The sequence below is a fragment of the Heptranchias perlo genome, unplaced genomic scaffold (assembly GCF_035084215.1).
Source record: "Heptranchias perlo isolate sHepPer1 unplaced genomic scaffold, sHepPer1.hap1 HAP1_SCAFFOLD_47, whole genome shotgun sequence".
NCBI classification, from domain to species: domain Eukaryota; kingdom Metazoa; phylum Chordata; class Chondrichthyes; order Hexanchiformes; family Hexanchidae; genus Heptranchias; species Heptranchias perlo.
Window position 1 is genome coordinate 85,019 of NW_027139484.1, and position 72,089 is coordinate 157,107.

General features: G+C 46.1%; 2 non-coding genes across 2 annotated transcripts; both read left to right on the forward strand.

The window, feature by feature from the left end:
* Positions 1–29,564: 29,564 nt before the first annotated feature.
* trnag-ucc (transfer RNA glycine (anticodon UCC)) lies at positions 29,565–29,636 on the forward strand. Its single transcript has one exon. It is a non-coding gene; the product is annotated as a tRNA-Gly (tRNA).
* Positions 29,637–62,387: 32,751 nt separating this feature from the next.
* On the forward strand, positions 62,388–62,459 carry trnag-ucc (transfer RNA glycine (anticodon UCC)). Its single transcript has one exon. It is a non-coding gene; the product is annotated as a tRNA-Gly (tRNA).
* Positions 62,460–72,089: the final 9,630 nt, after the last annotated feature.

Genomic DNA, 72,089 nt, shown 5'->3' on the forward strand with positions numbered 1-72,089 from the left:
CAAGGATGAGGATTTTAAATTTAAGGGCTATTGAACTGGGAGCCAATGAGGGTCAGTGAGGCCGAGCAGGGCCTGGTGCTGTTTGGACACGGACAACAGAGTATTGGACGAGCTCACGTTTATGGAAGGTGGAGGTTGTGTGGCCGGTCAGGAGTGCATTGGAGGCATGGAGTCTGGAGGGGACAGAGGCATTGATGAAGGTTTCAATGAAAATGGGCTGAGGAAGGAATGGAGGCGGGTAATGGAATTACGGGGCCTTCGTGATGGAGGTCAAACTGGGTCATGAGCTCAGCTCGGTGTTACACGGGACCAATGTTATTGGAGCCGTTAACCAATATAGAATAAACGGGTAAACATCTGCAGTAAAATAGCGGAGAGAGGAATGTCAATGGGACACGTTCAGGGTCCGTCCCCTAATATCACCCACAGTCATTTCTAGGCTGCAATCCTCAACCTGCCCTTCAACTGTCCCCGTGTCAGAGACTCACAATTCATATTTTAACTGGGAAACTGCAGGAACAGAGTGAAACGGGTCTGCTTGTGTCCCTGGATTCAGTCCACACTGAGGAGAATCCGTAACATTTATAAATGAATCACCAAGAGTGAACATGGTCAATACAATTTTTTAAAAACTGTAAATGGAGCCGCTCATTATTATTGGATCAGTCCTGTATGAGAACAGATTTAAACTTTATTCCTGAGAGAGATCTGATTATGATAATAACATGGACTTTGAGATGTTTGTGTTTTATTCACCACATTATTTACATCGGAGTCAAAGCTGCTGATCTAATGTGTTTGTTAAACTGACTGTAACTAATAGCAATGGTCAGGAGTATAACCGTGTCAGTGGAGACTTATCCCCTGTATAAATCAGGGCTTGTTGGAATGGATCAGCTCAGAGTGCCTGCCGGAGCTGTGGTTCCCACGATAACAGAAGTCAGTGCTTCTCACAGAAATGGGATATCCAGTAATCTATCAGATACAACGCATTTATTATCCTTTTCTTGCAGCTATTGGAGTTCCGGGTAAGCCATTATCTCAGCTGTTAATGATGTAAATCGATGTTATCTCAGCAGCTGTATTTGGCAAATTGTTCTACCCCCTGCATATTTTACACAGTGACCTGTTCTGTTCTGTCGGTTGAATGATGGAATGTGTTAAGTCTCTGCTCTGTTGGTTTTGTAGGAGCTGCATTATATCTGTAATGAACTTTGTATATCCAGCCCTGGCATTGTTACTGGATTATTCTCTGTACTGAATGTATTGGAATCAGGTGTCTGGGCTAAGAGCTGGTATCAGACCATCAGGAACTGTTAACAGTTTCTTGTGGATCAAACCTGTCCTTGAATATGTTTTCATCAATGTGTTTTCAGTGATTGATATTGAGACAGCTCAAGGTCTCAGTGTTACAAGGAGGCAGTGCAGTGTCTTCCATCCCCAATAACATGCTTCAGTTTAACTGGGATTTCAATGTATTTATTGATTATCACTGTTGTGAAATATTATTTCTTTCTGTGTGTATCTGACGCCGCTTCAGATGTCTGGTTACTGAACTGAGTTTGCTGCTGCCTCTTTCACATCTCCTTCTCTGCTTCACTGTGGATGAATGCGCTGACTTACTGGAGTTCACTGTGAAATTAAATGTTTTGATATTATGCTGTATTAATGACTTGGATGAAGGGACCGAATGTATGGTTGCTAAATTTGCTGATGACACAAATGAAGGTAGTAAAGTAAGTTGTGAAGAGGAGTAAGCAGTCTCCAAAGGGATAGAGATAGGTTAAGTGAGTGGGCAAAAATTTGACAGATGGAGTATAATGTGGGAAAATGTGAACTTGTCCACTTTGGCAGGAGGAACAGAAGAGCAGTATATTATTTAAATGGAGAGAGATTGCAGAACTCTTCAGTGCAGAGGGATCTGGGTGTCCTCGTACAAGAATCGCAAAAAAGTTAGTATGCAGGTACAACAAATGATTAGGAAGGCAAATGAAATGTTGTCATTTAATGCAAGGGGAATGGAAAATAAAAGTGGAGATGTTTTGCTACAGTTGTTCAGGTCATTGGTGAAACCACATCTAGAATACTGCGTGCAGTTTTGGTCTCCTTATTTATGAAAGGACATAACTGCCTTGGAGGCGGTTCAGAGAAGGTTCACTCGACTGATTCCTGGGATGAGGGAGCTATCTTATGATCAAATGTTGGACGAGTTGGGCCTGTATACACTGGAGTTTAGTGGAATGAGAGGTCGTCATATTGAAACATACAATATCCTGAGGGGACCAGAAGGCGTAGATGCTGAGAGGATGTTTCCCCTTATGGGAGAGACTAGAACTAGGGGCCACAGTTTAAAACTAAGGGGTCTCCAATTTAAGACGGAGATGATGAGATTTTTTTCTCTCCGAGTGTCTTGAGTCTGTGGAACTCCCTTCCCCAGAGAGCGCTCGAGGCAGGGTCATTGAGCATTTTTAATGCTGAGTTGGATAGATTCCCGATTAACAAGGGAGTCAAAGGTTATAGTAGGTAAACGGGAAAGTAGGATTGAGGTCACAATCAGATCAACCATGATCTTAACAAATGGCAGAGCAGGCTTGAGGGGCCGAATGGCTTAATCCTTCTCTTAATTCGGATGTCCGTATGTTCGTATTTTGCACTGTATCTGCTGGAATCAGGAGTCTTTCTGTTTAGCTGTAGATAATAAGTGTGATGTTAGCGGCTTGTTAATTGAACAATCCCGCCATCTATCCCTTTACTTTATAATTGCAGGAAAGAAATCCCAATTATTGAGAGATCTGCCTGGAAAAGGCATTCGATTCTGTTTATTCCATGATTTGTAGATGGAGTGAACAGTGTAGGTGAACAGGTGGAGAATTGAATGATCTGTAGAAACATTAAACCATTCCACAGAGGCTTCACTATTGAACAAACCGACAATATGAATAGGATCCAAATTTGTCTGGACTCGGCAAAGGTCCCGGCAGATTGGAAAACTGCTAATGGAACACCCTTATTTAAAAAGGGTAGTAGGCAGAAGGCTAGAAATTATAGGCCAGTTAGCCTAACATCTGTGGTGGGTAAAATTTTGGAGTCTATTATTAAGGAGACAGTAGCGGAACATTTGGATAAACATAATTTAATTGGACAAAGTCAGCATGGCTTTATGAAGGGGAAGTCATGTCTGACAAATTTGCTTGAGTTCTTTGCGGACATAACGTACAGGGTGGATAAAGGGGAACCAGAGGACGTAGTTTATTTATACTTTCAGAAGAATTCGACAAGGTGTCACATTAAAGATTATTGCTCAAGATAAAGAATTACTGGATTGGGGGTAATATTCTGGCATGGGTGGAGGATTGGTTATCTAACAGGAAGCAGAGAGTTGGGATAAATGGTTCATTCTCGGACTGGCAACCAGAAGACAGTGGTGTTCCACAGGGGTCGGTGCTGGGTCCCCAACTCTTTACAATCTATTTTAACGATTTGGAGGAGGGGACCGAGTGTAACATATCAAAGTTTGCAGATGATACAAAGATGGGAGGGAAAGTAGAGAGTGAGGAGGACATAAAAAACTACAAGGGGATATAGACAGGCTGGGTGAGTGTGCGGAGATTTGGCAGATGCAATACAATATTGGAAGATGTGAGGTTATGCACTTTGGCAGGAAAAATCAGAGAGCAAGTTATTATCTTAATGGCGAGAAACTGGAAAGTACTGCAGTACAAAGGGATCTGGGGGTCCAAGTGCAAGAAAATCAAAAAGTTAGTATGCAGATGCAGCAGGTGATCAAGAAGGCCAACAGAATGTTGGCTTTTATTGCTAGGGGGATAGAATATAGAAACAGGGAGGTATTGCTGCAGTTATATAAGGTATTGGTGAGACCGCACCTGGAATACTGCATACAGTTTTGGTCTACATACTTAAGAAAAGACAGACTTGCTCTCGAGGCAGTACAAAGAAAGTTCACTCGGTTAATCCCGGGGATGAGGGGGCGGACATATGAGGAGAGGTTGAGTCGATTGGGACTCTACCCATTGGAGTTCAGAAGAATGAGAGGCGATCTTATTGAAACATATAAGATTGTGAAGGGGCTTGATCGGGTGGATGCGGTAAGGATGTTCCCAAGGATGGGTGAAACTAGAACTAGGGGGCATAATCTTAGAATAAGGGGCTGCTCTTTTTAAACTGAGATGAGGAGAAACTTCTTCACTCAGAGGGTAGTAGGTGTGTGGAATTTGCTGCCTCAGGAAGCTGTGGAAGCTACATCACTAAATAAATTTAAAACAGAAATAGACAATTTCCTCGAAGTAAATGGAATTAGGGGTTACGTGGAGCGGGCAGGAAATTGGACATGAATTTAGATTTGAGGTTAGGATCAGATCAGCCATGATCTTATTGAATGGCGGAGCAGGCTCGAGGGGCCGATTGGCCTACTCCTGCTCCTATTTCTTATGTTCTTATGATCGGTGGAACACGGGGCTGGTGAACAGAATGCAGGCACAGGATGATACGATTTAATCGGATATGAAAATGGACTTGAGATGGAGAGTAGAGTGAATGATCGAGAGGGCGACTGAGAGGGAAAGCGAAGAGCTGTTCTGTGAATAGTTCATCAGAATGAACTGCTGAAACTTGCAGTACAGTTAAACAGAGAAAATGTGATTTGAAGATGTTATTATGATGTGGTCAGATTGGGTGAGTTTTTATTGTGGGACTCGCTCCTCATGTTTATATCCCTGTCAGGTCCTCAGTCTGTTTTTGTGAATGTTCCTTGTTTTCCACATTAACACAAAACATAATTAAAATTCAAGAATAGAATCAGTAACTTCTTGATCGTGATGATATATTGGGATACTGTATTTTTAAAGCTCGGCTGACTTCAATAAACAACGAGGTTGAGTTTGTTGATACTTTTAAGAACATAAGAACATAAGAACATAAGAAATTGGAGCAGGAGTAGGCCAATCGGCCCCTCGAGCCTGCTCCGCCATTCAATAAGATCATAGCTGATCTGATCCCAACCACAAATCTAAAGAACACAAGAAGTCGGAGCAGGACCCGGCCACATAGCCCCTGGGCCCTCTCCGCCACCCACAGGGCATTGACCGATCCGAACTCAGCTTCATGTCCAATTTCCTGCCCGCTCCCCATAACCCCTAATTCCCTTTACTTCTAGGAAACTGTCTATTTCTGTTTTAAATTTATTTAATGATGTAGCTTCCACAGCTTCCTGGGGCAGCAAATTCCACAGACCTACCACCCTCTGAGTGAAGAAGTTTCTCCTCATCTCAGTTTTGAAAGAGCAGCCCCTTATTCTAAGATTATGCCCCCTAGTTCTAGTTTCACCCATCTTTGGGAACATCCTTACTGCATCCACCCGATCAAGACCCTTCACAATCTTATATGTTTCAATAAGATCGCCTCTCATTCTTCTGAACTCCAATGAGTAGAGTCCCAATCTACTCAACCTCTCCTCATATGTCCGCCCCCTCATCCCCGGGATTAACCGAGTGAACCTTCTTTGTACTGCCTCGAGAGCAAGTATGTCTTTTCTTAAGTATGGAGACCAAAACTGTACGCAGTATTCCAGGTGCGGTCTCACCAATACCCTATATAACTGCAGCAATACCTCCTTGTTTTTATATTCTATCCCCCTAGCAATAAAAGCCAACATTCCGTTGGCTTTCTTGATCACCTGCTGCACCTGCATACCAACTTTTTGATTTTCTTGCACCAGGACCCCCAGATCCCTTTGTACTGCAGTACTTTCCAGTCTCTCGCCATTAAGAAAATAACTTGCTCTCTGATTTTTCCTGCCAAAGTGCATAACCTCACATTTTCCAATATTATATTGCATCTGCCAAATCTCCGCCCACTCACCCAGCCTGTCTATATCCCCTTGCAGGTTTTTTATGTCCTCCTCACTCTCTACTTTCCCTCCCATCTTTGTATCATCTGCAAATTTTGATATGTTGCACTCGGTCCCCTCCTCCAAATCGTTAATATAGATTGTAAAGAGTTGGGGACCCAGCACCGACCCCTGTGGAACACCACTGGTTACTGGTTGCCAGTCCGAAAATGAACCATTTATCCCAACTCTCTGCTTCCTGTTCGATAACCAATCCTCCACCCATGCCAGAATATTACCCCCAATCCCGTGATTTTTTATCTTAAGTAATAATCTTTTATGTGGCACCTTGTCGAATGCCTTCTGGAAGTCTAAATACACTATGTCCACTGGTTCCCCTTTATCCACCCTATACGTTATATCCTCGAAGAACTCAAGCAAATTTGTCAGACATGACTTCCCCTTCATAAAGCCATGCTGACTTTGTCCTATTAAATTATGCTTATCTAAATGTTCCGTTACTGTCTCCTTAATAATAGACTCCAAAATTTTACCCACCACAGATGTTAAGCTAACTGGCCTATAATTTCCAGCCTTCTGCCTACTACCCTTTTTAAATAACGGTGTTACATTAGCAGTTTTCCAATCTGCCGGGACCTCTCCTGAGTCCAGGGAATTTTGGAAAACTGTCACCAAAGCATCCACAATCCCTACTGCCACTTCCCTCAAGACCCTAGGATGGAAGCCATCAGGTCCAGGGGATTTATCCGCCTTGAGTCCCATTATTTTACTGAGTACCATCTCCTGAGTGAATTTAATCGTATTTAGCTCCTCCCCCCGAGAGTCCCCTGTTTGTCCAGTGTTGGGATATTCTTAGTGTCCTCTACTGTAAAGACTGAAACAAAATATTTGTTCAGCATTTTTCCCATCTCCATGTTTCCCACCATTAATTTCCCGGTCTCATCCTCTAAGGGACCTATGTTTGCCTTAGCCACCCTTTTTCTTTTTATATAACTATAGAAACTCTTGCTATCTGTTTTTATATTTTTTGCTAATTTCTTTTCATGGTCTAACTTCCCTTTCTTAATCAATCCTTTAGTTACTTTTTGCTGTCTTTTGAAGAATTCCCAATCTTCTATCCTCCCACTAAGTTTGGCTACCTTATATGTCCTTGTTTTTAGTCGGATACTATCCTTGATTTCTTTACTTAGCCACGGATGGCTGTCATTTCTTTTACACCCTTTTTTCCTCAGTGGAATATATTTATTTTGAAAGTTGTAAAATAACTCCCTAAATGAACACCACTGCTCATGTACCGTCTTACCCTTTAATCTATTTTCCCAGTCCACTTTAATCAATTCCGCTCTCATACCATCATAGTCTCCTTTATTCAAGCTCAGTACGCTTGTTTGAGAATCAACCTTCTCACCCTCTAATTGGATATGGAATTCAACCATGTTGTGGTCGCTCGTTCCAAGGGGATCCTTAACTAGGACATTATTAATTAATCCTGACTCATTTCACAGGACCAGGTCCAAGGTTGCCTGCCCCCTTGTAGGATCAGTTACATACTGCTCAAGAAATCCATCCCTGATGCACTCAATGAACTCGTCCTCAAGGATGCTCTGCCCAATTTGATTTGTCCAGTTAATATGATAATTAAAATCCCCCATAATTATGGCTGTTCCCTTATTACATGCCCCGACTATCTCCTGATTAATACTTCTTCCAGCAGAGTTGCAACTATTAGGAGGCCTATATACTACGCCCACTAATGTTTTTTTTCCCTTATTATTCCTTATCTCCACCCAAACTGTTTCATTATCTTGATGCTTTGTCCCAATATCATTTCTCTGTATTACAGTGATTCCTTCCTTTATTAACATAGCCACCCCACCTCCCCTTCCTTCCTGCCTGTCCTTCCTGATTGTTAAATACCCTGGCATAAATTTAAATTTGATTTTAATTGAATGTACAAAGTAAATCTATTGAACACATTTTATACCCACACAGGTTCCCTGACATCAATAACCACAGACATGAACTGTTGAATGTATTAGTTGGATTGTGTTGGTGGGACCTATAGATTAGATTTCCTCGAACACTCTCTTGCAGTCTCTCCCTGTGAATCCCAGCCTCTCCTCTCACTGCACTGAATCCTCTGTCTCCTCATCCGTTTCTTCAGTTTGTCCACTTTCCCAAACTATCTGCTCCTGACTTTCTTCCATATCCTACATGTCCTTTTCCTTGTCTCCCTCCCAATCTCACTCACTGGCTCGGTCTCCAGCTGACTTTCCCGATTAGTGCCAGCCCCGGTCTGCACTCTTAACCCAGAGCAACAAACCAGGTGCACCTCCCCCTGTCCCCTCACCTTCCCGACCGTTCGCTCTCGTTCCCCGTCCGTCTAGAGCCCAAACCCGTCTTTAATCCGCTGGATTCCCGGTGTGTAACACCCCTCCTCCCTTCCCCACCGGCACTGCGCCCTCACACAGCCCTTCCACTGGATCCAGTTCTCACTTTATTCACTTTCTGTATCCAAATCCCAATTTATTATTGATCATTGTGTTTAAAAACATCTCTCTGAAAATGCTGGAAATTTCATCCCAGATCCGCTCAAACCGCTGCTTTGGCTCCAGGTCTGATCAGTAATTTCTCTGCTTCATTTTCTCTCTCTTACAGTTAACTTGGTGGCGATTGTGATCCTGTCCCGAGGAAAGTGCGGTCTCTCCAAATGTATCAGTGTCTACCTCGTTGGAATGGCAGTGGGCGATCTCATGGTTGTTATCATTGGTGTGATATTGAATTGGATTGGTATGATGTATTTCGGAGTTTCATTCCTGCTCATTACTCCAGTGTGTAGTTTTATTGCCTCCTTGAGTAATGCAGCCACGGGTGTTTCTGTCTGGTTCACAGTCGCTTTCACCTTTGATCGATTTGTGGCCATTTGTTGTGAGAAGCTGAAAACTAAATATTGCACCGAGAGAACGGCGGCTGTGGTTCTGGGAACAGTGAGTGTGCTGGGCTGTTTGGTGAATGCCCCCTGGTACTTTACATATGAACCGTACTATATAATTGATAATATTCCCTGGTTTTGTGTTATTAAACCGAGCTTCCGTACTTCCCCCGCATGGGCCGCATTTGACATGTTTCACCTCATTTTAACCCCTTGTGTCCCGTTCTGTCTGATTTTGCTGCTCAATGTTCTGACTGTCAGGTGTATTTTAATGTCCAGTCGAGTCCGCAGGGGACTCCGGGGCCGCAGCAATGGAGAGAATCAGAGTGATCCAGAGATGGAGAACCGAAAGAAATCCATTATTTTACTCTTCAGTATATCGGGCAGTTTTATACTGTTGTGGCTGACACAGGTTGTATATTCCATTTATGTGCGAATTGCAGACATTCGGTATTATTACTCCCACACTGACCCTGTTTTTCTCACAGAACACACATCAAAGATGCTGCAGCTTCTCAGTTCCTGCACAAACACGTGTATTTATGTCCTGACCCAGACTAAATTCAGAGAGGAGCTGAAGAACGCGGTGAAATACCCACTCAATCTAATTGTTAAATTAGTGAAATCATCGAAAGAGCTGAAGGGTTTCAAGCACTAGAACTAAATCCCATTTCATACTCCATCCCCTGCACTTCCCGGGGGAGGGAAAATACATTTTATATTAGCAGCACAGAGCTATTAAATGATCTGAAATATGCTTCTAATATTATATTTTATTAAAATCTGACCTTTTGAGGCAGGATTTATTCTGCAGAGGACACATGCATTTTTGCTCGAACTGACGGCACGAATGAGATCAGCTGGACTTGAAATAAATTACAAAGCTTCGAATTAAAGTAGCTGCAGTGGGCCTGATCACAATGGGCGACACTCCACATAAATGTAGAGGGAGAGAGATAGGGAGCGGGAACGGGAGAGAGAGGGAGGAAGAGAGAGAGAGAGAGAGAGAAAGACATAGAGATCGATAAAGAGGGAGCGACAGGGAAAGGAAGTGAGGGGGAGGGATGGTGATTTAGAGAGGGAGAGAAACACACACATACACACACACACAGACATACACAGAGATAGAGAGTGAGAGAGAGCCAGATAGTGATACAGAGAGCGAGAATGAGACAGAGGGCGAGAAACAGAGACAAAGAAAAAGAGAGAGACAGAGAGAGGAAGAGAGAGACCGGGAGAGAAACAACGACAGAGAAACAGACAGAGAGAGAGAGAAAGAGAGAAAGAGAGAGGCAGGAAAAGAGAGAAACGGGGCGACAACGAGAGAGAGAGACAGAGGGACAAAAGCAATATAATGAATCAAAAGCGCAGAAAATTAAGAGAGATTCACATGAAAGGGAGAGGGTGTGTGAGCGAGAGAGATAGAAACAAAGAGAGGTAGAGACAGAGTTACTAGGAGAAGGAGAGAAATAAAGAGAGTTTGTAAGGCAGGAGATAAAAATAAAGAGCGATAAAAAGCGGGAAAGAAAGCATAATGAGAGAGAGCAAGCAGACGTGAATGGAACGAGAGAGAAAGACATTGACACAGAATCACAAATTAATAGAAGTAGAAGTGGAAATAACAAGATAGTAAAACGCACAGAATGTCAACAGAGATAAACGATAAAAACAGAGAACAGACACAATGAAAGACGGACAAACATATATAGTGACAGGAAGGCAGAGACAGGAATGAGAGTCGAACGCAGAAAGCATTAAACAAACTGTGTAATCAGCCTGGAGTGTGTGAGAGTGCTGACCAGCAGCACAGCAGCAGATGAAGCAGGCCAGACAGTTCATGTTTGTTCTGGGGTAACACTCTTGTGGATTTAATTTTGACATTTCGATGGGTGATGCCTGGAGGCTGCACATTAAAGTCACTCAGTCTTGTGTACCTGACCCTGACCATTACTGACTGCAGGAGTTTCCCAGCTGCTCTGTGTAGTAAAAATTGATCTGATAACCGAAGGCCTGAGAATAAATCGGCTTCAGCATGTCTGAAGGAAAAGGACGATTAAAGGTTTGTTAGTGAAACATTGCAAAAGATCAGACAGCGGAGGATATATCACCATGGCAACAAGAACGATTCCAGGAGGGCTCGAAGTGGTTTGAACTCCTGCCGACTTAACTCGGCTACGTTGTGGACACTGAGAGAAAACAAGTGAAGTGTCAATCAATCGTGGGCTGTATTTGTAGGAACCTATTGTTGATAAGCCACCGTCCCAGAGGTGTGATTCTGTTTCAAAATTTCTTTAAAAGCTGGGCAGAAGTTGAGTGGGGAGAGACACAGATCGACCACGACTGGTCCAATCTCACCTTTCACTTCCTGGAATCTTCATGACTGCTCGCGACCTCCCAGCTTGATGCCTCGATGCTGGTTTACAGATTGCCTGTGAAGTAGATGACCTGGATACAAGAGAAAGTCGCGCTACACGACAACGGTCTCCATCAAAATACCCGGAATCTTCCCGGCAAGATTGAGCCAACATTCAATATAAAACGTTCGTTATGGGCTTAGTCTAAGATAGACACTGGATTTCCAAACGGTTATGCATGTTGGGAATTCTAATTCGGGCATAAACCCAATGTGTTGTTTAAATTATAATCTCAAATGTTCTAGTGTATTAATAATGATAAATGATTGTTTTCTTCATAACACCATGGTTTGTGCCTGAAGTTTCTTCAGGAAAAAGAGCGCATTGAATTAATTATAAAATTAAACCTTGTGGAGATAAAAAGTCATTGTCCCAAATTAAAGTGTAAAATCACTTTGCACCTTTTTGCTCCTAAATCTGTATCATGTGTAACTTTCCCAGTGAGCTGCTGGATTCTGTAATAAATCACACTGTACTCTTACCCCCTTTTTCTGTGTTACTGTGTGACAGGGTCCCACAGCACTCTTCTGCTCTGTTACAGTTACAAATACTGTTATTGTTTCAGATTAAATAATAATGGAGAAATAAACACAATCCCAGATCAGAACCACATTCACATTGAGTCCAATTTTAATCTGATTTATTTAATAGAAGCTAGAATTGCATTCTCTACACAAAATGGCTAATTTGACCTTTGGTCTCTCCTTCGCCGTGAACATTACGTCAAATAAAAGAAATGTTATTCCTTTTTTTTCAGCAGAAGTTCACGTTTTGGTGTTTAATTCCCTCACTGCCCTACTGTCTTTGTGTTAAGCACCAGCTAGTGCCAGTCTCACTCAGTTTGTATCGTTAACTATAGTGCAAAAGTGATTTAACAGGAACAGCAAATAAACCTTCTCCGTGTCTCACCATAACAAGCTCCACTTTGCTCCTCAGTGAGATGGCTGCCTTCCTGGTGGTCATTTTGTTTCAGGACCAGGGCGGCCATTTTGTTTAAGTTTCATGGAGGCGAATTTGTTTGACATTGCCCCCTTGCCCGCCGGTAAGTTATTTGCCTTGCCCCTCCGTAAGTTGGCTGCCTTGCCCCTCCGTAAGATAGCCGCTTTGCACCTCAGTAAGATGTTCAGTTTGACCCTCAGTAAGTTTGCTGCCATACTGGCTGGCATTGTTTTTCAGGTTTATGACGTTGAAGTTGTTGAAGTTGTTTTGTTCATAGTTTCATATTTTCATAGTAGGTACGGCACAAGAGCAGGCCATTCTGCCCACTGTGCCTGTGCCAGCTCTTTGAAAGGGCTATCCAATTAGTCCCTTTATTAACCCACACTTGTCCAAGTGGCTATTAATTTTGTCCCTGATTATTTTTTCTAATATCTTCCCCACCACCGAGGTTAAACTGACTGGCCTGTAGTTGATGGGTTTATCCTTGCACCCTTTTTTGAACAAGGGTGGAACATTTGAAATTCTCGAATCCTATGGCACCGCCTCCATATCAAAGGATGATTGGAAGATTATGGCCAGTACCTCAGCAATTTCCATCCTTACTTCCTTCGGCAACCTCGAATGCATCGCATCTGGGCTGGGTGACTTATCTACTTTAAGCATAGCCAGCCTATCTCGTACCTCTTCTTTGTCAATTTTTAGCCCATCCAATAGATGAACTACCTCCCCTTTTACTGCGACTTTGGCAGCATCTTGTTCCTTAGTAATGCCAGACTCATTTAATACCTCAGCCATGCCCTCTGCCACCATGTGTAGATCTCATTTTTGGTCCCAAACCGGCCCCACCCCACTTCTTACTACCCATTTCATTTATATGCCTGTCGAAGACTTTGGGATTCCCTTTTTGTGAGCTGCCCGTCTATTCTCATATTCTCTCTTTGCCCCTCTTATTTCCTTTTTCACTTCTCCTCTGAGATTTCGATATTCAGCCTGGTTCTCACTTGCATTATCACCCTGACATCTGTCATACTCCCCCTTTCTCTGCTTCATCTTACTGTCAATCTCTTTCGCCATCCAGGGAGATCTGGCTTTGGTTGACCTACCTTTCCCACTCCTGGGAATGTACCTAGACTGTACCCAAACCATCTCCTCTTTAAAGGCCACCCATTGTTCGATTACAGTTTTGCCTGCCAATCTTTGATTCCAATTTACCCTGGCCAGATCCGATCTCAACCCACTGAAATTGTCACTCCTGAAATTAAATATTTAGATTGCTCCTTGTCCTTGTCCAAAACTAATCAAAACCTCGTGATACTATGATTGCCGTTCCCTAAATGTTCCCCCATTGAAACTTGCTCAGCTTGACCCACCTCATTCCCCAGAACAGCAGAACGGGAAGCCTCAGTAATCAGGAATGATGCTGAGAAGAGACGGAGCCTGCGGAAAACTCACTACGTTCTCAGTTTCTACACTGGCCGAGCGGATGCAGGACGTCCCGTGCAGCTGGACCATCGCCCACCACCCGTCCCAGGTGGAGAAGTTCATGAGGAGGAAACCCTTTGAACACAAAGCCCCCAGACAGTGATCAGCACGGAAGGTTCTGGGTGTCCTGCAAGGAAAGGACAGGCTGGATCCGATCGGGCAGTTCCTCGACCAGACGGCCGATGACATTTGGCAGAACGTCTCATCGCCGAAACTGCCCAACGTTTACCTGAGGAAGGAGGAAGCCTCCGAAAGCTTGTGAATTTAAAATAAAATTGCTGGACTATAACTTGGTGTTGTAAAATTGTTTACAATTGCCCAACAGGCACCGGGATGTGGCCTGGATGGTGGTGAGAAATGCCCTTCCATGTGGTCCTTCCAACATGCACGGAATCTCAGCGCCACCAAGAGCTGGCCTCGACGCTGCAGCATGGCGAGACGGTCATCCACCTCCAGATGGACTGTCCCTTCAATCGTGAGTTGGTTGTGGAGCGAGATGCATTGGTAGCTGTCCTGGCTCATCCCCAACACCTCGGTAACACAGAACGCTGTGCTCTACGGGCTATTCCCTCGGACGCACACCGAGACAGATGACAGATATCAACTGCTGCTGGAAGACCATCAACTCGATGAAGGAGGCCCTTTGTTCCGCCAGAAACCTGCTGGCCTTCCAGCTGAGGAGCTGTCCACGACCGAGTGTTGCCGATTGGCACACTGCAAGGTCCAGGAGTACGTGCTATGGGACGCACTGAACCGAGGTGCAGTCTGTGCAAAAGCTGCATGCGGAAAAGGCACCTTGTAAGGCCATCCCACGTGTTATTGGTCACCATGTATTATAAGATATGTACATTGTTTGAATTGAAATATTGGGATCGTATTGTGTGGGTCGCTGTTGTATTGTTATGAACTGTATTGTTTCGAAATTGTGATAATTATTTTGAACTCTATTGTTAAATATTATGATCGAAAGTATATTTTGTAATTTTAAAAAAATGTGCAGAAACCTTCGAGCCAGTTAGACATCAAATCTGCAATCTTCTGATCTGTAGTTAGATACGTTCCCCATTGCTCCACTGGCCCAGGGTGCGCGGAATAAGGAGCAGCTCACACTCTCACAGCGCTGCGGTATGAGCAGCTAACGAGTCAGTCTCGGTCATGCCGACGCTATTCCACGAGTCCGGGAGTGTCAAAAGGCGCACGGTGAACAATCACCAAAGAGAGCAATCTTTGCCGCTTCCCTTCGATCGCTCAGCTGGTAGTGTAGAGGACTGTGGTCGAAAACAAAGCAAAGTCATCCTTAGGTTGTGGGTTTAATTCTGGCTTGAAGAAGCCAGTGTGCTTTTGGGGCAAGCAGCAATTATCTCAAAGCCGCTTTCTAAACTTTACAGGCAGCCAAGAGCTTAACATGTTGGTGCTGAGGCACAGGAGACCTCTTTTCCTTTCTCAAACCTTAAATCTTTCTGTGTCTGCCCGAACACGGCGATTTTGCTCGAGCATTTGCCTCTGCTCACCAGCAGGGAGTGCCTTTGAGCAACAGCACATCAAACCGCACTCACTTTCAGGCAAAAAAGCCTTCTATCAGTTCGTCAGTCAGTCAGACAGACTGGGCTCTCGCTGCTCCCTCAAGCTCGTGGCAGGGGTGGGGGCTCTGTTCCTTTCTGTTGACCACATCTGCCTTCCGCAGGCTCGGGCTCTTCTCAGCATCATTCACGATTACTGTGGCTTCCCGTTCTGCTGTTGCTCACTTGCTGATGCTCGATACCAAAGATTGGAGCAAAGTATTGAATATATTCAGGGAGGGGAAAATTCGTGGCGCTGCTTGGAGGAGAGTGTAATGCGACCACTGTGAAGGGCAGCGTTTCCCCTATAACTGGGGAGTTAGCTCAAATGGTAGATCGCTCGCTTAGCATGCAAGAGGTAGTGGGATCGATGCCTGCATTCTCCACTCACCTTTTTTACCTTGGGTAATTGTCCCGAAACAAAAATGTTGTCAGTTGTCCGCGAGCACATAACCCACGTAAATCTTAAGCTTCAATACAGAGAGGTCAAGGGGCAATAAATCTTTTGGTGTGCTACAATAAGCAAAAGTTTTTGATTTTGGTGTTTAGCAAAGATGGAAAGATGAGGTGAGACATGGAAAAAAGCTTCACAGGTCCTGATATCTTTTCTGTGGATTGAACTCAGGATTTACAAAGTTAATAAAACGAATGCACTCCCTGCTGTGTTAAGAACGCACTTACGGTGGAGACTGCCAGGCAGCACTGCCAATTAGGACAGTTTGCAAACTATCTAAAGTCATAAATTAATGGGCAATTTCCAAAAACAATCCAGCCAGGTAGGAGTTGACCAGACAATCTTCTGATTTGTCATTAGACACGTTATCCACTGCTCCAGGGTGTGCAGAGTAAGTAGCAGCTCACACTCCCACAGCAATGCGGTATGAGCAGGTACCGAGTCAGTCTCGGTCATGCACCCGTGACTCCACGGGTCAGGGAGTGCCAAAAGGCGCACGATGAACAATCACGAAAAAGACAGTTATTTGTTGCTTCCCTTCGATAGCTCAGTTGGTAGAAGCTGAGAATAATAGTTAATTAAACTCAAAGCCAAGTCATCCTTCGATCACAGTTTGAATTCCGGTTTGAAGGAATGTGTCTGCTTTTGGATTAATCAGCAATTAGCTCAAAATCGCTCTTTTAACTTTCCAGGCAGCCGACAGCTCAACATGTCGACACCTCTTTTCCTTCCTCAAACCTGATAAATTTCTGTTCCGGCCCGAACACGGCTGTTTTGCTCGAGCACTTGCCTCTGCTCACCAACAGGGAGTGCCTTTGAGTAACATCACGTCAAACCACACTCACTTTCAGGCAAAACAAATCTTCGATCAGTCAGTGAGACAGACAGGGCTCTAACTGTCCCCTCAAGCTCGGGGCGGCTGTTCCTTTCCAGTGACCTCGTCTGTCTTTTGCAGGCTCAGGCTCTTCTCAGCATCATTCACGATTACTGTTGCTTCCCGTCATGCTGTTACTCACTTGCTGATGATCGATATCTCCGAATAGAGTAAAGTATTGATTGTATTCAGGGAGGGGGCCAACCCAAGGCAGGATTTCTCTGCTGTTCGTGGAGCTTCTTGGAGGCGAGTGCAAAGCAGTTACTGTGAAGGGCAATTTACAAGAAACAACCTCAAATATGGAATAAAGACGGAGTAGCAACATGGTTACTGCATTGGCTAAGGGACAGGAAACATAGATTCGTGGTGAATGGTTGTTTTTCGGACTGAAGGGAGGTGTAGAATGGTTTTCCCCAGGGGTCGGTGCTGGGACCATTGCTTTTCTTGATATATATTAATGATTTGGACTTGGGTGTATGGGGCACAATTTCAAAATTTTCAGATGACACAAAACTTGGAAGGGTAATGAACAGTGAGGAGGATAGTGATGGACTTCAAGAGGATATAGACAGGCTGGTGGCATGGGCGGACACATGGCAAATGTAATTTAACGCAGACAAAAGCGATGTGATGCATTTCGTTAGGATTAACGAGGAGAGACAATGTAAACTAGAGGGCACAATTCTAAAAGGGGTACAGTAACAGAGGGATTTGGGGGTACGTATGCACAAATCATTGAAGGTGGCAGGGCAAGTTGAGAAACCAGTTAAAAAAGCATACGGGATCCTGGGCTTTATAAGTAGAGGCACAGAGTATAAAAGTATAGAAATCATGAGCAACCTTTATAAAATACTGGTTCGGACACAACTGGTGCATTGTTTCCACATCTGGGCACCGCACTTTAGGAAAGATGTCAAGGTCGTACAGAGGGTGCAGAAGAGATTTACTAGAATGATTCCATGGAGGAGGGGTTTTAGTTACGTGGATAGACTGGAGAAGCTGGGGTTGTTCTCTTTGGAACAGAGATGGTTGTGAAGAGATTTGATAGAGGTATTCAAAATTATGAAGGGCCTAGATAGAGCAGATACAGAGAAACGCTTCCCGTTGGCGGAAGGGTCAAGGACCAGAGAACATCGATTAAAGTTGATTGGCAAAAGAACCAAAGGTGACATGAGGAAAAAACTTTTTTACACAGCGAGTGGTTCGGATCTGCAATTCACTGCCCGAGGGGGTGGTTCAATCATGGAAAGGAAAACATTTGCAGGGCTACAAGGATGGGGTGGGGGAGTGGGACTATCTGGATTGCTCTTGCTTGGTGCCGGCGCCGACTCGATGGGCCGAATGGGCTCCTTCCGCCCGGTAACCTTTCCATGATTCTGGTGGAGTGCTCGCTGAGCATGCGCGAGAATGCAGGATCGATTCTTCCACCTGAGGGAGCTGTCCAGGACCGAGTGCTGCCGACCGGCACACTCCAAGGTGCAGGAGTCCATGCTGCGGGACTCACTGAAGCGAGGTGCGGCGTCGCAAAGGCTCTATGGGGAGAGGCTACTTTGTAAGGCCGTCTCACGTGGTATTGTATAGAATGTATTAAAAATTTGTACCGTGGGTGAATTGTAATATTGGGATCATATTGTATACGATCTGAATTATATTGCTTTGAAATTGTGATATTTAATTTGATCTCTGTATATTGTTCAATTTTATGAAGTAAAGTATATTTTGTCATAAAGTAAAAGTTTGCAGCAACCTTTGAGCCAGGTATGATTCGACCTACTAATCTTCTGATATATAATATCACAATAGGGTTTCCATTGATCCACTGGTACACGTCGTGAAAAGTAAGTAGCAGCGTACACTCCGACAGCGCTGCTGTATGAGCAGGTACTGAGTTGGTCTCGGTCAGGCCCGGGCGACTGCACGAGTCGGGGAGTTTAAAACGCTGAACAATCACCAAACAGAAGGATCTTTGCTGCTTCCCTTCGATCGCTCAGCTGGTAGAATAGAGGACTATAGTGGAAAACAAAGCAGAGTCACCCGTAGGTTGCTGGTTTAATTCTGGCTCCAAGTAGCGAATGTGATTTTGGAATAATCAGCAGTTAGATCAAGGCCGCTCACTGTGGCTTCCCGTTCTGCTGTTGCTCACTTGCTGACGCTCGATACCGCCGATTGGAGCAAAGTATTGAATACATTCAGGGAGGGGGCAATTCTTGGCGTTGCTTGGAGACGAGTGTGAAGCGACCATTGTGAAGGGCAATTTTGCTCCTGCAATTGGAGAATTAGTTCAAATGGTAAACCGCCCACTTAGCATGCGAGAAGTAGTGGAATCAATAACCGCATTCTGCACTCACTTTTTTACCTTCGGGAATTGTCCCAAAACAAAAATGGTGTCAGTTTTCAGCGAGCCCAGAACCCACGTAAATTCTAAGCTTCGATAAAGAGAGGTCAAGGGGCAGCAAATCATTTAGTGTGCTGCTTTAAGCAAAAGTTCTTGATTTTGGTGTTTAGTAAAGATGGAAAGATGAGGTGAGAGATGGAAAAAAGCTTCACACGTCCTGATATCATTTTTGTGGATTGAACTCAGGATTTACAAAGTTAATAAAACTAATGCATTCCCTGCTGTGTTAAGAAAGCACTTACGGTGGAGCCTGCCAGGCAGCACTACCAATTAGGTCAGTTTGCAAGCTATCTAAAGTCATAAAGTAATGGACAGTTGAAAAAACGATCCAGCCAGGTAGGAGTTGACCAGACAATCTTCTGATTTGTCATTAGACACGTGATCCACTGCTCCACTGGCCCAGGGTGCACTGAGTAAGTAACAGCTCACACTCCCACAGCGCTGCGGTATGAGTAGGTACCGAATCAGTCTCGGTCGTGCACCCGTGAATCCACGGGCCAGGGAGTGCCAAAAGGCGCACGATGAACAATCACCAAAAAGAGAGTCATTTGCTGCTTCCCTTCGATAGCTCAGCTGGTAGGAGCTGAGAATAATAGTGAATTAAACTCAAAGCCAAGTCATCCTTAGATCATTGTTTCAATTCCGGTTTGAAGGAACGTGTCTGCTTTTGGATTAAGCAGCAATTAGCTCAAGGCCGCTCTTTTTACTTTCCAGGCAGCCGACAGCCCAACATGTCGACACCTCTTTTCCTTTCTCAAACCTTCAAGCTTTCTGTGTCTGCCCGAACACAGCTGTTTTGCTCCAGCATTTGCTCTACTCACCAGCAGGGAGTGCCTTTGTGTAACAACACATCAAATCGCACTCACTTTCAGTCAAAAAGGTTTTCCATCAGTCAGTCAGACAGACAGACAGGGCTCTCGCTGTTCCCTCAAGCTCGGGGCCGCTGTTCCATTCCGGTGACCTCGTCTGTCTTCCGCAGGCTCGGGTTCTTCTCAGCATCATTCACGATTACTGTGGCTTCCCGTTCTGCTGTTGCTCACTTGTTGATGCTCGATGCCGCCGATTGGAGCAAAGTATTGATTGTATTCAGGGAGGGGGCCAACCCAAGGCAAGATTTCTCTGCTGGTCGTGGAGCCGCTTGGAGGCGAGTGCAAAACAGCTACGGTGAAGGGCAATTTACAAGAAACAACCTCAAATATGGAATAAAGTGGGCAGTAGCAACATGGACACAGAATTGGCTAAGGGACAGGAAACATAGATTTGTGGTGAACGGTTGTTTTTCGGACTGGAGGGAGGTGTGGAGTGATGTTCCCCAGGGGTCGGTGATGGGACCAGTTTTATTCTTGATAGATATTAATGATTTGGATTCGGGTGTATGGGGCACAATTTCAAAATTTGCAGATGACACAAAACTTCGAAGGGTAATGAACAGTGAGGAGGATAGTGATAGACTTCAAGAGGATCTAGACAGGCTGGTGGCATGGGCGGACACATGGCAAATGTAATTTAACGCAGACAAATGCGAAGTGATGCATTTCGGTAGGATTAACGAGGAGAAGCAAAGTAAACTAGAGGGCACAATTGTAAAAAGGGTACAGGATCAAAGGGATTTGGGGGTACGTATGCACAAATCATTGAAGGTGGCAGGGCAAGTTGAGAAAGCATTTTAAAAAAACATACGGGATCCTGGGCTTTATAAAAAGAGTACAAAAGTATGGAAGTCATGATGAACCTTTACAAAATAATGGTGCGTCCACAACTGGAGTATTGTGTCCACTTCTGGGCACCGCACGTTAGGAAAGATGTGAAGGCCTTTGAGAGGGTGCAGATGAGATTTACTGCAATGATCCCAGGGATGAGGGACTTTAGTTACGTGGATAGACTGGAGAAGCTGGGGTTGTTCTCTTTGGAACAAAGACAGTTGTGAGGTGATTTGATAGAGGTATTCAAAATCATGAAAGGTCGAGATAGAGCAGATAGAGAGAAACGCTTCCTGTTGGCAGAAGGGTCAAGGACCAGAGGACATAGATTTAAGGTGATTGGCAAATGAACCAAAGGTGACATGAGGAAAAACTTTTTTGCACAGCGAGTGGTTAGGATCTGGAAAACACTGCCCGAGGGGGTGGTTCAATCTTGGAAAGGAAAACATTTGCAGGGTTACGGGGATGGGGCTGGGGAGTGGGACTAGCTGGATTGCACTTGCATAGAGCCTGTGTGGACTCGATGGGCCGAGTGACCTCCTTACTTGCGGTAACCTAACTGTGATTCTGGTCGAGTGCTCCCTGAGAATGCGCGAGAATGGAGGATCCATTCTTCCACCTGAGGGAGCTGTCCACGACCGAGTATTGCCGACCGGCACACTCCAAGGTCCAGGAGTACATGCTGCGGGACGCACTGAAGCGAGGTGCGGCGTCGCAAAGGCTCTATGGGGAAAGACTACTGTGTAAGGCCATCCCACGTGGTATTGTATACAATGCATTAAAAATATGTACCGTGGTATAATTGTAATATTCGGATCATATTGTATACGATCTGAATTTTATTGCTTTGAAATTGTGATATTTAATTTAATCTCTGTGTATTCTTAAATTTTATGAAGTAAAGTATATTTTGTAATAAACTAAAAGTTTGCAGCAACCTTTGAACAGGTAGGATTCGAACCTACCAATCTTCTGATGTACAATATCACAATAGGGTATCTATTGGTCCACGTCGTGATAAGTAAGCAGCAGCGCACACTCCGACAGCGCTGCTGTATGAGCAGGTACGGAGTCCGTCTCGGTCAGGCGCAGGCGACTGCACGAGTCGGGGAGTTTAAAACGGTGAACAATCACCAAACAGAAGGATCTTAGCTGCTTCCCTTCGATCGCTCAGCTGGTAGAATAGAGGACTATAGTGGAAAACAAAGCAGAGTCACCCTGAGGTTGCTGGTTTAATTCCGGCTCCAAGTAGCGATTGTGATTTTGGAATAAGCAGCATTTAGATCAAGGCCGATTACTGTGGCTTCCCGTTCTGCTGTTGCTCACTTGCTGATGCTCAATACCGCCGATTGGAGCAAAGTATTGAATATATTCAGGGAGGGGGCAATTCGTGGCACTGCTTGGAGAGTGTGAAGCGACCATTGTGAAGGGCAATGCTATGCTCGCAACTGGGGAATTAGCTCAAATGGTAGAGCGCTCGCTTAGCATGTGAGAGGTAGTGGGATCGATGCCCGCATTCTCCACTCACTCTTTTCCTTTGGGGAATTGTCACGAAACAAAAATGGTGTCAGTTGGAATTGAGCCCAGAACCCATGTCAATCCTCAGCTTCGATGGAGAGAGGTCAAGGGGAAGCAAATCTTTTGGTGTGCTGCAGTAAGCAAAAGTTCTTGATTTTGGTGTTTAGCAAAGATGAAAAGATGAGGTGAGAGATGGAAAAAAGCTTCACAGGTCCTGATATCTTTTATGTGGATTGACCTCAGGATGTACGAAGTTAATAAAACTAATGCACTCCCTGCTGTGTTAAGAACGCATTTTTTTTATTCGTTCATGGGATGTGGGCGTCGGTGACGAGGCCGGCATTTATTGCCCATCCCTAACTGCCCCTGAGAAGGTGGTGGTGAGCCGCAATCTTGAACCGCTGCAGTCCGTGTGGTGACGGTTCTCCCACAATGCTGTTAGGAAGGGAGTTCCAGGATTTTGACCCAGCGACGATGAAGGAACGGCGACATACTTCCAAGTCGGGATGGTGTGTGACTTGGACGTGCAGGTGGTGTTGTTCCCATGTGCCTGCTGCTCTTGTCCTTCTAGGTGGTAGAGGTCGCGGGTTTGGGAGGTGCTGTCGAAGAAGCCTTGGCGAGTTGCTGCAGTGCATCCTGTGGATGTTACACACTGCGGCCACTGTGCGCCCGTGGTGAAGGGTGTGAACGTTTAAGGTGGGGGATGGGGTGCCAATCAAGCGGGCTGCTTTATCTTGGATGGTGTCGAACTTCTTGAGTGTTCTTGGAGCTGCACTCATCCAAGCAAGTAGAGAGTATTCCATCACACTCCTGACTTGTGCCTTGTAGATGGTGGAAAGGCTTTGGGGAGTCAGGAGGTGAGTCACTCGCCGCAGAATACCCAGCCTCTGACTTGCTCTCGTAGCCACAGTATTTATATGGCTGGTCCAGTTAAGATTCTGTTCAATGGTGACCCCCAGGATGTTGATGGTGGGGGATTCGGCGATGGTAATGCCGTTGAATGTCAAGGGGTTAGATTCACTCTTGTTGGAGATGGTCATTGCCTGGCACTTATCTGGCGCGAATGTTACTTGCCACTTATGAGCCCAAGCCTGGATGTTGTCCAGGTCTTGCTGCATGCGGGCTCGGACTGCTACATTATTTGAGGGGTTGCGAATGGAACTGAACACTGTGCAATCATCAGCGAATATCCCCATTTCTGACCTTATGATGGAGGGAAGGTCATTGATGAAGCAGCTGAAGATGGTTGGGCCTTGGACACTGCCCTGAGGAACTCCTGTCGCAATACCTTGGGGCTGAGATGATTGGCCTCCAACAACCACTACAATCTTCCTTTGTGCCAGTTAAGACTCCAGCCACTGGAGAGCTTTCCCCCTGACTCCTATTGACTTCAATTTTACTGGGGCTCCTTGGTGCCACACTCGGTCAAATGCTGCCTTGATGTCAAGGGCAGTCACTCTCACCTCACCTCTGGAATTTAGCTCTTTTGTCCATGTTTGGACCAAGGCTGTAATGAGGTCTGGAGCCGAGTGGTCCTGGCGGAACCCAAACTGAGCATCGGTGAGCAGGTTATTGGTGAGTAAGTGCCACTTGTTAGCACTGTCGACGACACCTTCCATCACTTTGCTGATGATTGAGAGTCGACTGATGGGGCGGTAATTGGCCGGATTGGATTTGTCCTGCTCTTTGTGTATGAGATTTTTGGACTGGTATGTAATGTGTATCTCAGTCTGCACTAATAGAATTGATACTCTATCTTTAAATCTCATTCTCCGAGTACATTCTGAACAGGTATCTAATTTGTTTCTCAGGTTTACTATCTTTCAATATTTCTCACTCTGATACTCTACCTGAGTTTTGGACTTGTATGCAATTTGTATCATATGATACACTTTTCGAATGGATATTGCATGTATTAAAGTCATGTGTGTGAGAGTTCTGGGCTAGTATTCAGTTTGAATCTAAGGGGTACATTATTGGGATTCATTCTGTACCTTTGAATCGGGTACCATGTGTGATTTCTATCTGGTATTTAATTTGTAGCTAATGTTGCTCTCCTGTGAGATTATAACAGTGCCTTTCACTCTGAGAGTGTGATTTTGGACTGGGATTTTGGTATCTACCTGTCAGCGGGACTGAGTTAGGGGGAAATGGAACAGTGTCAGCCTCACCTACTCTGCTTGACTGTTGGATTGAAAATGTGTCTCTGGAAATTGTGATCAGTGTGGGACTGACTACTTCTGCTGTCTGAGACTGTGGAACTGATGACATGTCTGTGTCTCTGTGCTCTGTGAGTGATAATATACTTACTGTGTGTGAGAAGGAGCTGGCTGTACTGTTCCTTCTGCCTCGGGTGGAGGAAGCATCACATTTATTCTGGATCGTTCAAGGGTTTGCCTGTGGAAAGAAAATTATCTCTTGTTACTCAGGAACATGTGAGGGAGAAAATTCAGAAGTGATCAGTTTAATATCTCTGTTAATGATCATTTTGAATATCCACAAAATGAAATCCAGTGATACAAACAGTGTCAGTGTCTGACTCCACTGCAGTACTTCAGCACTCAGCTTCTGCATACCAGGTGTGTTGGGCTGTTTTACAACAATTTAATGACATCCAGACACGGCCCAACCCATGCACTGATCCATGAATGGGACCACCCGATGGGGCAGGGACCTTTGTACAGGTCAGGTTTCTAATCCCCTCTCCCATGGGACTAACCGTTCAACCGAAACCAAACAGCCGCTGTTTAAAATGTGTCCTTCACACTTCTCACCTGATGCCTGCAATAGATGCTCTTTGTATAACTCCCCACATCCTTACTGTCCGGCTCTGTTTCCACTCTTCACTCTCCAATAACAATAAACAGGGTGAGGCTGGAACTAAACCAGGACCATTCACTCCTGGTTTGGGGAGAGAAAGCAGCAATGATTTTAATAGCAGGTTCTTCCCATTCTCTCTCCCTTCCCCTGGACACACCCTGTACACACACAGTCCGAGAATGACCTCTCCCTTCCCCCCTCTCACTCCATGTTCCGGGACCAGTTCCTGATCCACTCCGCCTCTTACAAACAGCCCCCGGACTCCCCCTGACCTTCCCCCGGACTCAATGCCGATGTCTGAGCCCATCTGCGGACACGGTCCCGAAGCGATGATCTGCTGTAACGAGGCTGCTCTTTGCTCCCTTCCCCCGGGGGCCGTGATCGCTCCATTCCCAGCTGTTTTAAACTATCTTCTTCCGCTCACTGAGGGAATGGCGCCCACAATTCCCAATCCAAAAATCGATGGAAACTTTCCCCAATTGGAATTTTTCCGAGTCTGAGCAAAGTAAGTGGGTCTGGGGGAGAGGTCAGAGGGAATGGGGTCCACAGGCAGTGCAGGAACAGGAACCCGAATGGGAAACAGATGGGATTCCACCAGTGCCTAACGCTGGAATCCAGACTGACTTTACAATCTCCAACTATTAAAGTAGATGTTTCCATCCCTGCTGTTTCTCTCGGGGTCTTTTGATGGTAAAGAGCCTTTCAGAGATAAAGTGAGCGGCTGTGAAATCAGCCAATGGATTCTCTTCATTAATGGCCCCTATAATGTGTGACTGGGAGAGGATTTCCCAAACCAATCCTGGAGAAACATGGGAGGAAAGTGGGGGTCGGTGTATTTGCTGGGACCGTGTAGGGTTAATATCAGGCAGCAACAGTCGCAGATTAATTTAACCGGAGTGAAACTGTAGGTCACTGAGAGTAATATCGAACAGCCCTGAGCTGTAAAACTGCAGATAGTACAACAGGCATTAGAGGGTTAAATGTGACCCATTGTTTCTGTCCCTCTCTGTACTGTCCCCGAGTGTGGGATTAATAGTGTTTCTGACCCTTGTACAATATCAGTGAGAGATGAGATTGCATCTTCTGTCTCTCCAACGCGATCTTTCTGGATAAAACGGCACTTTACCGGTCAGTCTGGAACTAATACTGTTAACGTCTGTCTGTCACTGTGTCTCACCGCTCTCTCTGTCTCTCTCACCGTGTCTGCCTCCCTCTCTCTCTCTGCTGCTGTATATGAAGGCGGATACTGCTATTGAGCGTGATTTGGACACAGATAGGGAGTGTAAGACTGATACTGTCTCTCTCTCTCTCTATTGCTGGACATGAAAGTGGGATACTGTCTGATATAAAATAGAGAGAATGAGATGTCCGGGCCGGGCCTCACTGTAACTGGGGATGTGTTCGGCTCCAGTCCCAGTTCATGGTCATAATCTTTTCACAGATTCAGGGCGAGAGTCTCTGTGAGACGGTAACACTGGCGGAGAAACTCCGCGTCATAACTCAAACCCCAACACATGAGATTCTCCAAATAAGCTGGAATAAGGTGTTTGTAAAACGCTGAACCCGTCTGGGAGGGGATGTGTGGGGAGATCGAACAGGGAAACAGACTGAAATGGAGGAGCCGAGTTGACTTGTTATTGAATGGACTGTATTTAGGCAGGAATATTAACGATTTCTCATTGTAACGGGGCTTATTTGAAAGCTTCGGGTTTTGGGAATCCTTGAATATGAAGCCCGGGTCTGTCAGGGTTTGTGCGGAGCGCTGAGGTTCGGTTCTATTATCGATAAACGGTTTGAAACTGTCGGATGGAGAGAACTGGAGGTGGAGCTGGAAGATCAGAGGCCGCTCTCCACTCTGTCACTCTGACTGTCTCCTCCCCTCCCGATTTCTCTGTTTAATCCCCCATATGGAACCAAAGCGAGTCGTTGGACTCTAAACACGGTTTACTCGTTAACAGGACGAAAGGCGAGTAATGTTCCTGATCTCCTGGGCACCAGGCAATTCACTGTTATTTGTTTCTGTACAGAGTTACATTTCAGTGATTCCCCAGTGAGTTTGTAAATAATCCAACAAAATAGAACAGAAACGGAGCGAAGCGCTGAATTCCACAGATGTAGAGAGGTTAGTCGAGCAGTTCTGGTGATTCTTTACGAGCCCAGCATGGCAAGTAGTTTAAATAAATACAAGAAATCTGGTGATGTGTGGGCTGGGTTCTATAAGTCACCGTTTAAAGTACCGGACTGAGGTCACTGCCGCGACTCCAGTCCCATTAATACCTCATCTCGTCCACAACGAGACAAAAGCAGCTCAAAGCCACACTGGGAGCATGATATCAGGGTCTCCTTTCAGACAGTAACCAGTCCTTTCACAGATACAGAGGGTGGCTCTGAAAAGAGCCTTTACATCGAGTTACATTGAAACTACAGCACAGAAACAGGCCATTCGGCCCAACTAGTCTATGCCGGCGTTTATGCTGCTCATGAGCCTCCTCCTTCCTTACTTCATCTCACCCGATCTGCATATCCTTCTGTTCCTTTCTCCCTCATGTGCTGATCTATCTTCCCCTTAAATGCCCCTCTGTTATTTGCCTCAGCTGCTCCTCGTCGTTGCAAGTTCCACATTCTAACCACTCTCTGGGTAAAGCAATTTCTCCTGAATTCCCTATTTGATTTATTAGCGACTATTTCATGTTTATTACCTGAAGTTTTGGACTCCCCACAAGAGGAAACATTTTCTCTACATCTATCCGAACAAACCCTATCATTTTCTTTAAAAACCTCGATCAGATCAACCCTCAGCCTTCTCTTTTCTAGTGAAACGAGACCCAGTCTGTTCAGTCTTTCCTGATAAGAATATCTTCTCATTTCTGGTATCATCCTTGTGAATCTTGTTTGCACCTTCTCCAATGCCCCTATGTCTATCATATGGAGACGAGACCTGTTCGCAGTATTCCAAGTCTGGTCGAAACAAGGTTCTATACAAGTTTAACATAACTCCTTTGCTTTTCAACTCTATCCCTCTAGAAATGAATCCTAGTGTTTGATTTGTCTTTTTATGACCTGATTAACCTGGGTCGCTACTTTTAGTAATTTGTGTATCTGTACCACTAGATCCCTTTGCTCGTCAATCCCGTTTAGACTCTTATTATCCAAGCAGTGTGTGACCTCCTGATTGTTCATCCTGCAAGTTTATTTATGTCCTCTTGCATTTTGATGCTTTCTTCCTTTGTATTAACTAAATCCCCCAAGTTGGTGTCGTCCACAAATTTTGGAATTGTACTTCCGATTCCCGAATCCAAATCGTTAAAGTAAATTGTGAAGAACAGTGGTCCCAGCAACTGGAACTCCACTTCCCACCTTTTGCCAGTCTGAGTAGCGACTCTTCACCTCTATTCTCGGCTTTCAGTTTTGTAGCCAACTTGCTATCCATTCTGCCACCTGATCCTGACTCCACGTGCTCTGAACTTAGCCATGAGTCTACAATGTGGTACATTATAGAAGGCCTTCGGAAAATCCAAATATATCACATCTACTGCATTAAACTTGTCTGCACTTTCTGTTCCTTCTTCAAAGATTTCAATAAGGTTGGTCCTGTCCTTTGGGTTATCAGATTAAGCCTTGGCCAGTTTACTTGCTCTTGAAGCTCACAATGCTGGTTTTCTTCTGCAGCAGCACGGCCTGGATATCAGACAACACCCTGAGCGATGGTCACCCGTCCCAGCAGCTTGTTGAGCTCCTCGTCGTTGCGGATGGCCAGCTGCAGGTGTCTGGGGATGATGCGGGTCTTCTTGTTTGTCCCGGGCCGCGTTGCCGGTCACCTCGAGGATTTCAGCCGTCAGATACTCGATGCACAGCAGCCAGATAGACCGGGGCTCCGGCACCCACACGTTCAGCATAGTTCCCCTTTCGCAGGAGCCTCTGAACACGGGTAACAGGGAACTGCAGTCCGGCCCGGGATGTGCGAGACTTGGCCTTCGACAGAGCTTTACCGCCGGTTTTTCCTCTTCCAGACATTTACACAATCTCACAAACACTTTCACAGACAATGAAGAAATCCTCCCGCACTCGCCCTTCTCATACATTCTGGAGGAGTACAGTGGGGGCACTTGTGATGGGTCTCTCTCAGAGTGTTCACACTGCCCGCTCACCCTCACTGATATTCTATCTTTGAACTGCTGTAATATTGTCCTTTAGTAATATTGCTGCTCCTCCTCCTTTCCCTATTTCCCTGTCCTTTCTAAAGATCTTATAGACTTGAATATTAAGCTGCCATTCCTGCCCAGTTGGTAGTCAGATCTCTGTAATGATTTAATGTAATTATTTAACTTTACTCAATCGCTGATGTGAGCTGTGGTAAAATGTATTTCCAGCTGGTCAAGTATTGCAGGTATCGACTGTCTCTTCAGTCCGATATAAGGTGAAGAATTACTGGCTGGTGTGGAATTTCCATTGATTGGGGGTTGGTGAAATCTACTGGGCGGAAACAGGAACTGCAACAGAGCGAGAAAGGATCCGTCAGAAACCAGTTCAAATGAAGAACAAAATCCAACAGCCTGCAGTGTCTGGTCAGGATCTGATGTTTGGGAACTATTTTATTGTCGATTATTTTCAGCGATGGTGGTATAGTGGTGAGCATAGCTGCCTTCCAAGCAGTTGACCCGGGTTCGATTCCCGGCCATCGCAATTAAGTGTGCTTATTAGTTTATTTCCATCAGAAACTCTTAAGTTTCCAATCGAATTTGATGCAGTTCATAATCGAGTGTAATTATAGTAAAATGTTATCAACCTTCATTTCTTTTCCCTATCGAAGGAAAAGAGGAAAAACATGCTGGAAATACTGATTTACCAAGGGTCGAATGAGAGTGAGGAAGGGAAATGATATGTTAGCCTTTATTGGAAGGGTGTTGGAATATAAGAGTAAGGAGGTCTTGCTGCAATTGTAGTATGAGGAAATATTGTGTAAAATTGGCCAATATTGGTTGGAGTTTAGAAGAATGAGAGGTGATCGCGTTGAAATGTATAAAATTCTTAGACGGCTTGACAGTGTCGATGCTGAGAGTCTGATTCCCCTGGCTGGAGAGTCAAGAACTAGAGCTCATAGTCTCAAGATAAGGGGTCGGCCATTTAGGACCGACATGAGGAAACATTTCTTCACTCAAAGGATTGTGAATCTTTGGAATTCTCTGCACCCCAGAGGGCTGTGGATGCTCAGTCGTTGAGTTATGTTGAAAGCTGAGATCGATAGATTTTAAGAGAGCAACATGCATGATAAAGAGTTGGACGACCATGCATTAGAAACAGTGAGAGCACCATGCATTATAAAAGTGAGAGCACCATGCATTGTTATCAGTGAGAGCACCATGCATTTAAAAAAGTGAGAGCACCATGCATTAGAAACAGTGAGAGCACCATGCATTATAAAAGTGAGAGCACCAAGCATTTTAAACAGTTAGAGCAGCATGCATTGTTATCAGTGAGAGCAACATGCATTTAAAAAAGTGAGAGCACCATGCATTATAAACAGTGAGAGCAGCATTGATTATGAACAGTGAGACCAATATGCATTTTATACAGTGAGAGCACCGTGCATTATAAACAGTGAGAGCACCGTGCATTATAAACAGTGAGAGCACCGTGCATTTTAAACAGTGAGAGCACCGTGCATTATTAACAGTGAGAGCACCATGCATTATAAACAGTGAGAGCAGCATTGATTATGAACAGTGAGACCAATATGCATTTTATACAGTGAGAGCACCGTGCATTATAAACAGTGAGAGCACAGTGCATTATAAACAGTGAGAGCACCGTGCATTATAAACAGTGAGAGCACCATGCATTATAAACAGTGAGAGCACCGTGCATTATAAACAGTGAGAGCACCGTGCATTATAACAGTGAGAGCACCATGCATTATAAACAGTGAGAGCACCGTGCATTATAAACAGTGAGAGCACCGTGCATTATAAACAGTGAGAGCACCGTGCATTATAACAGTGAGAGCACCATGCATTATAAACAGTGAGAGCACCATTCATTTTTACCAGTGAGAGCACGATGCATTATAATCAGTGAGAGCAGCATGGATTATGAACAGTGAGACCAATATGCATTTTATACAGTTGGAGCACCGTGCATTATAAACAGTGAGAGCACCATGCATTATAAACAGTGAGAGCACCATGCATTTGTCGCAGGGAGAGCACCATGCACTTTAAACAGTGAGAGCACCATGCATAATAAGCAGTGAGAGCAACATGAAATATAAACAGTGAGAGCACCGTGCATTATAAACAGTGAGATCACCGTGCATTTTTAACAGTGAGAGCAGCATTGATTATGAACAGTGAGACCACGATGCATTATAAAAAGTGAGAGCACCATGCATTATAAACAGTGAGAGCACCATGCATTATAAGCAGAGAGAGCACCATGCATTGTAAACAGTGAGAGCACCATGCATTATAAACAGTGAGAGAACCATGCATTTTAAACAGTGAGAGCACCGTGCATTTTAAACAGTGAGAGCACCGTGCATTTTAAACTGTGAGAGCACCGTGCATTTTAAACAGTGAGAGCACCGTGCATTTTAAACTGTGAGAGCACCGTGCATTTTAAACAGTGAGAGCACCGTGCATTTTAAACAGTGAGAGCACCGTGCATTTTAAACAGTGAGAGCACCGTGCATTATAAAGTTGCAACAATGTCCAGAGCAGGTGTGGGCGAGGCCCAGGGACAGAAGAGAAAACACACCCAGGGGGAGGGTTGGACCCTGCAGCAAACACTGAGCAGCTCAGACAGGCAGTGCGGCACCGGTTAGAGGCATTCAGAGGAAAGGCAGGGGAGAAACAAGCTGCAGACTTGGATTAGGGAGAGATTCTGTGCAACTGGGGGAGTGTGAGAGAGGGAGAGAGAGAGGGAGATGGGTCGAGAGAGGGAGAGGGAGAGAGAGAGAGAGGGAGAGTGGGAGGGAGGGAGAGAGAGGGAGAGTGAGAGAGAGTGAGAGAGAGAGAGAGGGGGAGTGGGAGAAAGAGTGAGAGAGGGAGAGTGGGAGGGAGTGAGGGAGAGTGGGAGGGAGTGAGGGAGAGTGAGAGAGGGAGTGGGAGAGAGAGAGAGGGGGGAGAAAAAGAGAGAGTGAGAGAGGGAGTGGGAGGGAGGGAGTTCTGGGCTCTTGCTGTGCCTTTTTAATCCCTTGCTTTTGTATTTTAATCAATTCCCTCTCTCTCCCCTCAGGAATCTTTTTGATGAAATGCTGCAAGGAGATGATCCAGAAAGAGACATTTTGTGAGGAGGAGGAGGAGTGGGAGAAATCCTGGGCCAAGCATCGTTCTCTCCGCTGGGGACGGACTGACTGAGACCTTCACCACAGCCTGGACCCGATGGGGAGCACGTGAGTAATGTCTGGGTTACTCTGGGGTCACTGGGTGCACACTGGAATCACTGGGATATTCTGGGGACACTGGGGGGGGTCACTGGGACATTCAGGGGACACTTGGGGTGGTCACTGGGACATTGTTGTGGTAGTTCTTATTGTTGTGGTAAACTATCAGAGAATCAGCATAGACCAGGGATCAGGGCCTTTACCCAGTAAACTATCAGTGAATCAGCACAGACCAGGGATCAGGGCCTTTACCCAGTAAACTATCAGTGAATCAGCACAGACCAGGGATCAGGGCCTTTACCCAGTAAACTATCAGTGAATCAGCACAGACCAGCGATCAGGGCCTTTACCCAGTAAACTATCAGTGAATCAGCACAGACCAGGGATCAGGGCCTTTACCCAGTAAACTATCAGAGAATCAGCACAGACCAGGGATCAGGGCCTTTACCCAGTAAACTATCAGTGAATCAGCACAGACCGGGGATCAGGGCCTTTACCCAGTAAACTATCAGTGAATCAGCACAGACCAGGGATCAGGGCCTTTACCCAGTAAACTATCAGTGAATCAGCACAGACCAGGGATCAGGGCCTTTACCCAGTAAACTATCAGTGAATCAGCACAGACCAGCGATCAGGGCCTTTACCCAGTAAACTATCAGTGAATCAGCACAGACCAGGGATCAGGGCCTTTATCCAGTAAACTATCAGTGAATCAGCACAGACCAGGGATCAGGGCCTTTACCCAGTAAACTATCAGTGAATCAGCACAGACCAGGGATCAGGGCCTTGACCCAGTAAACTATCAGTGAATCAGCACAGACCGGGGATCAGGGCCTTTACCCAGTAAACTATCAGTGAATCAGCACAGACCAGGGATCAGGGCCTTTACCCAGTAAACTATCAGTGAATCAGCACAGACCGGGGATCAGGGCCTTTACCCAGTAAACTATCAGTGAATCAGCACAGACCAGGGATCAGGGCCTTTACCCAGTAAACTAACAGTGAACCAGCACAGACCATGGATCAGGGCCTTTACCCAGTAAACTATCAGAGAATCAGCACAGACCGGGGATCAGGGCCTTTACCCAGTAAACTATCAGTGAATCAGCACAGACCAGGGATCAGGGCCTTTACCCAGTAAACTAACAGTGAACCAGCACAGACCATGGATCAGGGCCTTTACCCAGTAAACTATCAGAGAATCAGCACAGACCGGGGATCAGGGCCTTTACCCAGTAAACTATCAGTGAATCAGCACAGACCCGGGATCAGGACCTTTACCCAGTAAACTATCAGAGAATCAGCACAGACCGGGGATCAGGGCCTTTACACAGTAAACTATTTGTGAATCAGCACAGACCGGGGATCAGGGCCTTTACCCAGTAAACTATCAGTGAATCAGCACAGACCGGGGTTCAGGGCCTTTACCCAGTAAACTATTTGTGAATCAGCACAGACCGGGGATCAGGGCCTTTACCCAGTAAACTATCAGTGAATCAGCACAGACCGGGGTTCAGGTCCTTTACCCAGTGAACTATCAGTGAATCAGCACAGACCGCGGATCAGGGCCTTTACCCAGTAAACTATCAGTGAATCATCACAGACCGGGGTTCAGGGCCTTTACCCAGTAAACTATCAGAGAATCAGCACAGACCGCGGATCAGGGCCTTTACCCAGTAAACTATCAGTGAATCAGCACAGACCGGGGTTCAGGGCCTTTACCCAGTGAACTATCAGTGAATCAGCACAGACCGGGGATTAGGGCCTTTACCCAGTAAACTATCAGAGAATCAGCACAGACCGCGGATCAGGGCCTTTACCCAGTAAACTATCAGAGAATCAGCACAGACCAGCGATCAGGGCCTTTACCCAGTAAACTATCAGAGAATCAGCACAGACCAGGGATCAGGGCCTTTACCCAGTAAACTATCAGTTAATCAGCACAGACCAGGGATCAGGGCCTTTACCCAGTAAACTATCAATGAATCAGCACAGACCAGGGATCAGGGCCTTTACCCAGTAAACTATCAGAGAATCAGCACAGACCAGCGATCAGGGCCTTTACCCAGTAAACTATCAGAGAATCAGCACAGACCGGGGATCAGGGCCTTTACCCAGTAAACTATCAGAGAATCAGCACAGACCAGCGATCAGGGCCTTTACCCAGTAAACTATCAGAGAATCAGCACAGACCGGGGTTCAGGGCCTTTACCCAGTAAACTATCAGAGAATCAGCACAGACCAGGGATCAGGGCCTTTACCCAGTAAACTATCAGTTAATCACCACAGACCAGGGATCAGGGCCTTTACCCAGTAAACTATCAATGAATCAGCACAGACCGGGGATCAGGGCCTTTACCCAGTAAATTATCAGAGAATCAGCACAGACCAGGGATCAGGGCCTTACCCAGTAAACTATCAGAGAATCAGCACAGACCAGGGATCAGGGCCTTTACCCAGTAAACTATCAGAGAATCAGCACAGACCAGGGATCAGGGCCTTTACCCAGTAAACTATCAGTGAATCAGCTCAGACCAGCGATCAGGGCCTTTACCCAGTAAACTATCAGAGAATCAGCACAGACCGGGGATCAGGGCCTTCACCCAGTAAACTATCAGAGAATCAGCACAGACCAGGGATCAGGGCCTTTACCCAGTAAACTATCAGAGAATCAGCACAGACCAGGGATCAGGGCCTTTACCCAGTAAACTATCAGTGAATCAGCACAGACCAGGGATCAGGGCCTTTACCCAGTAAACTATCAGAGAATCAGCACAGACCAGGGATCAGGGCCTTTACCCAGTAAACTATCAGAGAATCAGCACAGACCGGGGATCAGGGCCTTTACCCAGTAAACTATCAGTGAATCAGCACAGACCGGGGTTCAGGGCCTTTACCCAGTGAACTATCAGTGAATCAGCACAGACCGGGGATTAGGGCCTTTACCCAGTAAACTATCAGAGAATCAGCACAGACCGCGGATCAGGGCCTTTACCCAGTAAACTATCAGTGAATCAGCACAGACCGGGGTTCAGGGCCTTTACCCAGTGAACTATCAGTGAATCAGCACAGACCGGGGATTAGGGCCTTTACCCAGTAAACTATCAGAGAATCAGCACAGACCGCGGATCAGGGCCTTTACCCAGTAAACTATCAGAGAATCAGCACAGACCAGGGATCAGGGCCTTTACCCAGTAAACTATCAGAGAATCAGCACAGACCAGGGATCAGGGCCTTTACCCAGTAAACTATCAGAGAATCAGCACAGACCAGGGATCAGGGCCTTTACCCACTAAACTATCAGAGAATCAGCACAGACCAGGGATCAGGGCCTTTACCCAGTAAACTATCAGTGAATCTGCACAGACCGGGGATTAGGGCCTTTACCCAGTAAACTATCAGAGAATCAGCACAGACCGCGGATCAGGGCCTTTACCCAGTAAACTATCAGAGAATCAGCACAGACCAGCGATCAGGGCCTTTACCCAGTAAACTATCAGAGAATCAGCACAGACCAGGGATCAGGGCCTTTACCCAGTAAACTATCAGTTAATCAGCACAGACCAGGGATCAGGGCCTTTACCCAGTAAACTATCAGTGAATCAGCACAGACCGGGGATCAGGGCCTTCAGCCAGTAAACTATCAGTGAATCAGCACAGACCGGGGTTCAGGGCCTTTACCCAGTAAACTATCAGTGAATCAGCACAGACCCGGGATCAGGACCTTTACCCAGTAAACTATCAGAGAATCAGCACAGACCGGGGATCAGGGCCTTTACACAGTAAACTATTTGTGAATCAGCACAGACCGGGGATCAGGGCCTTTACCCAGTAAACTATCAGTGAATCAGCACAGACCGGGGTTCAGGGCCTTTACCCAGTAAACTATTTGTGAATCAGCACAGACCGGGGATCAGGGCCTTTACCCAGTAAACTATCAGTGAATCAGCACAGACCGGGGTTCAGGGCCTTTACCCAGTGAACTATCAGTGAATCAGCACAGACCGCGGATCAGGGCCTTTACCCAGTAAACTATCAGTGAATCATCACAGACCGGGGTTCAGGGCCTTTACCCAGTAAACTATCAGAGAATCAGCACAGACCGCGGATCAGGGCCTTTACCCAGTAAACTATCAGTGAATCAGCACAGACCGGGGTTCAGGGCCTTTACCCAGTGAACTATCAGTGAATCAGCACAGACCGGGGATTAGGGCCTTTACCCAGTAAACTATCAGAGAATCAGCACAGACCGCGGATCAGGGCCTTTACCCAGTAAACTATCAGAGAATCAGCACAGACCAGCGATCAGGGCCTTTACCCAGTAAACTATCAGAGAATCAGCACAGACCAGGGATCAGGGCCTTTACCCAGTAAACTATCAGTTAATCAGCACAGACCAGGGATCAGGGCCTTTACCCAGTAAACTATCAATGAATCAGCACAGACCAGGGATCAGGGCCTTTACCCAGTAAACTATCAGAGAATCAGCACAGACCAGCGATCAGGGCCTTTACCCAGTAAACTATCAGAGAATCAGCACAGACCGGGGATCAGGGCCTTTACCCAGTAAACTATCAGAGAATCAGCACAGACCAGCGATCAGGGCCTTTACCCAGTAAACTATCAGAGAATCAGCACAGACCGGGGTTCAGGGCCTTTACCCAGTAAACTATCAGAGAATCAGCACAGACCAGGGATCAGGGCCTTTACCCAGTAAACTATCAGTTAATCACCACAGACCAGGGATCAGGGCCTTTACCCAGTAAACTATCAATGAATCAGCACAGACCGGGGATCAGGGCCTTTACCCAGTAAATTATCAGAGAATCAGCACAGACCAGGGATCAGGGCCTTACCCAGTAAACTATCAGAGAATCAGCACAGACCAGGGATCAGGGCCTTTACCCAGTAAACTATCAGAGAATCAGCACAGACCGGGGATCAGGGCCTTTACCCAGTAAACTATCAGTGAATCAGCACAGACCAGGGATCAGGGCCTTTACCCAGTAAACTATCAGTGAATCAGCTCAGACCAGCGATCAGGGCCTTTACCCAGTAAACTATCAGAGAATCAGCACAGACCGGGGATCAGGGCCTTCACCCAGTAAACTATCAGAGAATCAGCACAGACCAGGGATCAGGGCCTTTACCCAGTAAACTATCAGAGAATCAGCACAGACCAGGGATCAGGGCCTTTACCCAGTAAACTATCAGTGAATCAGCACAGACCAGGGATCAGGGCCTTTACCCAGTAAACTATCAGAGAATCAGCACAGACCGGGGATCAGGGCCTTTACCCAGTAAACTATCAGAGAATCAGCACAGACCGGGGATCAGGGCCTTTACCCAGTAAACTATCAGAGAATCAGCACAGACCAGGGATCAGGGCCTTTACCCAGTAAACTATCAGTGAATCAGCACAGACCGGGGTTCAGGGCCTTTACCCAGTGAACTATCAGTGAATCAGCACAGACCGGGGATTAGGGCCTTTACCCAGTAAACTATCAGAGAATCAGCACAGACCGCGGATCAGGGCCTTTACCCAGTAAACTATCAGTGAATCAGCACAGACCGGGGTTCAGGGCCTTTACCCAGTGAACTATCAGTGAATCAGCACAGACCGGGGATTAGGGCCTTTACCCAGTAAACTATCAGAGAATCAGCACAGACCGCGGATCAGGGCCTTTACCCAGTAAACTATCAGAGAATCAGCACAGACCAGGGATCAGGGCCTTTACCCAGTAAACTATCAGAGAATCAGCACAGACCAGGGATCAGGGCCTTTACCCAGTAAACTATCAGAGAATCAGCACAGACCAGGGATCAGGGCCTTTACCCACTAAACTATCAGAGAATCAGCACAGACCAGGGATCAGGGCCTTTACCCAGTAAACTATCAGTGAATCAGCACAGACCGGGGATTAGGGCCTTTACCCAGTAAACTATCAGAGAATCAGCACAGACCGCGGATCAGGGCCTTTACCCAGTAAACTATCAGAGAATCAGCACAGACCAGCGATCAGGGCCTTTACCCAGTAAACTATCAGAGAATCAGCACAGACCAGGGATCAGGGCCTTTACCCAGTAAACTATCAGTTAATCAGCACAGACCAGGGATCAGGGCCTTTACCCAGTAAACTATCAGTGAATCAGCACAGACCAGGGATCAGGGCCTTTACCCAGTAAACTATCAGAGAATCAGCACAGACCAGCGATCAGGGCCTTTACCCAGTAAACTATCAGAGAATCAGCACAGACCGGGGATCAGGGCCTTTACCCAGTAAACTATCAGAGAATCAGCACAGACCAGGGATCAGGGCCTTTACCCAGTAAACTATCAGTTAATCAGCACAGACCAGGGATCAGGGCCTTTACCCAGTAAACTATCAGTGAATCAGCACAGACCAGGGATCAGGGCCTTTACCCAGTAAACTATCAGAGAATCAGCACAGACCAGCGATCAGGGCCTTTACCCAGTAAACTATCAGTGAATCAGCACAGACCAGCGATCAGGGCCTTTACCCAGTAAACTATCATTGAATCAGCACAGACCAGGGATCAGGGCCTTTACCCAGTAAACTATCAGAGAATCAGCACAGACCGCGGATCAGGGCCTTTACCCAGTAAACTGTCAGTCAATCAGCACAGACCAGGGATCAGGGCCTTTACCCAGTAAACTATCAGAGAATCAGCACAGACCGGGGATCAGGGCCTTTACCCAATAAACTATCAGTGAATCAGCACAGACCAGGGATCAGGGCCTTTACCCAGTAAACTATCAGAGAATCAGCACAGACCGGGGATCAGGGCCTTTACCCAGTAAACTATCAGAGAATCAGCACAGACCAGGGATCAGGGCCTTTACCCAGTAAACTATCAGTTAATCACCACAGACCAGGGATCAGGGCCTTTACCCAGTAAACTATCAATGAATCAGCACAGACCGGGGATCAGGACCTTTACCCAGTAAACTATCAGTGAATCAGCACAGACCAGGGATCAGGGCCTTTACCCAGTAAACTATCAGTGAATCAGCACAGACCAGGGATCAGGGCCTTTACCCAGTAAACTATCAGTGAATCAGCACAGACCAGGGATCAGGGCCTTTACCCAGTAAACTATCAGAGAATCAGCACAGACCAGGGATCAGGGCCTTACCCAGTAAACTATCAGAGAATCAGCACAGACCAGGGATCAGGGCCTTTACCCAGTAAACTATCAGAGAATCAGCACAGACCAGGGATCAGGGCCTTTACCCAGTAAACTATCAGTGAATCAGCTCAGACCAGCGATCAGGGCCTTTACCCAGTAAACTATCAGAGAATCAGCACAGACCGGGGATCAGGGCCTTTACCCAGTAAACTATCAGAGAATCAGCACAGACCAGGGATCAGGGCCTTTACCCTGTAAACTATCAGTGAATCAGCACAGACCGGGGATCAGGGCCTTTACCCAGTAAACTATCAGAGAATCAGCACAGACCAGGGATCAGGGCCTTTACCCAGTAAACTATCAGTGAATCAGCACAGACCAGGGATCAGGGCCTTTACCCAGTAAACTATCAGAGAATCAGCACAGACCGGGGATCAGGGCCTTTACCCAGTAAACTGTCAGTGAATCAGCACAGACCAGGGATCAGGGCCTTTACCCAGTAAACTATCAGAGAATCAGCACAGACCGGGGATCAGGGCCTTTACCCAGTAAACTATCAGTGAATCAGCACAGACCAGGGATCAGGGCCTTTACCCAGTAAACTATCAGAGAATCAGCACAGACCGGGGATCAGGGCCTTTACCCAGTGAACTATCAGAGAATCAGCACAGACCAGGGATCAGGGCCTTTACCCAGTAAACTGTCAGTGAATCAGCACAGACCAGGGATCAGGGCCTTTACCCAGTGAACTATCAGAGAATCAGCACAGACCAGGGATCAGGGCCTTTACCCAGTAAACTATCAGTGAATCAGCACAGACCAGGGATCAGGGCCTTTACCCAGTAAACTATCAGTGAATCAGCACAGACCAGGGATCAGGGACTTTACCCAGTAAACTATCAGAGAATCAGCACAGATCAGGGATCAGGGCCTTTACCCAGTAAACTATCAGTGAATCAGCACAGACCAGGGAGCAGGGCCTTTACCCAGTAAACTATCAGTGAATCAGCACAGACCAGGGAGCAGGGCCTTTACCCAGTAAACTATCAGAGAATCAGCACAGACCAGGGATCAGGGTCTTTACCCAGTAAACTATCAGTGAATCAGCACAGACCAGGGATCAGGGCCTTTACCCAGTAAACTATCAGAGAATCAGCACAGACCAGGGATCAGGGTCTTTACCCAGTAAACTATCAGTGAATCAGCACAGACCAGGGATCAGGGCCTTTACCCAGTAAACTATCAGAGAATCAGCACAGACCAGGGATCAGGGCCTTTACCCAGTAAACTATCAGTGAATCAGCACTGACCGGGGATCAGGGCCTTTACCCAGTAAACTATCAGTGAATCAGCACAGACCAGGGATCAGGGCCTTTACCCAGTAAACTATCAGAGAATCAGCACAGACCAGGGATCAGGGTCTTTACCCAGTAAACTATCAGTGAATCAGCACAGACCAGGGATCAGGGCCTTTACCCAGTAAACTATCAGAGAATCAGCACAGACCAGGGATCAGGGCCTTTACCCAGTAAACTATCAGAGAATCAGCACAGACCAGGGATCAGGGTCTTTACCCAGTGAACTATCAGTGAATCAGCACAGACCAGGGATCAGGGCCTTTACCCAGTAAACTATCAGTGAATCAGCACAGACCAGGGATCAGGGCCTTTACCCAGTAAACTATCAGTGAATCAGCACAGACCAGGGATCAGGGCCTTTACCCAGTAAACTATCAGTGAATCAGCACAGACCAGGGATCAGGGCCTTTACCCAGTAAACTATCAGAGAATCAGCACAGACCGGGGATCAGGGCCTTTACCCAGTAAACTATCAGTGAATCAGCACAGACCAGCGATCAGGGCCTTTACCCAGTAAACTATCAGAGAATCAGCACAGACCAGCGATCAGGGCCTTTACCCAGTGAACTATCAGAGAATCAGCACAGACCAGGGATCAGGGCCTTTACCCAGTAAACTATCAGAGAATCAGCACAGACCGGGGTTCAGGGCCTTTACCCAGTGAACTATCAGTGAATCAGCACAGACCGGGGATTAGGGCCTTTACCCAGTAAACTATCAGAGAATCAGCACAGACCGCGGATCAGGGCCTTTACCCAGTAAACTATCAGTGAATCAGCACAGACCGGGGTTCAGGGCCTTTACCCAGTGAACTATCAGTGAATCAGCACAGACCGGGGATTAGGGCCTTTACCCAGTAAACTATCAGAGAATCAGCACAGACCGCGGATCAGGGCCTTTACCCAGTAAACTATCAGTGAATCAGCACAGACCAGGGATCAGGGCCTTTACCCAGTAAACTATCAGAGAATCAGCACAGACCAGGGATCAGGGCCTTTACCCAGTAAACTATCAGTGAATCAGCACAGACCAGGGATCAGGGCCTTTACCCAGTAAACTATCAGAGAATCAGCACAGACCGGGGATCAGGGCCTTTACCCAGTAAACTATCAGAGAATCAGCACAGACCAGGGATCAGGGCCTTTACCCAGTAAACTATCAGTGAATCAGCACAGACCAGGGATCAGGGCCTTTACCCAGTAAACTATCAGAGAATCAGCACAGACCAGGGATCAGGGCCTTTACCCAGTAAACTATCAGTGAATCAGCACAGACCAGGGATCAGGGCCTTTACCCAGTAAACTATCAGTGAATCAGCACAGACCGGGGTTCAGGGCCTTTACCCAGTGAACTATCAGTGAATCAGCACAGACCGGGGATTAGGGCCTTTACCCAGTAAACTATCAGAGAATCAGCACAGACCGCGGATCAGGGCCTTTACCCAGTAAACTATCAGAGAATCAGCACAGACCGCGGATCAGGGCCTTTACCCAGTAAACTATCAGAGAATCAGCACAGACCAGGGATCAGGACCTTCACCCAGTAAACTATCAGTGAATCAGCACAGACCAGGGATCAGGGCCTTTACCCAGTAAACTATCAGAGAATCAGCACAGACCAGCGATCAGGGCCTTTACCCAGTAAACTATCAGAGAATCAGCACAGACCAGGGATCAGGGCCTTTACCCAGTAAACTATCAGTTAATCAGCACAGACCAGGGATCAGGGTCTTTACCCAGTAAACTATCAGTGAATCAGCACAGACCAGGGATCAGGGCCTTTACCCAGTAAACTATCAGAGAATCAGCACAGACCAGCGATCAGGGCCTTTACCCAGTAAACTATCAGTGAATCAGCACAGACCGGGGATCAGGGCCTTTACCCAGTAAACTATCAGAGAATCAGCACAGACCGGGGATCAGGGCCTTTACCCAGTAAACTATCAGAGAATCAGCACAGACCAGCGATCAGGGCCTTTACCCAGTAAACTATCAGAGAATCAGCACAGACCGGGGATCAGGGCCTTTACCCAGTAAACTATCAGAGAATCAGCACAGACCAGGGATCAGGGCCTTTACCCAGTACACTATCAGTTAATCACCACAGACCAGGGATCAGGGCCTTTACCCAGTAAACTATCAATGAATCAGCACAGACCGGGGATCAGGGCCTTTACCCAGTAAACTATCAGAGAATCAGCACAGACCAGGGATCAGGGCCTTACCCAGTAAACTATCAGAGAATCAGCACAGACCGGGGATCAGGGCCTTTACCCAGTAAACTATCAGAGAATCAGCACAGACCAGGGATCAGGGCCTTTACCCAGTAAACTATCAGAGAATCAGCACAGACCAGGGATCAGGGCCTTTACCCAGTAAACTATCAGTGAATCAGCACAGACCAGGGATCAGGGCCTTTACCCAGTAAACTATCAGAGAATCAGCACAGACCAGCAATCAGGGCCTTTACCCAGTAAACTATCAGAGAATCAGCACAGACCAGTGATCAGGGCCTTTACCCAGTGAACTATCAGTGAATCAGCACAGACCAGGGATCAGGGCCTTTACCCAGTAAACTATCAGAGAATCAGCACAGACCAGGGATCAGGGCCTTTACCCAGTAAACTATCAGAGAATCAGCACAGACCAGGGATCAGGGCCTTTACCCAGTAAACTATCAGAGAATCAGCACAGACCAGGGATCAGGGCCTTTACCCAGTAAACTATCAGAGAATCAGCACAGACCAGGGATCAGGGCCTTTACCCAGTAAACTATCAGAGAATCAGCACAGACCAGGGATCAGGGCCTTTACCCAGTAAACTATCAGTGAATCAGCACAGACCAGGGATCAGGGCCTTTACCCAGTAAACTATCAGAGAATCAGCACAGACCAGGGATCAGGGCCTTTACCCAGTAAACTATCAGAGAATCAGCACAGACCGGGGATCAGGGCCATTACCCAGTAAACTATCAGTGAATCAGCACAGACCAGCGATCAGGGCCTTTACCCAGTAAACTATCAGAGAATCAGCACAGACCAGCGATCAGGGCCTTTACCCAGTGAACTATCAGAGAATCAGCACAGACCAGCGATCAGGGCCTTTACCCAGTAAACTATCAGTGAATCAGCACAGACCAGGGATCAGGTCCTTTACCCAGTGAACTATCAGTGAATCAGCACAGACCAGCGATCAGGTCCTTTACCCAGTGAACTATCAGTGAATCAGCACAGACCAGGGATCAGGGCCTTTACCCAGTAAACTATCAGAGAATCAGCACAGACCGGGGATCAGGGCCTTTACCCAGTAAACTATCAGAGAATCAGCACAGACCGGGGATCAGGGCCTTTACCCAGTAAACTATCAGAGAATCAGCACAGACCAGGGATCAGGGCCTTTACCCAGTAAACTATCAGTGAATCAGCACAGACCGGGGATCAGGGCCTTTACCCAGTAAACTATCAGAGAATCAGCACAGACCAGGGATCAGGGCCTTTACCCAGTAAACTATCAGAGAATCAGCACAGACCAGCGATCAGGGCCTTTACCCAGTAAACTATCAGAGAATCAGCACAGACCGGGGATCAGGGCCTTTACCCAGTAAACTATCAGAGAATCAGCACAGACCGGGGATCAGGGCCTTTACCCAGTAAACTATCAGAGAATCAGCACTGACCGGGGATCAGGGCCTTTACCCAGTAAACTATCAGTGAATCAGCACAGACCAGCGATCAGGGCCTTCACCCAGTAAACTGTCAGAGAATCAGCACAGACCAGGGATCAGGGCCTTTACCCAGTAAACTATCAGAGAATCAGCACAGACCAGCGATCAGGGCCTTTACCCAGTGAACTATCAGAGAATCAGCACAGACCAGGGATCAGGGCCTTTACCCAGTAAACTCTCAGTGAATCAGCACAGACCAGGGATCAGGGCCTTTACCCAGTAAACTATCAGTGAATCAGCACAGACCAGGGATCAGCGCATTTACCCAGTAAACTATCAGAGAATCAGCACAGACCCGGGATCAGGGCCTTTACCCAGTGAACTATCAGAGAATCAGCACAGACCAGGGATCAGGGCCTTTACCCAGTAAACTATCAGAGAATCAGCACAGACCAGGGATCAGGGCCTTCACCCAGTAAACTATCAGAGAATCAGCACAGACCAGGGATCAGGGCCTTTACCCAGTAAACTATCAGTGAATCAGCACAGACCAGGGTTCAGGGCCTTTACCCAGTGAACTATCAGTGAATCAGCACAAGACCGGGGATCAGGGCCTTTACCCAGTAAACTATCAGTGAATCAGCACAGACCGGGGATCAGGGCCTTTTCCCAGTAAACTATCAGTGAATCAGCACAGACCAGGGATCAGGGCCTTTACCAGTAAACTATCAGTGAATCACCACAGACCGGGGATCAGGGCCTTTACCCAGTAAACTATCAGTGAATCAGCACAGACCAGGGATCAGGGCCTTTACCCAGTAAACTATCAGTGAAGCAGCACAGACCAGGGATCAGGGCCTTTACCCATTAAACTATCAGTGAATCAGCACAGACCAGGGGTCAGGGCCTTTACCCAGTAAACTATCAGTGAATCAGCACAGACCAGGGATCAGGGCCTTTACCCAGTAAACTATCAGTGAATCAGCACAGACCAGGGATCAGGGCCTTTACCCAGTAAACTATCAGTGAATCAGCACAGACCAGGGATCAGGGCCTTTACCCATTAAACTATAAGAGAATCAGCACAGACCAGGGATCAGGGCCTTTACCCAGTAAACTATCAGAGAATCAGCACAGACCAGTGATCAGGGCCTTTACCCAGTAAACTATCAGTGAATCAGCACAGACCAGGGATCAGGGCCTTTACCCAGTAAACTATCAGAGAATCAGCACAGACCAGGGATCAGGGCCTTTACCCAGTAAACTATCAGAGAATCAGCACAGACCAGGGATCAGGGTCTTTACCCAGTAAACTATCAGAGAATCAGCACAGACCGGGGATCAGGGCCTTTACCCATTAAACTATAAGAGAATCAGCACAGACCAGGGATCAGGGCCTTTACCCAGTAAACTATCAGTGAATCAGCACAGACCAGGAATCAGGGTCTTTACCCAGTAAACTATCAGTGAATCAGCAAAGACCAGGGATCAGGGCCTTTACCCAGTGAACTATCAGAGAATCAGCACAGACCAGGGATCAGGGCCTTTACCCAGTGAACTATCAGAGAATCAGCACAGACCAGGGATCAGGGCCTTTACCCAGTAAACTATCAGAGAATCAGCACAGACCGGGGATCAGGGCCTTTACCCTGTAAACTATCAGTGAATCAGCACAGACCAGGGATCAGGGCCTTTACCCAGTAAACTATCAGAGAATCAGCACAGACAAGGGATCAGGGCCTTTAGCCAGTAAACTATCAGAGAATCAGCACAGACCGGGGATCAGGGCCTTTACCCAGTAAACTATCAGAGAATCAGCAAAGACCAGGGATCAGGGCCTTTACCCAGTAAACTATCAGTGAATCAGCACAGACCGGGGATCAGGGCCTTTACCCAGTAAACTATCAGTGAATCAGCACAGACCAGGGATCAGGGCCTTTACCCAGTAAACTATCAGTGAATCAGCACAGACCGGGGATCAGGGCCTTTACCCAGTAAACTATCAGAGAATCAGCACAGACCAGGGATCAGGGTCTTTACCCAGTAAACTATCAGTGAATCAGCACAGACCAGGGATCAGGGTCTTTACCCAGTAAACTATCAGTGAATCAGCACAGACCGGGGATCAGGGCCTTTACCCAGTAAACTATCAGAGAATCAGCACAGACCGGGGATCAGTGCCTTTACCCAGTAAACTATCAGTGAATCAGCACAGACCAGGGATCAGGGCCTTTACCCAGTAAACTATCAGAGAATCAGCACAGACCGGGGATCAGGGCCTTTACCCTGTAAACTATCAGTGAATCAGCACAGACCAGGGATCAGGGCCTTCAGCCAGTAAACTATCAGAGAATCAGCACAGACCAGGAATCAGGGCCTTTACCCATTAAACTATCAGTGAATCAGCAAAGACCAGGGATCAGGGCCTTTACCCAGTGAACTATCAGAGAATCAGCACAGACCAGGGATCAGGGCCTTTACCCAGTAAACTATCAGAGAATCAGCACAGACCGGGGATCAGGGCCTTTACCCTGTAAACTATCAGTGAATCAGCACAGACCAGGGATCAGGGCCTTTACCCATTCAACTATCAGTGAATCAGCACAGACCAGGGATCAGGGCCTTTACCCAGTAAACTATCAGAGAATCAGCACAGACCATGGATCAGGGCCTTTAACCAGTAAACTATCAGTGAATCAGCACAGACCAGGGATCAGGGCCTTTAGCCAGTAAACTATCAGAGAATCAGCACAGACCAGGGATCAGGGCCTTTACCCTGTAAACTATCAGTGAATCAGCACAGACCAGGGATCAGGGCCTTTACCCAGTAAACTATCAGTGAATCAGCACAGACCAGGGATCAGGGCCTTTACCCAGTAAACTATCAGTGAATCAGCACAGACCAGGGATCAGGGCCTTTACCCAGTAAACTATCAGTGAATCAGCACAGACCAGGGATCAGGGCCTTTACCCAGTAAACTATCAGTGAATCAGCACAGACCGGGGATCAGGGCCTTTACCCAGTAAACTATCAGAGAATCAGCACAGACCCGGGATCAGGGCCTTTACCCAGTAAACTATCAGAGAATCAGCACAGACCAGGGATCAGGGCCTTTACCCAGTAAACTATCAGTGAATCAGCACAGATCAGGGATCAGGGCCTTTACCCAGTAAACTATCAGAGAATCAGCAAAGACCAGGGATCAGGGCCTTTACCCTGTAAACTATCAGTGAATCAGCACAGACCAGGGATCAGGGCCTTTACCTAGTAAACTATCAGTGAATCCGCACAGACCAGGGATCAGGGCCTTTACCCAGTAAACTATCAGAGAATCAGCACAGACAAGGGATCAGGGCCTTTAGCCAGTAAACTATCAGAGAATCAGCACAGACCGGGGATCAGGGCCTTTACCCAGTAAACTATCAGAGAATCAGCAAAGACCAGGGATCAGGGCCTTTACCCAGTGAACTATCAGTGAATCAGCACTGACCAGGGATCAGGGCCTTTACCCAGTAAACTATCAGTGAATCAGCACAGACCAGGGATCAGGGCCTTCAGCCAGTAAACTATCAGAGAATCAGCACAGACCAGGAATCAGGGCCTTTACCCATTAAACTATCAGTGAATCAGCAAAGACCAGGGATCAGGGCCTTTACCCAGTGAACTATCAGAGAATCAGCACAGACCAGGGATCAGGGCCTTTACCCAGTAAACTATCAGAGAATCAGCACAGACCGGGGATCAGGGCCTTTACCCAGTAAACTATCAGAGAATCAGCACAGACCAGGGATCAGGGCCTTTACCCATTCAACTATCAGTGAATCAGCACAGACCAGGGATCAGGGCCTTTACCAAGTAAACTATCAGAGAATCAGCACAGACCAGCGATCAGGGTCTTTACCCAGTAAACTATCAGAGAATCAGCACAGACCGGGGATCAGGGCCTTTAGCCAGTAAACTATCAGTGAATCAGCACAGACCAGGGATCAGGGCCTTTACCCAGTAAACTATCAGAGAATCAGCACAGACCGGGGATCAGGGCCTCAACCCAGTAAACTATCTGAATCAGCACAGACCAGGGATCAGGGCCTTTAGCCAGTAAACTATCAGTGAATCAGCACAGACCAGGGATCAGGGCCTTTACCCAGTAAACTATCAGTGAATCAGCACAGACCGGGGATCAGGGCCTTCAGCCAGTAAACTATCGGTGAATCAGCACAGACCAGGGATCAGGGCCTTTACCCAGTAAACTATCAGTGAACCAGCACAGACCACGGATCAGGGCCTTTACCCAGTAAATTATCAGTGAATCAGCACAGACCGGGGTTCAGGGCCTTTACCCAGTGAACTATCAGTGAATCAGCACAGACCATGGATCAGGGCCTTTACCCAGTAAACTATCAGAGAATCAGCACAGACCAGGGATCAGGGCCTTTACCCAGTAAACTATCGGAGAATCAGCACAGACCAGGGATCAGGGCCTTTACCCAGTAAACTATCAGAGAATCAGCACAGACCAGGGATCAGGGCCTTTTCCCAGTAAACTATCAGTGAATCAGCACAGACCAGGGATCAGGGCCTTTACCCAGTAAACTATCAGAGAATCAGCACAGACCAGGGATCAGGGCCTTTACCCAGTAAACTATCAGAGAATCAGCACAGACCAGGGATCAGGGCCTTTACCCAGTAAACTATCAGAGAATCAGCACAGACCAGGGATCAGGGCCTTTACCCAGTAAACTATCAGAGAATCAGCACAGACCAGGGATCAGGGCCTTTTCCCAGTAAACTATCAGTGAATCAGCACAGACCAGGGATCAGGGCCTTTACCCAGTAAACTATCAGAGAATCAGCACAGACCAGGGATCAGGGCCTTTACCCAGTAAACTATCAGAGAATCAGCACAGACCAGTGATCAGGGCCTTTACCCAGTAAACTATCAGTGAATCAGCACAGACCAGGGATCAGGGCCTTTACCCAGTAAACTATCAGTGAATCAGCACAGACCAGGGATCAGGGCCTTTACCCAGTAAACTATCAGTGAATCAGCACAGACCAGGGATCAGGGCCTTTACCCAGTAAACTATCAGAGAATCAGCACAGACCAGGGATCAGGGCCTTTACCCAGTAAACTATCAGTGAATCAGCACAGACCAGGGATCAGGGCCTTTACCCAGTAAACTATCAGTGAACCAGCACAGACCATGGATCAGGGCCTTTACCCAGTAAACTATCAGAGAATCAGCACAGACCGGGGATCAGGGCCTTTACCCAGTAAACTATCAGTGAATCAGCACAGACCCGGGATCAGGGCCTTTACCCAGTAAATTATCAGTGAATCAGCAAAGACCAGGGATCAGGGCCTTTACCCAGTAAACTATCAGTGAATCAGCACAGACCGGGGATCAGGGCCTTTTCCCAGTAAACGATCAGTGAATCAGCACAGACCAGGGATCAGGGCCTTTTCCCAGTAAACGATCAGTGAATCAGCACAGACCAGGGATCAGGGCCTTTACCCAGTAAACTATCAGTGAATCAGCACAGACCAGGGATCAGGGCCTTTACCCAGTAAACTATCAGTGAATCAGCACAGACCAGGGATCAGGGCCTTTACCCAGTAAACTATCAGAGAATCAGCACAGACCGGGGATCAGGGCCTTTACCCAGTAAACTATCAGAGAATCAGCACAGACCGCGGATCAGGGCCTTTACCCAGTAAACTATCAGAGAATCAGCACAGACCAGGGATCAGGGCCTTTACCCAGTAAACTATCAGTGAATCAGCACAGACCAGGGATCAGGGTCTTTACCCAGTAAACTATCAGAGAATCAGCACAGACCAGGGATCAGGGCCTTTACCCAGTAAACTATCAGTGAATCAGCACAGACCGCGGATCAGGGCCTTTACCCAGTAAACTATCAGAGAATCAGCACAGACCAGGGATCAGGGCCTTTACCCAGTAAACTATCAGTGAATCAGCACAGACCAGGGATCAGGGTCTTTACCCAGTAAACTATCAGTGAATCAGCACAGACCAGGGATCAGGGCCTTTACCCAGTAAACTATCAGTGAATCAGCACAGACCAGGGATCAGGGCCTTTACCCAGTAAACTATCAGTGAATCAGCACAGTCCAGGGATCAGGGTCTTTACCCAGTAAACTATCAGAGAATCAGCACAGACCAGGGATCAGGGCCTTTACCCAGTAAACTATCAGAGAATCAGCACAGACCAGGGATCAGGGCCTTTACCCAGTAAACTATCAGTGAATCAGCACAGACCAGGGATCAGGGCCTTTACCCAGTAAACTATCAGAGAATCAGCACAGACCGGGGATCAGGGCCTTTACCCAGTAAACTATCAGAGAATCAGCACAGACCGCGGATCAGGGCCTTTACCCAGTAAACTATCAGTGAATCAGCACAGACCGGGGATCAGGGCCTTTACCCAATAAACTATCAGAGAATCAGCACAGACCGGGAATCAGGGACTTTATCCAGTAAACTTTCAGTGAATCAGCACAGACCAGGGATCAGGGCCTTTACCCAGTAAACTATCAGAGAATCAGCACAGAACAGGGATCAGGGCCTTTACCCAGTAAACTATCAGTGAATCAGCACAGACCAGGGATCAGGGCCTTTACCCAGTAAACTATCAGTGAATCAGCATAGACCAGGGATCAGGGCCTTTACCCAGTAAACTATCAGTGAATCAGCACAGACCAGGGATCAGGGCCTTTACCCAGTAAACTATCAGAGAATCAGCACAGACCGGGGATCAGGGCCTTTACCCAGTAAACTATCAGAGAATCAGCACAGACCAGGGATCAGGGCCTTTACCCAGTAAACTATCAGTGAATCAGCACAGACCAGGGATCAGGGCCTTTACCCAGTAAACTATCAGAGAATCAGCACAGACCAGGGATCAGGGCCTTTACCCAGTAAACTATCAGAGAATCAGCACAGACCGGGGATCAGGGCCTTTACCCAGTAAACTATCAGTGAATCAGCACAGACCAGGGATCAGGGCCTTTACCCAGTAAACTATCAGTGAATCAGCACAGACCAGGGATCAGGGCCTTCACCCAGTAAACTATCAGTGAATCAGCACAGACCAGGGATCAGGGCCTTTACCCAGTAAACTATCAGAGAATCAGCACAGACCAGGCATCAGGGCCTTTACCCAGTAAACTATCAGTGAATCAGCACAGACCAGGGATCAGGGCCTTTACCCAGTAAACTATCAGAGAATCAGCACAGACCGGGGATCAGGGCCTTTACCCAGTAAACTATCAGAGAATCAGCACAGACCCGGGATCAGGGCCTTTACCCAGTAAACTATCAGAGAATCAGCACAGACCAGGGATCAGGGCCTTTACCCAGTAAACTATCAGTGAATCAGCACAGATCAGGGATCAGGGCCTTTACCCAGTAAACTATCAGAGAATCAGCAAAGACCAGGGATCAGGGCCTTTACCCTGTAAACTATCAGTGAATCAGCACAGACCAGGGATCAGGGCCTTTACCTAGTAAACTATCAGTGAATCAGCACAGACCAGGGATCAGGGCCTTTACCCAGTAAACTATCAGAGAATCAGCACAGACAAGGGATCAGGGCCTTTAGCCAGTAAACTATCAGAGAATCAGCACAGACCGGGGATCAGGGCCTTTACCCAGTGAACTATCAGTGAATCAGCACTGACCAGGGATCAGGGCCTTTACCCAGTGAACTATCAGTGAATCAGCACTGACCAGGGATCAGGGCCTTTACCCAGTAAACTATCAGTGAATCAGCACAGACCAGGGATCAGGGCCTTCAGCCAGTAAACTATCAGAGAATCAGCACAGACCAGGAATCAGGGCCTTTACCCATTAAACTATCAGTGAATCAGCAAAGACCAGGGATCAGGGCCTTTACCCAGTGAACTATCAGAGAATCAGCACAGACCAGGGATCAGGGCCTTTACCCAGTAAACTATCAGAGAATCAGCACAGACCGGGGATCAGGGCCTTTACCCAGTAAACTATCAGAGAATCAGCACAGACCAGGGATCAGGGCCTTTACCCATTCAACTATCAGTGAATCAGCACAGACCAGGGATCAGGGCCTTTACCAAGTAAACTATCAGAGAATCAGCACAGACCAGCGATCAGGGCCTTTACCCAGTAAACTATCAGAGAATCAGCACAGACCGGGGATCAGGGCCTTTAGCCAGTAAACTATCAGTGAATCAGCACAGACCAGGGATCAGGGCCTTTACCCAGTAAACTATCAGAGAATCAGCACAGACCGGGGATCAGGGCCTCAACCCAGTAAACTATCTGAATCAGCACAGACCAGGGATCATGGCCTTTAGCCAGTAAACTATCAGTGAATCAGCACAGACCAGGGATCAGGGCCTTTACCCAGTAAACTATCAGTGAATCAGCACAGACCGGGGATCAGGGCCTTCAGCCAGTAAACTATCAGTGAATCAGCACAGACCAGGGATCAGGGCCTTTACCCAGTAAACTATCAGTGAACCAGCACAGACCACGGATCAGGGCCTTTACCCAGTAAATTATCAGTGAATCAGCACAGACCGGGGTTCAGTGCCTTTACCCAGTGAACTATCAGTGAATCAGCACAGACCATGGATCAGGGCCTTTACCCAGTAAACTATCAGAGAATCAGCACAGACCAGGGATCAGGGCCTTTACCCAGTAAACTATCAGAGAATCAGCACAGACCAGGGATCAGGGCCTTTACCCAGCAAACTATCAGAGAATCAGCACAGACCAGGGATCAGGGCCTTTTCCCAGTAAACTATCAGTGAATCAGCACAGACCAGGGATCAGGGCCTTTACCCAGTAAACTATCAGAGAATCAGCACAGACCAGGGATCAGGGCCTTTACCCAGTAAACTATCAGAGCATCAGCACAGACCAGGGATCAGGGCCTTTACCCAGTAAACTATCAGAGAATCAGCACAGACCAGGGATCAGGGCCTTTACCCAGTAAACTATCAGAGAATCAGCACAGACCAGGGATCAGGGCCTTTTCCCAGTAAACTATCAGTGAATCAGCACAGACCAGGGATCAGGGCCTTTACCCAGTAAACTATCAGAGAATCAGCACAGACCAGGGATCAGGGCCTTTACCCAGTAAACTATCAGAGAATCAGCACAGACCAGTGATCAGGGCCTTTACCCAGTAAACTATCAGTGAATCAGCACAGACCAGGGATCAGGGCCTTTACCCAGTAAACTATCAGTGAATCAGCACAGACCAGGGATCAGGGCCTTTACCCAGTAAACTATCAGTGAATCAGCACAGACCAGGGATCAGGGCCTTTACCCAGTAAACTATCAGAGAATCAGCACAGACCAGGGATCAGGGCCTTTACCCAGTAAACTATCAGTGAATAAGCACAGACCAGGGATCAGGGCCTTTACCCAGTAAACTATCAGTGAACCAGCACAGACCATGGATCAGGGCCTTTACCCAGTAAACTATCAGAGAATCAGCACAGACCGGGGATCAGGGCCTTTACCCAGTAAACTATCAGTGAATCAGCACAGACCCGGGATCAGGGCCTTTACCCAGTAAATTATCAGTGAATCAGCAAAGACCAGGGATCAGGGCCTTTACCCAGTAAACTATCAGTGAATCAGCACAGACCGGGGATCAGGGCCTTTTCCCAGTAAACGATCAGTGAATCAGCACAGACCAGGGATCAGGGCCTTTACCCAGTAAACTATCAGTGAATCAGCACAGACCAGGGATCAGGGCCTTTACCCAGTAAACTATCAGTGAATCAGCACAGACCAGGGATCAGGGCCTTTACCCAGTAAACTATCAGAGAATCAGCACAGACCGGGGATCAGGGCCTTTACCCAGTAAACTATCAGAGAATCAGCACAGACCGCGGATCAGGGCCTTTACCCAGTAAACTATCAGAGAATCAGCACAGACCAGGGATCAGGGCCTTTACCCAGTAAACTATCAGTGAATCAGCACAGACCAGGGATCAGGGTCTTTACCCAGTAAACTATCAGAGAATCAGCACAGACCAGGGATCAGGGCCTTTACCCAGTAAACTATCAGTGAATCAGCACAGACCGCGGATCAGGGCCTTTACCCAGTAAACTATCAGAGAATCAGCACAGACCAGGGATCAGGGCCTTTACCCAGTAAACTATCAGTGAATCAGCACAGACCAGGGATCAGGGTCTTTACCCAGTAAACTATCAGTGAATCAGCACAGACCAGGGATCAGGGCCTTTACCCAGTAAACTATCAGTGAATCAGCACAGACCAGGGATCAGGGCCTTTACCCAGTAAACTATCAGTGAATCAGCACAGTCCAGGGATCAGGGTCTTTACCCAGTAAACTATCAGAGAATCAGCACAGACCAGGGATCAGGGCCTTTACCCAGTAAACTATCAGAGAATCAGCACAGACCAGGGATCAGGGCCTTTACCCAGTAAACTATCAGTGAATCAGCACAGACCAGGGATCAGGGCCTTTACCCAGTAAACTATCAGAGAATCAGCACAGACCGGGGATCAGGGCCTTTACCCAGTAAACTATCAGAGAATCAGCACAGACCGCGGATCAGGGCCTTTACCCAGTAAACTATCAGTGAATCAGCACAGACCGGGGATCAGGGCCTTTACCCAATAAACTATCAGAGAATCAGCACAGACCAGGGATCAGGGACTTTATCCAGTAAACTTTCAGTGAATCAGCACAGACCAGGGATCAGGGCCTTTACCCAGTAAACTATCAGAGAATCAGCACAGAACAGGGATCAGGGCCTTTACCCAGTAAACTATCAGTGAATCAGCACAGACCAGGGATCAGGGCCTTTACCCAGTAAACTATCAGTGAATCAGCATAGACCAGGGATCAGGGCCTTTACCCAGTAAACTATCAGTGAATCAGCACAGACCAGGGATCAGGGCCTTTACCCAGTAAACTATCAGAGAATCAGCACAGACCGGGGATCAGGGCCTTTACCCAGTAAACTATCAGAGAATCAGCACAGACCAGGGATCAGGGCCTTTACCCAGTAAACTATCAGTGAATCAGCACAGACCAGGGATCAGGGCCTTTACCCAGTAAACTATCAGAGAATCAGCACAGACCAGGGATCAGGGCCTTTACCCAGTAAACTATCAGAGAATCAGCACAGACCGGGGATCAGGGCCTTTACCCAGTAAACTATCAGTGAATCAGCACAGACCAGGGATCAGGGCCTTTACCCAGTAAACTATCAGTGAATCAGCACAGACCAGGGATCAGGGCCTTCACCCAGTAAACTATCAGTGAATCAGCACAGACCAGGGATCAGGGCCTTTACCCAGTAAACTATCAGAGAATCAGCACAGACCAGGCATCAGGGCCTTTACCCAGTAAACTATCAGTGAATCAGCACAGACCAGGGATCAGGGCCTTTACCCAGTAAACTATCAGAGAATCAGCACAGACCGGGGATCAGGGCCTTTACCCAGTAAACTATCAGAGAATCAGCACAGACCCGGGATCAGGGCCTTTACCCAGTAAACTATCAGAGAATCAGCACAGACCAGGGATCAGGGCCTTTACCCAGTAAACTATCAGTGAATCAGCACAGATCAGGGATCAGGGCCTTTACCCAGTAAACTATCAGAGAATCAGCAAAGACCAGGGATCAGGGCCTTTACCCTGTAAACTATCAGTGAATCAGCACAGACCAGGGATCAGGGCCTTTACCTAGTAAACTATCAGTGAATCAGCACAGACCAGGGATCAGGGCCTTTACCCAGTAAACTATCAGAGAATCAGCACAGACAAGGGATCAGGGCCTTTAGCCAGTAAACTATCAGAGAATCAGCACAGACCGGGGATCAGGGCCTTTACCCAGTAAACTATCAGAGAATCAGCAAAGACCAGGGATCAGGGCCTTTACCCAGTGAACTATCAGTGAATCAGCACTGACCAGGGATCAGGGCCTTTACCCAGTAAACTATCAGTGAATCAGCACAGACCAGGGATCAGGGCCTTCAGCCAGTAAACTATCAGAGAATCAGCACAGACCAGGAATCAGGGCCTTTACCCATTAAACTATCAGTGAATCAGCAAAGACCAGGGATCAGGGCCTTTACCCAGTGAACTATCAGAGAATCAGCACAGACCAGGGATCAGGGCCTTTACCCAGTAAACTATCAGAGAATCAGCACAGACCGGGGATCAGGGCCTTTACCCAGTAAACTATCAGAGAATCAGCACAGACCAGGGATCAGGGCCTTTACCCATTCAACTATCAGTGAATCAGCACAGACCAGGGATCAGGGCCTTTACCAAGTAAACTATCAGAGAATCAGCACAGACCAGCGATCAGGGCCTTTACCCAGTAAACTATCAGAGAATCAGCACAGACCGGGGATCAGGGCCTTTAGCCAGTAAACTATCAGTGAATCAGCACAGACCAGGGATCAGGGCCTTTACCCAGTAAACTATCAGAGAATCAGCACAGACCGGGGATCAGGGCCTCAACCCAGTAAACTATCTGAATCAGCACAGACCAGGGATCATGGCCTTTAGCCAGTAAACTATCAGTGAATCAGCACAGACCAGGGATCAGGGCCTTGACCCAGTAAACTATCAGTGAATCAGCACAGACCGGGGATCAGGGCCTTCAGCCAGTAAACTATCAGTGAATCAGCACAGACCAGGGATCAGGGCCTTTACCCAGTAAACTATCAGTGAACCAGCACAGACCACGGATCAGGGCCTTTACCCAGTAAATTATCAGTGAATCATCACAGACCGGGGTTCAGGGCCTTTACCCAGTGAACTATCAGTGAATCAGCACAGACCATGGATCAGGGCCTTTACCCAGTAAACTATCAGAGAATCAGCACAGACCAGGGATCAGGGCCTTTACCCAGTAAACTATCAGAGAATCAGCACAGACCAGGGATCAGGGCCTTTACCCAGTAAACTATCAGAGAATCAGCACAGACCAGGGATCAGGGCCTTTACCCAGTAAACTATCAGAGAATCAGCACAGACCAGGGATCAGGGCCTTTTCCCAGTAAACTATCAGTGAATCAGCACAGACCAGGGATCAGGGCCTTTACCCAGTAAACTATCAGAGAATCAGCACAGACCAGGGATCAGGGCCTTTACCCAGTAAACTATCAGAGAATCAGCACAGACCAGTGATCAGGGCCTTTACCCAGTAAACTATCAGTGAATCAGCACAGACCAGGGATCAGGGCCTTTACCCAGTAAACTATCAGTGAATCAGCACAGACCAGGGATCAGGGCCTTTACCCAGTAAACTATCAGTGAATCAGCACAGACCAGGGATCAGGGCCTTTACCCAGTAAACTATCAGAGAATCAGCACAGACCAGGGATCAGGGCCTTTACCCAGTAAACTATCAGTGAATCAGCACAGACCAGGGATCAGGGCCTTTACCCAGTAAACTATCAGTGAACCAGCACAGACCATGGATCAGGGCCTTTACCCAGTAAACTATCAGAGAATCAGCACAGACCGGGGATCAGGGCCTTTACCCAGTAAACTATCAGTGAATCAGCACAGACCCGGGATCAGGGCCTTTACCCAGTAAATTATCAGTGAATCAGCAAAGACCAGGGATCAGGGCCTTTACCCAGTAAACTATCAGTGAATCAGCACAGACCGGGGATCAGGGCCTTTTCCCAGTAAACGATCAGTGAATCAGCACAGACCAGGGATCAGGGCCTTTACCCAGTAAACTATCAGTGAATCAGCACAGACCAGGGATCAGGGCCTTTACCCAGTAAACTATCAGTGAATCAGCACAGACCAGGGATCAGGGCCTTTACCCAGTAAACTATCAGAGAATCAGCACAGACCGGGGATCAGGGCCTTTACCCAGTAAACTATCAGAGAATCAGCACAGACCGCGGATCAGGGCCTTTACCCAGTAAACTATCAGAGAATCAGCACAGACCAGGGATCAGGGCCTTTACCCAGTAAACTATCAGTGAATCAGCACAGACCAGGGATCAGGGTCTTTACCCAGTAAACTATCAGAGAATCAGCACAGACCAGGGATCAGGGCCTTTACCCAGTAAACTATCAGTGAATCAGCACAGACCGCGGATCAGGGCCTTTACCCAGTAAACTATCAGAGAATCAGCACAGACCAGGGATCAGGGCCTTTACCCAGTAAACTATCAGTGAATCAGCACAGACCAGGGATCAGGGTCTTTACCCAGTAAACTATCAGTGAATCAGCACAGACCAGGGATCAGGGCCTTTACCCAGTAAACTATCAGTGAATCAGCACAGACCAGGGATCAGGGCCTTTACCCAGTAAACTATCAGTGAATCAGCACAGTCCAGGGATCAGGGTCTTTACCCAGTAAACTATCAGAGAATCAGCACAGACCAGGGATCAGGGCCTTTACCCAGTAAACTATCAGAGAATCAGCACAGACCAGGGATCAGGGCCTTTACCCAGTAAACTATCAGTGAATCAGCACAGACCAGGGATCAGGGCCTTTACCCAGTAAACTATCAGAGAATCAGCACAGACCGGGGATCAGGGCCTTTACCCAGTAAACTATCAGAGAATCAGCACAGACCGCGGATCAGGGCCTTTACCCAGTAAACTATCAGTGAATCAGCACAGACCGGGGATCAGGGCCTTTACCCAATAAACTATCAGAGAATCAGCACAGACCAGGGATCAGGGACTTTATCCAGTAAACTTTCAGTGAATCAGCACAGACCAGGGATCAGGGCCTTTACCCAGTAAACTATCAGAGAATCAGCACAGAACAGGGATCAGGGCCTTTACCCAGTAAACTATCAGTGAATCAGCACAGACCAGGGATCAGGGCCTTTACCCAGTAAACTATCAGTGAATCAGCATAGACCAGGGATCAGGGCCTTTACCCAGTAAACTATCAGTGAATCAGCACAGACCAGGGATCAGGGCCTTTACCCAGTAAGCTATCAGAGAATCAGCACAGACCGGGGATCAGGGCCTTTACCCAGTAAACTATCAGAGAATCAGCACAGACCAGGGATCAGGGCCTTTACCCAGTAAACTATCAGTGAATCAGCACAGACCAGGGATCAGGGCCTTTACCCAGTAAACTATCAGAGAATCAGCACAGACCAGGGATCAGGGCCTTTACCCAGTAAACTATCAGAGAATCAGCACAGACCGGGGATCAGGGCCTTTACCCAGTAAACTATCAGTGAATCAGCACAGACCAGGGATCAGGGCCTTTACCCAGTAAACTATCAGTGAATCAGCACAGACCAGGGATCAGGGCCTTCACCCAGTAAACTATCAGTGAATCAGCACAGACCAGGGATCAGGGCCTTTACCCAGTAAACTATCAGAGAATCAGCACAGACCAGGCATCAGGGCCTTTACCCAGTAAACTATCAGTGAATCAGCACAGACCAGGGATCAGGGCCTTTACCCAGTAAACTATCAGAGAATCAGCACAGACCGGGGATCAGGGCCTTTACCCAGTAAACTATCAGTGAATCAGCACAGACCAGGCATCAGGGCCTTTACCCAGTAAACTATCAGTGAATCAGCACAGACCAGGGATCAGGGCCTTTACCCAGTAAACTATCAGAGAATCAGCACAGACCGGGGATCAGGGCCTTTACCCAGTAAACTATCAGAGAATCAGCACAGACCAGGGATCAGGGCCTTTACCCAGTAAACTATCAGTGAATCAGCACAGCACAGGGATCATGGCCTTTACCCAGTGAACTATCAGTGAATCAGCACAAATCAGGGATCAGGGCCTTTACCCAGTAAACTGTCAGTGAATCAGCACAGACCAGGGATCAGGGCCTTTACCCCTTAAATGTCCCTCTGTTATTTGCCTCAGATACAACCTCGTAGTTGCAAGTTCCACATTCCAACCACTCTCTGGGTAAAGCAATTTCTCCTGAATTCCCTATTTATTTTTATTACCTGAAGTTTTGGACTCCCCACAAGTGGAAACATTTTCTCTCCATCTATCCTAACAAACCATATCATTATCTTAAAAACCTCGATCAGATCAACCCTCAGCCTTCTCTTTTCGAGTGAAACGAGACTCAGTCTGTTCAGTCTTTCCTGATAACAATATCCTCTCATTTCTGGTATCATCCTTGTGAATCTTGTTTGCACCTTCTCCAATGCCCCTATGTCTATAATATGGAGAAGAGACCTGTTCGCAGTATTCCAAGTCTGGTCTAAACAAGGTTATATACAAGTTTAACATGACTTCTTTGCTTTTCAACTCTATCCCTCTAGAAATGAATCCTAGTGTTTGATTTGTCTTTTTATGACCTGATTAACCTGGGTCGCTACTTTTAGTAATTTGTGTATCTGTACCACTAGATCCCTTTGCTCCTCTATCCCGTTTAGACTCTTATTATCCAAGCAGTGTGTGACCTCCTGATTCTTCATTCTGCAAGTTTATTAATGCCCTCTTGCATTCTGATGCTTTCTTCCTTTGTATTAACTGAATCCCCCAATTTGGTGTCGTCCACAAATTTTGGAATTGTACTTCCGATTCCCGAATCCAAATCGTTAATGTAAATTGTGAAGAACAGTGGTCCCAGCAACTGGAACTCCACTTCCCACCTTTTGCCAGTCTGAGTAGCGACTCTTCACCTCTATTCTCGGCTTTCAGTTTTGTAGCCAACTTGCTATCCATTCTGCCACCTGATCCTGACTCCACGTGCTCTGAACTTAGCCATGAGTCTACAATGTGGTACATTATAGAAGGCCTTCGGAAAATCCAAATATATCACATCTACTGCATTAAACTTGTCGACACTTTCTGTTCCTTCTTCAAAGATTTCAATAAGGTTGGTCCTGTCCTTTGGGTTATCAGATTAAGCCTTGGCCAGTTTACTTGCTCTTGAAGCTCACAATGCTGGTTTTCTTCGGCAGCAGCACGGCCTGGATATCAGACAACACCCTGAGCGATGGTCACCCGTCCCAGCAGCTTGTTGAGCTCCTCGTCGTTGCGGATGGCCAGCTGCAGGTGTCTGGGGATGATGCGGGTCTTCTTGTTTGTCCCAGGCCGCTTTGATGGGCAGCTCGAGGATTTCAGCCGTCAGATACTCGATGCACAGCAGCCAGATAGACCGGGGCTCCGGCACCCACACGTTCAGCATTGTTCCCCTTTCGCAGGAGCCTGTGAACACGGGTAACAGGGAACTGCAGTCCGCCCCGGGATGAGCGAGACTTGGCCTTCGACAGAGCTTTACCGGCGGTTTTTCCTCTTCCAGACATTTCCACAATCTCACAAACACTCTCACAAAGAATGAAGAAATCCTCCCGCACTCGCCCTTCTTATACCTTCTGGAGGAGTACAGTGGGGGCACTTGTGATGGGTCTCTCTCAGAGTGTTCACACTGCCCGCTCACCCTCACTGATATTCTATCTTTGATCTGCTGTAATATTGTCCTTTAGTAATATTGCTGCTCCTCCTCCTTTCCCTATTTCCCTGTCCTTTCTAAGGATCTTATAGACTTGAATATTAAGCTGCCATTCCTGCCCAGTTGGTAGTCAGGTCTCTGTAATGATTTAATTTAATTATTTAACTTTACTCAAAGGCTGATGTGAGCTGTGGTAAAATGTATTTCCAGCTGGTCAAGTATTGCAGGTATCGACTGTCTCTTCAGTCCGATATCAGGTGAAGAATTACTGGCTGGTGTGGAATTTCCATTGATTGGGGGTTGGTGAAATCTACTGGGCGGAAACAGGAACTGCAACAGAGCGAGAAAGGATCCGTCAGAAACCAGTGAAAATGAAGAACAAAATCCAACAGCCTGCAGTGTCTGTTCAGGATCTGATGTTTGGGAACTATTTTAATGTTGATTATTTTCAGCGATGGTGGTATAGTGGTGAGCATAGCTGCCTTCCAAGCAGTTGACCCGGGTTCGATTCCCGGCCATCGCAATTAAGTGTTCTTATTAGTTTATTTCCATCAGAAACTCTTAAGTTTACAATCGAATTTGATGCAGTTCAGTTGGAAATTGTTTCCAAGACAGAATCGAGTGTAATTGCAGTAAAATGTTATCAACCTTCATTTATTTTCCCTATCGAAGGAAAAGAGGAAAAACATGCTGGAAATACTGATTTGCCAAGGGTCGAATGAGAGTGAGGAAGGGAAATGATATGTTAGCCTTTTTTGGAAGGGTGTTGGAATATCAGAGTGAGGAGGTCTTGCTGCAATTGTAGTATGAGGAAATATTGTGCAAAATTGGACAATATTGGTTGGAGTTTAGAAGAATGAGAGTTGATCGCATTGAAATGTATAAAATTCTTAGACGGCTTGGCAGTGTGGATGCTGAGAGTCTGATTCCCCTGGCGGGAGAGTCAAGAACGAGAGCTCATACTCTCAAGATAAGGGGTCGGCCATTTCGGACCAACATGAGGAAACATTTCTTCACTCGAAGGATTGTGAATCTTTGGAATTCTCTACAACCCAGAGGGCTGTGGATGCTCAGTCGTTGAGTTATATTCAAAGCTGAGATCGATAGATTTTAAGAGAGCAACATGCATGATAAAAGTGAGAGCACCATGCATTATAAAAGTGAGAGCACCATGCATTGTTATCAGTGAGAGCACCATGCATTTAAAAAAGTGAGAGCACCATGCATGACAAACAGTGAGAGCAGCATTGATTATGAACAGTGAGACCAATATGCATTTTAAACAGTTAGAGCACCGTGCATTATAAACAGTGAGAGCACCGTGCATTATAAACAATGAGAGCAACGTGCATTATAAACAGTGAGAGCACCATGCATTATAAACAGTGAGAGCACCATGCATTATAAACAGTGAGAGCAACATACATTATAAACAGTGAGAGCACCATGCATTATAACCAGTGAGAGCACCATGCATTATAATCAGTGAGAGCAGCATTGATTATGAACAGTGAGACCAATATGCATTATAAACAGTGAGAGCACCATGCATTATAAACAGTAAGAGCACCATGCATTATAAACAGTGAGAGAACCATGCATTATACACAGAGAGATACCAAGCATTATATACAGTGAGAGCACGATGCATTATAAACAGTGAAAGCACCATGCATGATAAACAGTGAGCGCACCATGCATTATAAACAGTGAGAGCACGATGCATTATATACAGTGAGTGCACCGTGCATTACAAGCAGTGAGAGCACCATGCACATTAAACAGTGAGAGCACCATGCATTATAAACTGTCAGAACACCATGCATTATAAACAGTAGGAGCACAATGCATTATAAACAGTGAGAGCACCATGCATTATAAACAGTGAGAGCACTGTGCATTATAAGCAGTGAGAGCAACATGCATGATAAACAGTGAGAGCACAATGCATTGAATGCAGTGAGAGCAACATGCATGATAAACAGTGAGAGCAACGTGTATTATAAACAGTGAGAGCACCATGCATTAGAAACAGTGAGAGCAACGTGCATTATAAACAGTGAGAGCACCATGCATTATAAACAGTGAGAGCACCATGCATTATATACAGTGAGTGCACCATGCCTTATAAGCAGTGAGAGCACTATGCACATTAAACAGTGAGAGCACCATGCATTATAAACAGTGAGATACCAAGCATTATAGACAGTGAGAGCACGATGCATTTTAAACAGTGAGAGGACCATGCATTTCAACCAGTGAGAGCACCATGCATTATAAACAGTGAGAGCGCCATGCATTATAAACAGTGAGAGCGCCATGCATTATAAACAGTGAGAGCGCCATGCATTATAAACAGTGAGAGCGCCATGCATTATAAGCAGTGAGAGCACCATGAATTTTAAACAGTGAGAGGACCATGCATTATCAACAGTGAGAGACCAATGCATTTTAAACAGTGAGAGCACCATGCATTACAAACAGTGAGAGGAGCATTGATTATGAACAGTGAGACCAATATGCATTATAAACAGTGAGAGCACCTTGCATTAGAAACAGTGGGAGCACCATGCTTTATAAAGAGTGAGAGCAACATGCATTATAAACATTGAGAGCACCATGCATTGTAAGCAGTGAGAACACCATGCATTTAAAACAGTGTGAGCACCATGCATTATAAAGAGTGAGAGCCCCATGCATTTTAAACAGTGAGAGCACCGTGCATTTTAAACAGTGAGAGCACCGTGCATTATAAAAAGTGAGAGCACCGTGCATTTTAAACAGTGAGAGCACCTTGTATTTTAAACTGTGAGTGCACCTTGTATTTTAAACTGTGAGTGCACCTTGTATTTTGAACTGTGAGAGCACCGTGCATTTTAAACAGTGCACCTTGTATTTTAAACTGTGAGAGCACCATGCATTATAAATTGTGAGAGCACCATGCATTAAAAACAGTGAGAGCACCATGCATTGTAAACAGTGAGATACCAAGCATTATATACAGTGAGAGCACCATGCATTTTAAACAATGAGAGCACACTGCATGACAAACTGTGGGAGCACCATGCTTTATAAGCAGTGAGAGCACCATGCATTATAAACCGTGAGAGCACCATGCATTTAAAACAGTGAGAGCACCATGCATTTTAAACAGTGAGAGCACCATGCATTATGGGCAGAGAGAGCACCATGCATTTTAAACAGTGAGAGCACCGTGCATTATAAACAGTGAGAGCACCGTGCATTTAAAACAGTGAGAGCACCGTGCATTTTAAACGGTGAGAGCACCTTGTATTTTAAACAGTGAGAGCAACGTGCATTATGAACAGTGAGAGCACCGTGCATTTAAAACAGTGAGAGCACCGAGCATTTTAAACAGCAATTGCACCTTGTATTTTGAACAGTGAGAGCACCGTGCATTTTAAACAGTGAGAGCACCGTGCATTTTAAACAGTGAGAGCACCGTGCATTTTAAACAGTGAGAGCACCTTGTATTTTAAACCGTGAGTGCACCTTGTATTTTAAACTGTGAGAGCACCGTGCATTTTAAACAGTGAGAGCACAGTGCATTTTAAACAGTGAGTGCACCTTGTATTTTAAACTGGAGAGCACCGTGCATTTTAAACTGTGAGAGCACCGTGCATTTTTAACAGTGAGAGCACCGTGCATTTTAAACAATGAGAGCACCGTGCATTTTAAACAATGAGAGCACCGTTCATTATAAACATTGAGTGCACCGTGCATTTTAAACAGTGAGAGCACCTTGTATTTTAAACTGTGAGAGCACCTTCTATTTTAAACTGTGAGAGCACCGTGCATTTTAAACAAGGAGTGCACCGTGCATTATAAACAGTGAGAGCACCATGCATTATAAACAGTGAGAGCACCATGCATTATAAACAGTGAGAGCAACATACATTATAAACAGTGAGAGCACCATGCATTATAACCAGTGAGAGCACCATGCATTATAATCAGTGAGAGCAGCATTGATTATGAACAGTGAGACCAATATGCATTATAAACAGTGAGAGCACCATGCATTATAAACAGTAAGAGCACCATGCATTATAAACAGTGAGAGAATCATGCATTATACACAGAGAGATACCAAGCATTATATACAGTGAGAGCACGATGCATTATAAACAGTGAAAGCACCATGCATGATAAACAGTGAGCGCACCATGCATTATAAACAGTGAGAGCACGATGCATTATATACAGTGAGTGCAACGTGCATTACAAGCAGTGAGAGCACCATGCACATTAAACAGTGAGAGCACCATGCATTATAAACTGTCAGAACACCATGCATTATAAACAGTGAGAGCACCGTGCATTTTAAACAGTGAGAGCACCGTGCATTTTAAACAGTGAGAGCACCGTGCATTTTAAACAATGAGAGCACCGTGCATTTTAAACAATGAGAGCACCGTGCATTTTAAACAGTGAGAGCACCGTACATTTTAAACAGTGAGAGCACCGTTCATTATAAACAATGAGTGCACCGTGCATTTTAAACAGTGAGAGCACCGTGCATTTTAAACAGTGAGAGCAACGTGCATTTTTATCAGTAAGTGCACCGTGCATTTTAAACAGTGAGAGCACCTTGTATTTTAAACAGTGAGAGCACCTTGTATTTCAAACTGTGAGTGCACCGTGCATTTTAAACAGTGAGAGCAACGTGCATTTTTATCAGTAAGTGCACCGTGCATTTTAAACAGTGAGAGCACCTTGTATTTTAAACAGTGAGAGCAACGTGCATTTTAAACTGTGAGAGCACCATGCATTTTAAACAGTGAGAGCACCGTGCATTTTAAACAGTGAGAGCACCGTGCATTTTAAACAGTGAGAGCACCGTGCATTTTAAACAATGAGAGCACCGTGCATTTTAAACAATGAGAGCACCATACATTTTAAACAGTGAGAGCACCGTGCATTTTAAACAGTGAGAGCACCTTGTATTTTAAACTGTGAGTGCACCGTGCATTTTAAACTGTGAGTGCACCTTGTATTTTGAACTGTGACAGCACCGTGCATTTTAAACAGTGAGGGCACCATGCATTTTGAACAGTGAGAGCACCGTGCATTTTAAACAGTGAGAGCACCGTGCATTTTAAACAGTGAGAGCACCGTGCATTTTAAACAGTGAGAGCACCGTGCATTTTAAACAATGAGAGCACCGTGCATTTTAAACAGTGAGAGCAACGTGCATTTTTATCAGTAAGTGCACCGTGCATTTTAAACAGTGAGAGCACCTTGTATTTTAAACTGTGAGTGCACCGTTCATTTTAAACAGTGAGAGCACCTTGTATTTTAAACTGTGAGAGCACCTTGTATTTTAAACAGTGAGAGCACCGTTCATTATAAACATTAATGCACCGTGCATTTTAAACAGTGAGAGCACCTTGTATTTTAAACTGTGAGAGCACCGTGCATTTTGAACAATGAGAGCACCATACATTTTAAACAGTGAGAGCACCGTGCATTTTAAACAGTGAGAGCACCGTGCATTTTAAACAGTGAGAGAACCGTGCATTTTAAACAGTGAGAGCACCGTGCATTTTAAACAGTGAGAGCACCGTGCATTTTAAACAGTGAGAGCAACGTGCATTTTTATCAGTAAGTGCACCGTGCATTTTAAACAGTGAGAGCACCTTGTATTTTAAACTGTGAGTGCACCGTTCATTTTAAACAGTGAGAGCACCTTGTATTTCAAACTGTGAGAGCACCTTGTATTTCAAACAGTGAGAGCACCTTGTATTTTAAACAGTGAGAGCACCGTTCATTATAAACATTAATGCACCGTGCATTTTAAACAATGAGAGCACCGTGCATTTTAAACAGTGAGAGCACCGTGCATTTTAAACAATGAGAGCACCGTGCATTTTAAACAGTGAGAGCAACGTGCATTTTTATCAGTAAGTGCACCGTGCATTTTAAACAGTGAGAGCACCTTGTATTTTAAACTGTGAGTGCACCGTTCATTTTAAACAGTGAGAGCACCTTGTATTTTAAACTGTGAGAGCACCTTGTATTTTAAACTGTGAGAGCACCTTGTATTTTAAACAGTGAGAGCACCGTTCATTATAAACATTAATGCACCGTGCATTTTAAACAGTGAGAGCACCTTGTATTTTAAACTGTGAGAGCACCGTGCATTTTAAACTGTGAGAGCACCTTGTATTTTAAACAGTGAGAGCACCGTTCATTGTAAACATTGAGTGCACCGTGCATTTTAAACAGTGAGAGCACCTTGTATTTTAAACTGTGAGTGCACCTTGTATTTTAAACAGTGAGAGCACCGTGCATTTTAAACAGTGAGAGCAACGTGCATTTTTATCAGTAAATGCACCGTGCATTTTAAACAGTGAGAGCACCTTGTATTTTAAACAGTGAGAGCACATTGTATTTCAAACTGTGAGTGCACCGTGCATTTTAAACTGTGAGTGCACCTTGTATTTTGAACTGTGAGAGCACCGTGCATTTTAAACAGTGAGAGCACCATGCATTTTAAACAGTGAGAGCACCGTGCATTTTAAACAGTGAGAGCACCGTGCATTTTAAACAGTGAGAGCACCGTGCATTTTAAACAGTGAGAGCACCGTGCATTTTAAACAATGAGAGCACCGTGCATTTTAAACAGTGAGAGCAACGTGCATTTTTATCAGTAAGTGCACCGTGCATTTTAAACAGTGAGAGCACCTTGTATTTTAAACTGTGAGTGCACCGTTCATTTTAAACAGTGAGAGCACCTTGTATTTTAAACTGTGAGAGCACCTTGTATTTTAAACTGTGAGAGCACCTTGTATTTTAAACAGTGAGAGCACCGTTTTTTATAAACATTAATGCACCGTGCATTTTAAACAGTGAGAGCACCTTGTATTTTAAACTGTGAGAGCACCGTGCATTTTAAACTGTGAGAGCACCTTGTATTTTAAACTGTGAGTGCACCGTGCATTTTAAACAGTGAGAGCACCTTGTATTTTAAACTGTGAGTGCACCGTTCATTTTAAACAGTGAGAGCACCTTGTATTTTAAACAGTGAGAGCACCTTGTATTTTAAACTGTGAGAGCACCTTGTATTTTAAACAGTGAGAGCACCGTTCATTGTAAACATTGAGTGCACCGTGCATTTTAAACAGTGAGAGCACCTTGTATTTTAAACTGTGAGTGCACCTTGTATTTTAAACAGTGAGAGCACCGTGCATTTTAAACAGTGAGAGCAACGTGCATTTTTATCAGTAAATGCACCGTGCATTTTAAACAGTGAGAGCACCTTGTATTTTAAACAGTGAGAGCACATTGTATTTCAAACTGTGAGTGCACCGTGCATTTTAAACTGTGAGTGCACCTTGTATTTCAAACAGTGAGAGCACCTTGTATTTTAAACTGTGAGAGCACCTTGTATTTCAAACAGTGAGAGCACCTTGTATTTTAAAGAGTGAGAGCACCGTTCATTATAAACATTAATGCACCGTCCATTTTAAACAGTGAGAGCACCTTGTATTTTAAACTGTGAGAGCACCGTGCATTTTAAACAATGAGAGCACCATACATTTTAAACAGTGAGAGCACCGTGCATTTTAAACAGTGAGAGCACAGTGCATTTTAAACAATGAGAGCACCGTGCATTTTAAACAGTGAGAGCACCGTGCATTTTAAACAGTGAGAGCACCGTACATTTTAAACAGTGAGAGCACCGTTCATTATAAACAATGAGTGCACCGTGCATTTTAAACAGTGAGAGCACCGTTCATTATAAACATTGAGTGCACCGTGCATTTTAAACAGTGAGAGCACCTTGTATTTTAAACTGTGAGTGCACCTTGTATTTTAAACAGTGAGAGCACCGTGCATTTTAAACAGTGAGAGCAACGTGCATTTTTATCAGTAAGTGCACCGTGCATTTTAAACAGTGAGAGCACCTTGTATTTTAAACAGTGAGAGCACCTTGTATTTCAAACTGTGAGTGCACCGTGCATTTTAAACAGTGAGAGCAACGTGCATTTTTATCAGTAAGTGCACCGTGCATTTTAAACAGTGAGAGCACCTTGTATTTTAAACAGTGAGAGCAACGTGCATTTTAAACTGTGAGAGCACCATGCATTTTAAACAGTGAGAGCACCGTGCATTTTAAACAGTGAGAGCACCGTGCATTTTAAACAGTGAGAGCACCGTGCATTTTAAACAATGAGAGCACCGTGCATTTTAAACAATGAGAGCACCATACATTTTAAACAGTGAGAGCACCGTGCATTTTAAACAGTGAGAGCACCTTGTATTTTAAACTGTGAGTGCACCGTGCATTTTAAACTGTGAGTGCACCTTGTATTTTGAACTGTGACAGCACCGTGCATTTTAAACAGTGAGGGCACCATGCATTTTGAACAGTGAGAGCACCGTGCATTTTAAACAGTGAGAGCACCGTGCATTTTAAACAGTGAGAGCACCGTGCATTTTAAACAGTGAGAGCACCGTGCATTTTAAACAATGAGAGCACCGTGCATTTTAAACAGTGAGAGCAACGTGCATTTTTATCAGTAAGTGCACCGTGCATTTTAAACAGTGAGAGCACCTTGTATTTTAAACTGTGAGTGCACCGTTCATTTTAAACAGTGAGAGCACCTTGTATTTTAAACTGTGAGAGCACCTTGTATTTTAAACAGTGAGAGCACCGTTCATTATAAACATTAATGCACCGTGCATTTTAAACAGTGAGAGCACCTTGTATTTTAAACTGTGAGAGCACCGTGCATTTTGAACAATGAGAGCACCATACATTTTAAACAGTGAGAGCACCGTGCATTTTAAACAGTGAGAGCACCGTGCATTTTAAACAGTGAGAGAACCGTGCATTTTAAACAGTGAGAGCACCGTGCATTTTAAACAGTGAGAGCACCGTGCATTTTAAACAGTGAGAGCAACGTGCATTTTTATCAGTAAGTGCACCGTGCATTTTAAACAGTGAGAGCACCTTGTATTTTAAACTGTGAGTGCACCGTTCATTTTAAACAGTGAGAGCACCTTGTATTTCAAACTGTGAGAGCACCTTGTATTTCAAACAGTGAGAGCACCTTGTATTTTAAACAGTGAGAGCACCGTTCATTATAAACATTAATGCACCGTGCATTTTAAACAATGAGAGCACCGTGCATTTTAAACAGTGAGAGCACCGTGCATTTTAAACAATGAGAGCACCGTGCATTTTAAACAGTGAGAGCAACGTGCATTTTTATCAGGAAGTGCACCGTGCATTTTAAACAGTGAGAGCACCTTGTATTTTAAACTGTGAGTGCACCGTTCATTTTAAACAGTGAGAGCACCTTGTATTTTAAACTGTGAGAGCACCTTGTATTTTAAACTGTGAGAGCACCTTGTATTTTAAACAGTGAGAGCACCGTTCATTATAAACATTAATGCACCGTGCATTTTAAACAGTGAGAGCACCTTGTATTTTAAACTGTGAGAGCACCGTGCATTTTAAACTGTGAGAGCACCTTGTATTTTAAACAGTGAGAGCACCGTTCATTGTAAACATTGAGTGCACCGTGCATTTTAAACAGTGAGAGCACCTTGTATTTTAAACTGTGAGTGCACCTTGTATTTTAAACAGTGAGAGCACCGTGCATTTTAAACAGTGAGAGCAACGTGCATTTTTATCAGTAAATGCACCGTGCATTTTAAACAGTGAGAGCACCTTGTATTTTAAACAGTGAGAGCACATTGTATTTCAAACTGTGAGTGCACCGTGCATTTTAAACTGTGAGTGCACCTTGTATTTTGAACTGTGAGAGCACCGTGCATTTTAAACAGTGAGAGCACCATGCATTTTAAACAGTGAGAGCACCGTGCATTTTAAACAGTGAGAGCACCGTGCATTTTAAACAGTGAGAGCACCGTGCATTTTAAACAGTGAGAGCACCGTGCATTTTAAACAATGAGAGCACCGTGCATTTTAAACAGTGAGAGCAACGTGCATTTTTATCAGTAAGTGCACCGTGCATTTTAAACAGTGAGAGCACCTTGTATTTTAAACTGTGAGTGCACCGTTCATTTTAAACAGTGAGAGCACCTTGTATTTTAAACTGTGAGAGCACCTTGTATTTTAAACTGTGAGAGCACCTTGTATTTTAAACAGTGAGAGCAC